The following is a 58241-nucleotide window of genomic DNA, read 5'->3' on the forward strand; positions in this document are numbered from 1 at the left end:
TTTCAAAAGACAGAAAAAAGGCTTGTGCCTGCAAAATTAACAGTGGCTGGGCTGACCTGTAAGCCATGCAGTCTGATCACTGTAATGACAGCATAATGGCATATTTACATTAAAATCTGGGCAGCTAATATGGGATTCAGAATGGGAGGCTCAGTCAAGGATTATTTAGTCTGGCCTACTGGCCTCTCGCTGAATGTTTCTTTCTTAACTTCAATACAAAGCAGAAAGTTCTCATTTCATGACTATTTATGTGGCTGGTCTCTGTGGCTTGCTTTCCCTCTCACCACCCGAATGTTCTCTTTAGTTCCAACCTTTTATCTTTCATCTCCTCTCTCTTTTCCCTCCTTGGTCTTTAAAGGCAATTATCATTTCACTTCAGAAATGTCAGAATCCTGCACTTCACTTGTATCTTGAGGATCCTCGTTGGGATCAATGGAATTCTTCACCGACAAAGATGAGTGGCTCTCTCCCACCAAACCCCCCCCGAACCTTCTGATATTACAATCTTTTAAACAAGTGAAGAATTTCTTTGCATTTTAAATATTCCTAATTCATTTCCACCCCAACTTTGATATTCTGCGAGAAACTGCTGTGCTGTTTCAAGATATAGGATGTGAGCACGGACACGATATGATTAAGTTTCAGGTTTAATTGGTGTGAACGCAGTGATGGAAGGAAATTCTTGTAACATAGAATATTTTTTTGCCTTTGAATTAGCCTAGCTGTGTGTGAGGGCATGGCTGAATATGATCTGTGGAAACTTCAATATCACAATGCAACTACTAACAGCGGACCAATCAACTATTCTGTCAAAAAAGTCAGAAAATTGTGAAAAAATGCAGAATCCAACCAACAACCTACGATGAAATATTCCATTTACCCTGAGAGAAAACAGAAAAGGCAGTAAATGCTCTTTGAGAGCAAATGTTTAGTATTTTTCCTTGATAACTGGGCAACATTTACTTGAATATCTAAATCATATCTTCAAATATCACTTTTGGGTTATTACACATTACATCATCAACACCAAAAAACAATATAACACACACACAAATAAAATAAATAAATACTTATAATTGGCAAGCATGTCAATAAATGTGACAGAGAGATAATTAAAGTGTTTTTAGATATTTATTCAAACTTAAAGCCAAACTTATTCACCTATGATCACACACAGTTTGTTAGATTGGTAGCATTTATAGGCACTAACTGTATTTAGTTAGTTAAGGCTAAGACCCCACATCACCCACATTTGCTATGGAAACTGCAGAGACAGTCAAAATGTTTGATTTTACTTAAATGACACCAAAGTCACAAACATAAATTTAACATTTAAATATCAGATTTACACTGGATCAAAGCAAATATAATTGGTACTGAAGTTGTTTTGAATCCAATAGTACCAATCGTGTGATATAAGTCTTCATAGTTAGTTTGAGATACACCTATTTATTTATTGTACTATATTTAGTCATTAGTCACTAGATGTTACTCAGTTTATCCTGCAGGAACTAACTAAAATGTGTCTTTGGTTTACACAATGGCCTACCTTTCCATCTGTTTAACAATTGGCCATTCACCCTGGAAACTTTAAGCTGACGGGTGAACACACTGATAAACAGCTTTAACCATCTGTGAATGATTTGTTCATGTGTATTAAGGTCTATAAATGTTTTAAAACGCACTGTTTGTTCCTTTATCGCAGCTCTGTTTTGTCATCTTCTTATGTTTGCTTGCAACTATTATAAATCGTTAATCATAGTCATTATTATCTGTGTTTATATCCTGCTTATTAATACTGAATAGGGAGTGTTTCCATGAAGTCTCTAAAGTTGCTTTCAATCTGCTGTCCTCACTTTACCTTATGACGAATTTTTCCGAGTGTCTTTTAGAAACAAAGCTATTACTGCCACATGCACTCCACATGACTGCTGGCTGTGAATATTGGACTCTGACATCCTCCAGGTGGGAGGAGGTGATATGTATTTAAAAATGCAAAATGACATCTAATGTTTAGCGTTGCTGCTTGTTTCCCAGACCCGGGGTGGACCTGACCATCTGCTCCCCTGGTCAGATGGAGCTATGCTTTTGGCAGTGCTCAGAGCTGTTCCATTGGCCTCCATCTCAAAGGACACCCAGTATTATCAGATTTCTCTTCCCTCGAAAAAACTGAGACAGTGGCGCTATAAGAATAACAATATGCTTAGAGAAGGAAGGGGGGCGGAGTGGGGGTGGAGAATAAAACGGGTGGAATGGAGGGAGTGGGACAACAATAACAACAAGTTGTCTTCCTAGCAGCCAGATACTGTCACATTACAGATGGAATCACTTCAGAAACGTGGAGAATTAATATCCTAATGAAGCTTCGAGTGGCCATTAGGTGTGTGTAATGTGGCTCCAGGGGGCTGGGATAGATGTCCAGCAGCTTTAGGCCCTTATTTGCGCGCAGTCACCTCAGCGGTTGCTTTTATTAGGGTAACATTAGAGGAAAAGGGAAGATGCCACAGAAAGATAGCGTTTTATTACTCTGGTTCCCAGGGAGCCATGCTCTACCTGTCAGAGGCATACGAGGCATGCTGTTTTAGTTCGTTTTACAGCTAAATATCTCTGTTACAAATATCTCTGTCTATGGAACAGCATTTGGGCAATTATCACCAAAGTGTTGCAGCGTTATCCAGAGATGAGATATTTTGTACGATGTTTCAAACTGTGTGAAAGTATTTCTGTGCAGACAGCCGTGAATATAAATTTCATTCACATTTTTCATTCACATTAATAAACTCCATTTCTCTCTTACTCTCAGCCCCCTCTCTCTTTTTCTTTTGACAGGACTATTGCATGCCTCTGCTTTTTATCTCCTTACATTTTCGGGGGAATGAATTGCTCTCCACTGTCACCGGGCTCCGACCAAAAATTCATTTTTAGCAGGTCAAATGTTTCAGAATGTCATCTTTGACAGGAACCAACCAGCACGATGAATACAAGGAAAGACACGGCCTGCTGATCTATTTATTTATTTATTTATTTATTTTTTATCACTGCATACACTTAAAGCATGGTAACCATGCAGTACACAAAAAGCACAAGCAGGCACAAGCACAGGAGTTTCTATGTAGAAATCAATATTGAATTAAAACACTCCCCACTCATGAATAAAAAAAAATAAAAAAAATGAAAAATGGTAAGGGGGCTATTGGAGCTGCAGGACTCTACAGTCAGCTAATGAAGGTTATGTTGCATGGCAGAATTCAGTAATTGCAACGCACAAGTGAGGTATTAGACAGGATGTAGCTAATGGAAAACAATCACATTTAACATGGCTCCTTGGTTCTAGCTGCTCAATAAGTGAGCAGCAGGCTGGCTCACAGCAAACAGGAGGCAGGAGGGGGGTTCGCACGGCACAGGGTTTTAATGTGATCGGACTATAACAGACAATCTATTTACAGTGTGCTCTGGGGAGCTAATAAACAAATGTTGAGTAATTTCAGCCAGCAGTAATTACCCTTGCAGCTGACAAGGAGAGTGTGATACTCTCTCCTTCACCTCCGGCTCGGTCCAGGAGGTGTGGGCTCTTCGGAGTGGTCCTCCTCTGCTCATATAGACGTGGCTGCTGGCCAACAGTCAACCACACAGGATCATTTACAGTACACTGCTTCTCTCTGAGCACCGTGGTGTCAGATTCGACACCATTGTTCTGTTTTGCTTTGGCAATAGCCGGCCACAAATGAGATAAAACTGCAGCATGTAACGATTTGAAGATGTAGAGATTCGCGGCTTGTTGAAATTTCATATGTATGTGTTAAAATACTTCCTATATAATCCAATTAAACAGAAACTCAAGCAGCAGGTTACCAGCTTGAGTGGTAATTAACATTTGTACATGATTTTAGTGAGACTCCTCACTTCCTTTAGCCACATGCTATTGCACTCTAACCCCATTTATAAACCAGGGGTGGGAGAGAACAAATATTAAGTTTAGGAAGCAAACAAATTACTTTGCAGGTTAGATTGGCAAAAAAGGCCAAAGGCATCTTTATCCCGGGTGCTCAGTCTTGATCCTTCAGTTACGGTGAAATAGATTTTTATGCAAATATGTCTCTATCGATCGTTGTGGCTTTCTTTGATGGGATGGGATGGAGAAAACCGCATGTAATTAGATAGAGATAATCATTAGAGAATAATCATTAATGGAGCATGTTTACATCAGCGTAGAAAAGACAATCTGCTGCATACAGCCACTCAACAGTTTCTAATATTAATTATTTAAATTTGTGGATAGACTATTACTGGTTTTAGTATACTGTAACACAAATTACATTTATGATCATTTTCCTGATACAAAGTGCTTACAGGGTTTTGTGTTGTAAGCAGCTAGTGCCAAACAGCAATATTTTCTGCTGCAGATCGTGCCTACAGCGCATTAGCCTTAGTCCCCTCTGTCATTCTGACCAGTACGGCACAAACAATGCCACATATCAGATCCCTGCGTTCTCTCCAGAATAACAAGGAGGGAGTGGAGCAATGACGCGAGGGGTCCAGTCTGAGGGGCTGACAGACGGATAGTGAGGCAGCCTGTCCCTTATCCTCAGACAGGCAGATGTCCCCTCTCCCTGCGTGGCCGGCTGCTGACCAGGGGAGAGCCAGGCGGCTGCTGAAATGAAGAAACTTGAGAGCTCCTCAGGGGGTGAGCTGGTCATTTGATGTCCAGCACAAGAGCAGGGTGTGATGCTGAATGAGCTGAGGGAGAGAGGCAGCCTCTGCAGTCTGTTACAAAGGCCTGGCCTGATGGGAAGGGAAGGAGGGGAAAATACAGAGCACAGACAGACCATTACTATATTTCATCTATTTTGTCAGAGAGAAAATGGTCGTGAAGCACATGTAGGAATTTGATGTGGGGCAAACATGGGGATTTTATTTTGCACATGAATCTGTTCACAAAACCTATGAAGTCACATCCAACACGGTATCCATCTAAATTATCATTATCATCTATGAGCGCTTATAATTTTTGTTTTTTTAATTTTACTTTATCTATTACCAGCTGCTTTATGTGCAAGAACTGTCAATAATAACACACCAGACAATGCAGGAGTGATACTGACACAATCTGACAAACTGAAGTCCCATTGAAATATGTGAAGTACAGTCACAATGGAGCCATGGCGTCTTTCTTACCTGGCCTAGGTTCAGTCTTGCAGGCAGTGGAGAGCCCTTTGAAGGCTACAGAGAGACTGAGATGAGAGGAAGCCCTGCCTGCAGAGGGATCAACCATGTCGAAGTGCCAGCACCACAGTGCTGTAATTAATCGCCAGCGATGGCAGCCTTAGTCCTGCAGCCCTGCTCAACTTCTCCCTCACGACAAAACCTTGCGGTCAGGAGACGTTAGGCAACATTAACTGCTCGTACTATTTCCATTTTCTGAAAGGGGGCGGTGGAGTGTGCATGTTGTGGGGGTGGAGGTGTCCCGGGGTAGGTCTGTAGATATAGGACTACCGTGGGGGCTCAGGCGGGGAGAGCGACGGTGCACAAGCCATGGCTGTGTACCTTTCATCTTGGAGGAGATTTGGAGAGGTTTCAGACCACAGAGACTTCTTAATTCTCACTAATTCATTTGGGTTCCAGATTCACTGGGCCTGGGATAACCTGAGAATGATAATGAACTCGCAAGGGGAGTGCATGGTCCCTTGCCTTTGAATGTGCTCAGAATAGATTCAGATAATCTTTCCTTGTGAATCTTTCTGGAGGAGAAGAATCCCATTAAGAGTGATTGCTTGTCATGAGATGTTCTCCAAGTTGGGGAGATTTAACTTGGGGACACACGTACCCTGCTGTCTGAGGACGTAACCCTAAAATACAAAAAAATGCAATATGGATGTATCCGTGAAAAAATAGACCTGTGCAATGTTTCGATTTCGAAATCATACTTTGTAATGAATATTTATTTGCAAGCTGCATGAATCCTCAATCAATAAACTCTACCCACCAGCTTATATAAAAAAAAAATGTTTTTTTTTCTCCATCATCCAAACAATATATTATCATTACAAATGAGGGAGCAGGGTATTTACATTTATGGATTGAAATGCCACATTTTCAATATTATACACAAGCAACTAGACCTACATGTTTACATCCTTGAGGCAAGCAATGCTTGCTGTCCAAAACTTAACACTGGCATTATTTCTTTACTTTCTTGGCTGCATTTAGTGTTGAGTTGTTTACACCGCGGTTCTTTTAATGTTTGAACAAGACATCCTTTAAAAATAAGACACATTTTTCAGGGTGCAACTTTTGACATTTCACAAGCAAACCGTGTTTGTCCTTTGCTGTCTGAAATTTGGACTGAAGGAATTTTTCATATACTTCTTTACAGCAGGCTGACAATGAATAGAGAGATTTCGAAGAGATTTATAGGTCTGTGGAGTTCTAAGGGATAGATTGCAAACTCTTGTGAGAAAAGGCAGGGAAAGCTGCCTTACTTCAGGGCTGGTCTCATCTTTGGTCAAACAGAAGTGAGCTTAATTTGTGGGTCTGCCTGGGGAATTTCAAAGGAAAAAAGCTTTGAGTGACGCCAAGCTTGAGCTCCCTGATGTTAGTGAGATGAATGAAAGCAGGGTCTATAGGCTACAGGCCTTCTCACACTCCCACATTAACAGAAGTCTTTCAAGTTCTCATCAGGATAATTGTATAGGATGCAGTTAAAAAATGCAAGACAGAGGAGCCAGGCAGTACTTGTTATCTGCCTGATTAGAATACATTCACTTGTACACATTTTAAGATCATTATAATGTAATAAAACACAATATTCCAAGTGGTTATAGACAGATAAAAGATATACAACAATATTACCGACTTTAATTTAAGTTCACATATTTAGCATTTAAAATCAATATGAAACATAAATGGTTTACAACACACTGTAATGTAGCTGTCAGCAGATATACTGCTAGTGTTTATTAATGTGCAGTAGTATAACTTCTTATATCAGCTCCCACTGATGCCCACAGGAGGAGAAAGTACAAATTAACATTTATATCTTGTATATTATGCGACATAATAGTGCATTATAAACAAATCATATCATTATACAGAGGTCATCATTATCAGTCTATACTTGCACACCCTGTGTTGAGAAACTGGATTCAAAATGGTAATTTCTCTTTACTTACAGCCCTATGCTATAATATCTAGTGGACAAAATAAAGGACTTCATTTCTTTGCAGGTTCCTATTGCAGAAAATACAAGAATTCATTCTCTGCCTCTTGGTGTTTTTCAACAGAAGACTTACTGTGCTATTGTATGGAACTGGCTGGCCTTGATAGAATGACCTAACATTTTGACAGGACAAAATATAAAGCTGCTCTTTATTCTGTGGACAATTCACCAGATGCAGGCATGGGAATGGCTTTAATCAATAGAAATGTGGGTGTACTGCATGATTTATTCCAGGCTTTGCTTTATGTACAAAGAAATCTCGGACATTGCTAAGAGTGCGAGCAATAATGGGACCCACTCAATTTTGCCTGAAAGCTTGTGTTGTGATGGTTGTTGCTGCGAGTATTTACAAGTGCTATCTGATCAGCCTCAGAGGCTTCCCAACGAGACAGATGATTAGGTACGGCAAACGAGCCTCATCACCAGCTAAAATTGATGACTCAATGCTGGATGACAGACAACTCTATTTGTATCAAGATAAGGCACTGACAGTTGAGTATCAATCAAAATTGAGTTATTATTGAGCATAAAGGAAGGCATTTGTAATATCATTAAATCCAGATATGCCTCTCTTCACATCTGGCAGGCAGCCATGCGTGTGAAGGGGGGGGTTGAGGGACAGAAAGAGAGAGGCAAAGCAAGAAAAAAACAAAAACAACACTTGGGGCAATCATTCCTGGCAGTGCGCTGGCAGCTGCAGTGCTTTTTTTTTGTTTTTTTTGTAATTTCAATATGTTTCTCTGTACCTCAAGCTTGGGTGCAATAACAGCTTACAGATTGCTTATGTCATCAAATTTTGACAAACTTCTCAATATGTTTTGACCTTCATCTTTAGCCATCTGCTTTCTACTCTCCTTATCTCCCCCCTCAGTTTTCACCCTTACAGTAATTGTGGACCCTAAATAGGTTATGTTTGAAAGATGGTATCAAATTACTTAGACAAGAGCAATTTAGTTTGGGCTAGACTCATTAACCAGTATAGTTATCTTAATTGCAAAAATAACTAAAATACAATAAATAAATAAATAAATAAAAGTTTGCCAGGTCAAGTCAGGGCAATTGAAAACAACCTGTAAACACAGCACTACATATTTATACTTTTTTTGGTCTTTGGTCAGAAATACTAAAATGTGTTCACCAACTAGTCTGTAGTTTGGTGATGAGCAGGGAGCACAGTACACTTTTGTTTTTAGCTGTTGCTGAAATCCTGCATATGGTTAAAGGTAAATATACAGAATTAGTACTATGCATAACCATGTTTTCATTGGTGTATAATCACCTGAAAATAAGAATTGTTGTGTTTTTATAGCCTGAGAATGAGCATTTTACATTTCAAGACCCTGCAGGTCCTCTTCCACGGAGTATGCCATGTTCCTACAGTAGCCCAGAATGGACAAACTAAATGCTTTTCACACATGTCACAGCCATCGTAGTGTCTTCTTTAAGCTAGGAAGAAGAAGGCGTCACAAGGGAGTTACAATCAAACAATGCCACTAAATCTGTAAGTCAGAAAACCAAAACAATGAGCTGAAAGACCTTTAAAATCATACATTATGTTAATCATATTTTTTTGTCAGTCTAGTCAGTTGCATTATTCCGATGTGAGAAAACTATCCTACAGGTCAAAAGATTAAAAGAGATCTCTTAATTAGTCTGCTGATAACGTGGCATTACGAAGTATCTTGTTCCATGAGCCGGTGATCAAAGTAAACAACACGCTGCGTATAATATAGTCCCTCCACAGTTTGACATTTCCCTCTGATTTTCATATCTTTGCCTGAAATGACAGTCTATGTAACATGTGGAGGCCTTAAAAATGCCATGGCTGATATGAAATCAATTTGCATTTCCCCAGTGCCTGGATAACATGGCCCTGTCAGAGGACCCTGCAGATATGCTGGAGATAATGACGTTATAGAGGGCGGCTTGCACAGTGGAAAGGATGAAATTGAAAGAGTGACGTTCTGTGTTTCCCATGATTGCCCTGACTGGAGGACGTGCGGCTGTTGGACATGCACTCCTCTGTCTTTGCTCCCCATTAGCTCCACTTGTTCCCAGACAGGGGTTAAGACAGACTAAAGAGATCCACCAATGCAACCAGTCAAAGCCTCCTTGTGTCAGCGATGGTATTTCAACAGTATCAACTTTTAGGTAAAGAAACTGTAAAGCTGTAATAAAGCTCATTAATTCCACCCAATTGGTCAACGTGTTGAAGGTTTGTGACCTGCAAGACATTAAAAGCTTTACAATTAATTATGGGTTTTCATTTCGTTATTAAAATATTATGAAAAAAACTGAATTCATAGACATTAATTTATACATTAATTGACTATTCAACAGATGAATATAATTGACACTGATTAGAACGTGATGTTATTACTTAACAGACAAAAGAGGAGGATGAAAAATAAAAAATCTCCCCGTACTGACTGTTACTGCATTGACTTACTGCAGCACTGGCCTGGTGTTACAGGAATGGTGTGTAATCCCATATTTTTTATAAAGAAGACCACACGGTAATGGTAACTACATGCCACTTTGGCCACTTTGCGAAAATGTGAAAAGGAATTATCTGAATCGTGGAAATCACACACGGGAGTGTACTGCATTTGTAAAGCCATATTATGGTGCACAACCCAGAATTTGTTATAAACATAGGAAGTGGATAGTTGACAGCACTGACCTGAGGACATTTAGACGTGATCACACTGGTGCAGGAGGCCAGCTTGTTATCGAGCTCAGTGTATGCTGAGCGAGAGGGACATCTCTCCCGCTGCTGCAAACACTAATATACACTGCTATAAACTACAGGTGATTCCAGCAGAGTTTTTCCTCACTTTGCCTATTTCAGGCTGTTGAATGTGAAAATGTTGACCTCTACGCCCCGAGTCAGACAGCTTGCTCCCTCTGTGGCGGCTGAAGACGAAAAAAAGTTGTGAATGTTTCAGCCGCTGTGTATTAAATTGTGGTGGGCAGTAATGAATAAAATGGAGGCCAGGATCATCAGATGGTTCAGATTTCATCTCAGAGCCTTTTTTATACTGTATGTATGTAGCCAAATGTGAAAATCAACACTACCGTTATCATAACAATGGAAAACTAAATGGAAATTTAGAAAAAAACAAAAAAACATGAAGGGAATAATTTGCAAAAGAAAGACTAGAGTACATTTTACAACTTAAAAATCAATCAGCAAGTATACTTTATACTTCATCTCCACAGCAGTTAAACTATCCAACATTATGTCAAGTTTTTACAATTTTCTACACTTTGACAAAATCAAAGTGCTGCTTACATGATAATTCATCAGTCCAGTAATATATGATACACATGGTATGATAAATATATGGCTTATAGTGCTTCTTCACCTGTACAGAAGTAAAATTTAAACTGCAGATGTTTAACGTGTAACGTGAATATTCTTATACTGTAGCGTTACTACTTTTACAAGAGAAATATCTCAAGACTTCCACTGCTGAAATTAACATTGTATATTCATACAAACACGTATTACCTGGAGTATAAAGATGCATTTATAAAAAATATTTCATCTGAGGCATTGGAATGATGTCGTTAGGATGTGATTGCTAACATGTAGGCGGTGGAACGTCAAATATGGACGAACAGCCTTACTGTGTTTTCAAACTGCAGTTAAAAAAATGTACATGAAAATGTTAGAAATATTTAAATCCTCAGCTTCTGACTTATGGGTATTTCTGTCAAAGTTAAATATTTGTGACAAGATTGTTCTCTGTAATTACAGCTGACGGTAAATTCTGGATGGCTGCAAGTAAATATTTAGGTTGGTTGGAATTTTTTGCAAACAAAACAGAGAAAATAACGCTGAAGACATTCAACCACTCTAATTATATTCAGGGGTCATAGTTTGACTCGCGAATATATTTTGTCTTTGTTTCCATACAACTCATTATTTTTCAAATCAAGATAAAATTGCCTCGAATGCCTGGGGATTAACAAGGTCATATCATAAGTATCTAAGAGTATATGGTGGGATTGATGTTGCAGAAGGATTAGTAAAGTACAAAATGTGCTGTTTTCAACGTTGTTACAATAAACAAACCACTCTGTTCATGCAAGTGGTCCATTGGGTCTAATGTCCACCTTTTGCAAGCTGTTGTCTGCAATCGAAATACACTGCAGTACACCGGGATGGCCTGTGTATATTAACTCTATATGAAGGAGACGGGCTGATAATGAGACATCCTGGCTTTAATCAACCTTATAAAAGTTTGAAGAGGAGCAGAAATGTGTCTGCCGCACCACTAACAATTTTCAATTAATAAAAACATAATTTTGTCCAGTCCCCGAGGATGAGGGATTTGGTATAACTTGAGGGCCTTCCGTCACATAGTGCGAACAAACCTTTATGCTCTGTAGCTGTGTGAATATGTGTGTGAGACACACACACACACACTCAGACAGTCTCTCTCCATTGTGCTCACACACACAGACACACGCGCGCGAGCACTGCAAGGAATTATACTTGTCTGTATGGTTTGTTAGCACTCAAGAGATAAAACTTTACATGTTGCTCCCAATTAGCACAGCAGTGACCGTGCACTGTCTCCTGTGCTCAGCTTCCCTTCTGAAGAGGGGCTATTTATGTGAAGACTCATGAGAATGTGAGAATTGAGGCGAGAGAGAGGAGATATGGACTGTGTGAGATAGTGTGTGTGTGTGTGAGGAAAGAGGGTGAGAGAGAGAGAGAGAGAGAGAGAGAGAGAGAGGGAGGGAGTGAAAGGAAGAGATAGAGGGAAAAGGGAGAATTGAAATGGCTTAAGCATCCATTTTGAGTGGAGAGACAGGTCCTATTAACATTTAACAGCATTTGTGCAACTTGGTGCCGAGGTTATGATGCAAATGAGGAGGAATTAAAACTGGCCAGAGGTTTGTCATTGATGGATTGCAGTCTGGCAGTGCTCACACTTCCTAGTGTCCATCAGAAGCGATTACTGTGTAATTAAACCTTATTTCTGGACTCTCTAGTGCATAATTACTTTGTGAATGTAACCATCATCTAAAAGCTACAAAAATGCTTTACCATTTAGTCTAGCAGTCACTTCCACGGGCTTGTGTCAGATATAGCCATCAGACAGTGCAAAAGAACTGTCACTTTTAATAAGAGGAAAAAAAATTAAATGAAACAGTATGCTTATTACAGAAAAATTTGGCTTTCAAGAGTCTTTTCTGTTATTTGCATAATTTATCCCCCACCCCCACTCCCACCACCCTCCCCACATATACACACACACACACACACACACCGCAAGCTTTAGGCAATTTCCCTCACATTTAAATAGATTGCACATTTAAGGCTACTTAAGGAAAATTATCACTTTGCATATTTTAATTGTTATGAAGGAAGTGATTTGAGAGAGGTCTGTGGCTCATCCTCTTGAGCCATGCGGTTTGCGAAGCTGTCTGATTCGTCTGCTCAGCGCTGCAGCTCCACAGATAACCTCCGAGTTCACACACATCCACTCCAGTTTCATCAGAATGCAAATGAAGCGCAGAACAGTGGGACAAGTGGATCTTTGATATTTACAAAATAGCCACTAATAACTTGAGTGTAATTTGTTTGACTCAACTTTATTTTTTCTCTTATCAGTCCTGATTTTTTTTTTGTTTTTTTGTCCTGTTTAAAAATTCAGTGCAAAGAAACAAAGGGCATGCTTGCTGCTGGTGTTTCAGAGACGGCAGGCTGCGTACTGTCTGTATCTCTATATGTACATATATCTGTCTATCTAGCTCTCTCTTCTATAACAGACATGCTGCTGGGGCACAAGCCCAAGATAGACACTGTGAGGCGGTAAACAAATGAAAACAAGGCATGTGCATGCATGCAGTGAGGTGTTTTGATGTGTATATCCAACAACAACCATCAGTCACACTTAGCAGTGTGAAAGGGACAACCTGCTAAAGGCACAATATCGTGGAGAAGCTCGACTGTAGACTGTTTAAAGTGTTACTGGCAGTCGATTGCACTATGTGGTGGCTACATTGTGCTATGGATAGAATAGATTCAGTTGTGTGTTTGAATTAAGTTACTTACCTGCTTGTACAGTATGAATTTACAGTATGAACATGTAGCTTCCTGCGCGGGTTTAATCACTCAATGAACACGCAAAGCGAGTGATAATTTGGCATCATTAGTGTTTCTTGACCTAAATTAAACAGAATGCAACACGTTTAAACAGATGCAGGTTACATTTCTTACACCGTGTAGTTTAACATATACATCGGAGGAGTAAAATGTTATGATTGTTTTTTATTAAAAATATTAAGGATTGTCTCTTTATAACTTTGAATATGCCTTTTTTTCATTCAGAGGTGAAATTTCTACAATTACTTTGACTGAATCAGTTCTGTTTTCTAGTATAGATCATTTATCAGGCAATGTTCCTCAGCATAATAGGGATGCTGAACAAGACTAGTGAACAAGTCCGTTCTCCTAGGACAGTTCTCCATGGGAGACTGCAATGTTTGAAGTGTTGATGTCCTCGCCTTGACAAGCTTATCAATGCTTGTGGGGGGAGAGTACTCAGACGCTGACAGACACTGATAATAGGAAATTACCTTTTTTCACACCCTTTAGTTTTTGTGAATTTGTTAATTTTACTCATCGTCGTCGTGTACAAGTCAAATCTTTATTAAGAAAGGCTCTATGGGAATGAAAACATGTTTTATTTACAATCTTCAGTGCAAAGTATGAATGTTTCCCAAAATGATTTGGCATAAATGACATAATACATGTACAAAATGTATTTTATAATTTTTTTCTTCCTGTAAAACCAGTGTTTTTCCCACTCAGTGTTTAATCATGAAATTATATATATATATATGATGACTGATGTACTCACAGGATAAAAAAAGAGAATTACCAACTACTGTGTCTTTTCTCATTTATGTTAATTGGACAGAAACTTCCCACGCATATAACACCTACTACTTAATGATACCATGAGAGGAAGAGGAATTTTAAACATGGCTGTTCATTTTCTAATAGAAAACAGCCAGTATGGATTTATAAATGATTATGGGGTGTATAGGAGGTGTGTGTTTGTGGGAAGAGTAAAAGTAAGCCTCTGTAAACTAATGCAAACTGTGAATTACTTTCACTATATAACACCAGTGCAGTGAAACAAAGAAATGATGATTTAAGTTGTCATGGACTGAACATCGTCCTCCACAAGAAAAACTGCTTGAAACGGAAATAGCACAGGCTTAAATCAATCACACCATTGCAAATTTAATCAAGTAAAGGTACAAAATGCATCCAGTTTTCAGGAAAAAAAAGAAAACATCTTTATTCAGTATTTCAGTAACCTTTATGTACCTTGAAATGAAAATACATTTAAACTGACTGTACTGTAAGTATGGCGATACATACACACATATAAACATGTATGTGGTGCATTTTTCGTATGTATGCTGTATATCATTAGCAAATGTACAATAAGTACAGCTATGTGCAAGTTTATTCTCTGTACATGTATATGAAAAGTAAAAATGCAGATTTTTCATATCTTAATGTTACCCCTCGTACTTGCATGTAGAATCGCAAGTGCACATACATACACATTAACATGCGCACTACAACAATTAACAAAGGATTAAAGCAATTTGTTACTGTACTTTTTAGGAATTTGCATTGGTGACTTTGTAGAAGACCCGCAACAATTCAAAGGAAACATGGTACTGTTAATAAACCGTACGTCAGTATGTGCAGGTTAACTTCATCTTCGCCCTCAAGGTGCCTTCATTTTTTTTTTTCTGTGACTTGTACTTGACAGTGTAAAGACAGTCTTTAAGAGGTAGACTGCTCAGATTCAAGGGCAAGCTTTTTATTTTTTTATTTTTTTGTTCTTTTTTTTATTATTATTTTTTTTTACTTTTTATCCACAAATGCATGACATTCAAAATGACAGGACATAAGTACTACATGTACAATATGTAGCAATGAGGTAGAAATGGTTATAAAAGAAGAAGCCAGATTATAAAACTACAGAAGGATGGAATCAAAAATCTTAAGCAGTACAGAAATACTGAAAGATTAAAAAAAAAAAAAAAAGCGATTCAAGTGACTGAGTTGGCATCACTGTGAGACTCGATGTGCTTATCATAGTTTCTGCTCAAGTGTTGTTTGTGACTCTTGGCGCTTCCATCACTTCTTCATCAACAATGAATGATTATTTATAATACCATCTACAGTATGTGAAATATACAACCTATCTGAACAAACTGTTTTCCTCAGATAAATCTTTTGACTGTCTATTTTGCGAAATTAAACATACGAATGTAACTTCTAATCCGTGTGCCTTTTGTTACAATGTGCCCTATTGCACCGTTGGGGAGACAAATAAAATAATAATGAAAGAAAGCAAATATGTGACAAGATCTGTTGTTATCGGAGTGATTACAAGTACTACTTCACTTGAGTGGAACATTTCCCCTTTTTAGCGTACACCTCTCTGTCAGGTCATGAACAGTCAACCTCTTATACTCATGATATCAGCGCTTGTTAATGGCACTTAGGGCTTCTTATCACCTTCTTGTCAAAAATCTTGCGACGAGCAAAATTAGCAATCGTGGACACAGAAACAATTATATTCCAATGTGACAAGACAGAGTGTGGTGTGTGTCAAAGATAAACAAATTATTCATGTTTCTATTTGAACTCAAGGCAGAGGTGCATGACTGTTCATAAACTCAGACAACATAAAACTACAAACGTTTCTCACATGTTCCTTGAACGTTTTTTGACACACTGTGATACAAGTACTTAACAATGCCCAGTGAGAGGGCTGTAAAATTTGCCAATTTCAAATATCCACAGCGTGCACTGTTGCATTAAAGACACTGAAATTCAAACTCCTTAAAAAAACAAAAGCTGTTTTACTTTGGCTTCAAGGGAAATTTCAACCAATAAACAGGTGTAATAATAAATCACACAATATTCAAGGGGAGTTCTGCGATCGCTTAAGCTCTCTGCTCAAACACCTTTCTAGTTTGTGCAGTAAAAACAACCCTTTTAAATATATTTCCCATTATTATTATTGGCCCAATTTTCTGTGCATGTTCCTTGTCTTTGAAGCTTTTAAACGGACACTTTTGTGTGAAAACAAATTTGGCTATTGACCGTCTGGACGTGGTACAGTAAATCTCAAAGAGAAACTAACACTAAGTTAAATCAAACTACTTTTGTACAATTCACCAACAATGAATCCATCTTTAATGTTTTCTTGTAACTGTATAACTTTGTAGTAATCCGCCATGTGAAAAAAGTGACCCAGTTCATTGAGAAAAGGATTTTTTTAAATCAAAGGACCCACATCAATACAATATGAGAAAACAATACCTACCAAGAAACATAAATCCACTTATATTCTACACTGTGGTCTATTCAGTAAGAAAATGGTGACTGGAATGTCACAAATGAAATGCTTGTGAGTTGATCTGCTTGCTTGAGGTTGTCTTAACATTTCACCAATTACTCTAACTTGTGTGCATTTAATGAAAATGGATGTCAGCCGTCTTATGACGGGATCACGTATCTATAAATATATAACACAGATATGAAACTACAACAAGATATTAACGTTGGCAAGCTTGCTAGCATTCTCTGCTGCTACGTAGTTTCTGTGCTATTGTCTGAATGTTCTGTGTACATCCTCATACAGGTCTGGAAGAGTTAATGATACCAAACCAGGTGGCAGTGATCAATATGCACACTGTCCAATAAAAAAAAAAAAGACCAAATAAAACATGTGCAATAGGCAACAAACATGAAGGGACCTTCTTTGAAAAACAAACACAAGGTCCCTTAGTGCCTCTGCAGTATTATACGCCTACACCAGTGCTATCTACTTCAGTGGCATTCTTCAATGTGCAAGTGCTTTGCTTTCCTTACTGCTCAGAGGACGTAATACATTCAATAACATTGTTACTAGCCAATTCAGCTGTCAGTCCCGCTCTTTCATTGCCAAAAATGTTGCATGGGAAATGCACTGATTAATGGCAAGCAAGTAGTGATTAATAGCACTGTAAACACAACAGTTTAAGTGTGAAAATGACAACACAGGAGTAAAAAAAAAAAAAAACAGTTTTGTGTACAGACTAGCCTTCATGACATGTTCTTAAAAAGGAATGCCACTCAATTCATGAATGTTACAGCTATGGCCTGAGACAGGCCAAACCAATCCTTCTCCAAACTTTGGGTTAAAATAATGGAATTGGTTTCATGCCAGCAAATGTTTATCAAACCTGAATGTGAATATCGTCACATTTAGTTTTTCTATTTGACATCCCACATTCGGGGGCCAAATAAGTAATGGCAACAAGATAATACATATCAAATTGTAAAGGTGTGGTGTACCCCAAACATGATATTCAGTGGTATTCCCCTTTAAGTGCATTGTGTGGTGATAAACAGGATTCATGGGAGTTATCAAAATGTAAAGCTAATAGATTTTGCACACAACAAAATACTGTTTGGTGTTGCTCTCAAAACGTTTTCCTCATCAAACAGGCAGAATAGGTTCTGACATTTTGCTGTCTTCATGAATTTGTCTTTCAGAGATAACTAACAAACTGAGGTAGAAAGGAACTTAGGCTATACATAATCCTTAGGTTTCATTAGTGATAAAACGGCAGCAGGATGGAATGAAATAGCTCGGGGCAGTTGTCTTCCTCAACCCCAAGATGTTTGTCTGCAACCTTTCGGATTTCACTCAGCTCTGCATCACCACAAGCTAAAGAAAAGAAGGTAAAGAACCCCAAACGAATGTTTTGTCTCGTAAATGAACCAGAATTTCTCTCATACATTCATTGTAAGAACCCTCTCATGTCTTTTTGAGCTTGTTTGAGGTATTATATAGCCTTACATGGTTTGATGATGGAAATTTCAAATGCAAGCCAAATGCTCTTGTAGTGCTTCGACACAAGCTTATGAGGTACTATACATATCATTATCACTTTCCTGAGTTTTCATCAAAAGAAATAATGGTAGAATTTTACATTTATGTGAAACGCTGTAAATTACTACTGTAACAATATTTTAACAGCGATTACATAATTAGTGTATTGTTTGGATTGAAGTCACCTTTTAAAATAATATTTGTTTCTGTAACTTCATCTATAGTGGAGAGGCTAGTACAGCAACCAAATTCACCTTAAGTTTGCTAAAAAAAAAAAAAATGTTCTGGCAAAAAGAGAGAGAGAGAGAGAGAGAAAAGTATGTCCTTGTTATTGTAATTAAATGATTTACACATACATCAAACCTGTGCAAGGTAATGAAGCCCAACTGTAATTATGTCAATAAATTTCATTTAGCTCAAATTAACCACAACTGTTCACACAGAGCACGAAACAGACACAGCTGTAGAACACCGTTCTAATGGAAAAGAGAAAGCAAGTTTTTTGTCTCATTTTAAAGCTTTTTTCTTTTTTTAATATTTATATATTAGCACATGTCACCAAAGAAGATTGTGAGAAAGAAATAAAAATAAACAGCACCACCTCAGGCACTTGATAGCAACTAAATCTCAAGATCAGCAGAATAGTGTGTATATATATTTATATATATATATGTATATACAAAAATGGGGGGGGCATTGTCTCCAGGTCATTTGAGTTTTAGTGAGCACATAGCGTCAGACACATAAAGCATTTAGTTACTTTATACCAATGGGTGATGTCAACTTCTGTCTAAAGCCTTCAGTGACCATCCCTTTGTTGTGTACGTTTATGTCACCACTATTTGTTAGATTTCTTGTTCAGTGAAGGCCAAACACATATCTGTTTTTATCTGGTTTTATAGAAATTGTGTTTGATGGGTCTCTCTCATTGACTACAACCAAACATTTTATTCCACTCAGTGTACATGTCAAGTTCTTTTTGTGATATGCTGGGCTGAAATTTACAAAACACATTGTCAAAGTCTTGGTAGGACACCGGTCTCATCTGAGTGGGATGGATGGCCGACAAGTCAGTACCAGGAATGCCATGGAGAGGACCTACCACAGCTTCTTGACACAGCTGGGCCACGTCCAGTCCTGAAAAGCCCTCTGTCCTCTGAACCAGTAGTGACATCTCTTTGTCACTAAGACAGTAGTTGTGCTGTGAGAGCAGTTGGCTGATTATCTGGTGTCGTGCCGTCCCATCAGGCAAGGGGATGAGCAGTCGCTTGGTAAAGTACCTCCGTAGGGACTCAGGGATCTCTTCAGGCTTATTGGTGGAGCAGACCACAAGGACATGGTCCTCAGCAGAGGTGAGAATACTGTCAAGCTGCATGAGGAGCTCAGCCTTGAGGCGATTCACTGGGCTCTCGTCACTGAGCTGGGCTGAAAGCAGCAGGTCCACCTCTCTGATGAACAACACAGCTGGCTGGCGACACCGGGCCACCAGGAAAGAAGCCTGGATGATCTTGTCCCCTTCCCCTAGCCACTTGGTCACCAGAGCCGAGCTGCTGAGTCGCAAGAAGGCAGCCCCCAATTGGCTGGCCATGCAATGGGCCAGCAGCGTTCTACCAGTTCCCTGAGGTCCAAATAAAAGGAGGCTCCGAGGTAATGTGGCAAGTCCACTAAACATATCTGGCCTTAAAATGGGCCATAGTATCTCCTCTTTGATGGCTGCTTTGGCCATATCCAGACCCGCGATGTCGCTCCAGTCCACTGGAGGGCCCTGCTGAAGGATTTCTGTGGTCACCATCTCCACCAGGTTGGAGTCAGTGTTCTTCAGTTGTTCCTCTGCAGCATGGATGGACGAGGTAGCCGTACCAATGTCAGGCCCTGTTAGGGAGTGAGAGAGGTGCTGTCTGTGCTCTTCAGTTTGCTCGCTCATGATGGGGGAACCAAACTTGTTGTAGGGCTCACCAGTTCTGAGATCACCCACAGAGCTTTTGGTTGATCCATAAGATGGAGGAGTTAGTGCTCTGCCAGAGTGTATCATAAATTTTCTTTGTTGATCAGACGACATTGGCTGTTTGGTTGGCTTAAACGCTAAAGACGATGCCTCTGCATTCCTATCAAAGGCATTGCCCCTGTTTGAGTCTGAGATACCACTGTCTCCTATTCTGTACATTGGGCTCTGTGAAGAGCGCTGTTGGTTGTAGTTGAAATTACCAAAGCTAGAGTCCATATCTCCATGTCCACTCATGTAGAAAGCTTTTCGTTTTAATGAGTTGGATGTGCTGCCATTCAAAGGTGTTGGTGCAATTGGTGTATGATTATGGGACTGGTAGGTGTAGCCAGGCAGTGTGGAAGGAGGGATTGGAGTAGGAGCTGCAATACCGGACGGCAGATAAGCAGAAGGAGGGGGCGCTCCCCCAGGGCTATAACTAGGGCCAACAGCAGTCTGAGAAGGATACCCTGTTGGAGGATAATTGTAGTTGGGAAGGTTTGGAGACCCAGCATTGTAGCTCGGCACTAAGGTAGGGGGAGGAGGTGGGGGTGGTGGTTGTAAGAGCCCAGCACTGTGCAAAGGAGAGGGATGTGGGGAGGGGAGGGCCGGGGTACTCTGGCCGCTGTAGCTAGAATGCAGGTAGGAGCCGTTGTAGCTGGCAGTATATTCCTGAGAGGGGAGGCCGGAGTGGAGAGTAGTGGCTGTGTGGCTCCCACAGTTACTGCTGGAATAGCTAGGCTCAGACAAGCTGCTGGCCACCCCTGGGGAGCTGCCTATGCTAGCCGACACATCTGTAGGGGGTAGGGCAGCTGTCATTCCAGCTTTGCTCACAGATATAACATCTGGAGCACAGTTCATTGGGTAAATCCCCTCCTGCCAGGACTCATTCTCCGACTTTCGTCCATTCATGAGTCCACCGGTGCTATCGGAGTAGGAACACAGCAGGGCTCTTTCATTTGGGCCCTCTAGGATCCCAGAGTATTTCTCTGCATATTTCTTCAGCAGATTGGATGCAGTCAGTGCAGAGATGTCATCATTTGCCCACGCATACTGGTACGTTCGCTGTAAGTGCCCCCGGTAGGCCTCTACTTTGTGTGCTGGCGAGCGGGTAGTGGATGAGATGTCAAAGTGTTGCTCTGCCCATTGTGTATGCTCTGGGGTCCACTGCATCTTTAGACCTAGATTTTTCGTATAAGGAAGAAATATGTCAAAGTAAGCATTAAATCATGTTTAATAATCATTTTAAAAAAACATTCATTACATTTCTATAATAATCAAATAGTGAATTCATAATTCAATCAGTGTGAAAGAGTCCATAATGCATGAATTGCTTTTTGTTTTTTCTAATTTCTTGGGTGGACAAAAGGTGGCAAATTAAGAAAAAAAGCACAACCTGCACCCTAATAACTAAAACAGAAAACACTACCTGAACACACATCATGTCCAGTGTGAGGATGTTTAGTATGCCGGGATGACCCAACACCTGGTTAGCGTGGTATAATCCACCCAACACAGAGCAGAATGACACAGACATTGCGGGTCAGTCTATAATCCAACTCTCATCTGAGGCATTCTGAGACAGTTTCAAATCTGCTTGGAGGAGAGTAGCAAAGCAATCTTCCTTGGCAGCGCTCTGTTGCTTTCATCACACAAACCCCTCAGCCCAGCATGAATTACATCCACATCCAGTCTGCCTACTGCTTCCTAGTCCACAGAGTGAGGGAGGGGGGAGAAAAAAAAACATGCTTCACTTGTCTTTTTCTCTGCAGCCTCTCTCAGCCTCTCTGTATGGCCCTAAGGGTTTGAATGACATAAATAATCAAGTTAAATCCTAAAGTCAATCTGCAAATAAAAGTTTTCACACATGCTGTCATCTTTTCCTCTGCTTGGGATTATCAGAGGATGTACTATACCCCCAAAGAATATAGACTATTAGAGAGGTTACAGCTCAAAACAATCTGAGATAGTGTGCAGATCAACACTAATCTGAGCAAAAGCTACAAGAAGATATGAGAGGAGATGCATTTACCCAAACGTCCCCTGCCTTACATTACAATGACGCTACATTATATATATATATTTCAGTAGATTAAGTCCATATCAGAGGATTTAGGCAACAAACAGCCACTGTCCAGAGGCAGATTACAAACACAGTGTTTGTCTGCAGATTCCCTCCTGACTCCCTCCCAGCTATTTGCCCACCCGCCACACTAGACACCATGAGCTAATTAGCAGGATGATGCTGCACTAATTGTGTTAATTTACAAGGTTTTAGTCAAAGAGATCCACGCTATGGCTCACATGGTTGTCAACCATCCAAGCTAATGATTAAGAAAAAGTGCCTGAGGCCAAAAAAAAGCCCGGGCAGACAAATATGGTCACCATACTGTGCTGGAACAGAAAGGTTCATGAACCTACAGAAAATAGAATATGAAAAACAAAAAAAGATCACAGGGGACAGCGAGCAAGATGAGAAAAATATATAAAAAATAACAAAAAGTCTTTAATGTAAATCAAATTGAAGAATATATATGAATGGCACCCATGAGAACCGACTACTGCTTTAGACCAACTACATTCTGTTTGATAGGTGTGCGCGCAATGGAGAACGACTTCTTAAGTGGAAGATTAATTTTTCCAGTGCAGCCTGATGTTTTCTCCACTTGTTACGTTAGAATACCTTTTTAACTAACTGTCAAATATAATTAAAAATAAAAAAATCCCCACATTATCGCTGAGAAAAATGTTCCCATCAAAACAAACAAAACTGTATTTGGGCAATAGCGACTAGCACAGTGTTGTCTGCCAAAAAAAAAATCTCAGCCATTCACAGCATTTACTGACACCACAGAACAAGTATCAGGATAATGGTTTTTGTAAAATCATTCAGCAGAGTTCATTAACACTCAAGGCACATTTTGTCAATAACAGCTTATTGAGTGAGATTCTTCTATTACTGTTAATCCTCTCTGAACAATGTGCCACTTTGGACAATCAAAGAAGTGCTATTCGCAAAGTGTACTTGAGATATTTGAGCATCAGGTATTTTATAAAATGGAAACCATCCAAGATGATTATATAAATACGACACACCATTAAAAAACAGACTGAGAAACACTTTTAATTTCTGTATCGAAAAATAAATCAAACCTAAGATTTAGGTTTGGAGTGGCGCATGATATTTTCTCTTTAGTGGCCTCCATTAATACAGAACCTACACAACAAGTAAACACTAAAAAAATAGTTTTAGTCTTGCATTCGAAAGCTGTACAAGAAATAATAAATTGTATTGTGCGCAAGTGTAAAATGGTTCAATGTGTTAACCTGTATTTTATATTATTTAAATGAGAATCAGACGTTTTGGTTTAGACACAGGTTACAGGAATGGACAGCATCCACGCACAAATAGACATACCAATACTAACACATGAATAGACACAAATGCACCCACACACACACACACACACACGGTACATTAGCATAATGATCTTGTACTTTGGTTTTACGGAAAAACGTTGTCCTTTATTCCACCTGCCTGGAAATTCAAATACAACATCCACAGGTTCCTTTGTCTTTCTTTGAAATGGTATAATTACAGAGCCGTCCATTAGTAGAATGTTTTCAGATAGCCTCGGGCTCGAGCTCAAATTCCACTGATCAGCCACCAACAAATACAGCCTTTGTTAGACTAATGTGTTTGTCAATTCATAGATCTGAATGAGCCTCTACGGTAAATTTGAGACGGTGGTAATAAAGGAGTAAATCATCTTTTTGATCCGACATTCATCCAATATTTTTGACTTCTTTTATAGGTTAATATCTAAAATGATCATGATCATTTGAAATCTTAACAGCACAATTTATTTTAGAGTCATCACTGTGACTATTTTTTTTTATATATGTCGTATACTTTATAGATTATCTCGCTCTCATTGAAGACCAGCTGGAGCCGAAATGCGTTTGACATGTGATACCATGGTGTTATGCTATGCTATGGTGTTTAATTTATGGTTCAGTGATCATCATCGATGAAACAGAGATGCTGACCTTTCTGGGAACTATTAATCTGGTAGCCTAGGCCGTTTTTAAGCAAACAAGAGCAGGCCTTCCACTCTGTCCATCCAATTTCCCAGTGCGTAAATTGGACCGCCGCTTGCACAATTCTCTATTCATTACTGTGCCGCTGAAAGGAAACACAGAGGTGGCAGAGCGGTTTTCTTTTCCTCTTTCTGTGTGCTGTGTGTGTGTGTGTGAGAGAGAGAGAGGGAGAGGGGGAGAGAGAGAGAGGAAGAGAAAGAGAGGGAGAGAGAGAGAAAGAGAGAGAGCAAAATGCCTTCCAGGAGGATTCCCAAGCATAAAGAGCTGGACTTTCCTTCCTCTTTTTTGGTTTGGGGGAGGGGAAGGTGGGAGGGTTGAGGGAGAGGGAAGTGAAAGCTGTCGTAATTGAAACGTGGCCTAATCAGACTCATTACCATTTTTACCAATTTGCACCACCAAAGATGCTTATTAGGTAACTGTGTTTAATAAGCCGCTCTTTAGAAAACTAACTGTAATGAGCTCTTTAAAGTCAGACTTGAGCATGATTACGCACTGGAAGTGTTTTGCAGAGCCGAAGCAGACTGGTACATTTAGTCATGTACAATGTCATAATTAAGCTGCACAAACTCTGCACTTCACACCACACAATAGTCCCAGCTGAGGCAGTAGACATGCTGAAAAGTATTTATAATTACTGATCATTACAACCCTGGGATTTTCATCGCTGGACGTAAACATAATTATGGGAGCTTTTGCTTTTATTCTGCACACACAGACCACTCTACTTGACAAGCGTGCAAATATTGCAGACAGACAGTAATTACGTTTATAAATAAAAAACAAGCTCATATTCATATTCAAATTCACTGGAGATATTCTAAGTAGGGGTGGGGCAAAACATTCTAATACAATGTGAAATGGTAATCGGTATGGCTACAGAGTCCCATTCATCTCACATATCAAGTTAAGACTATTTAAACTCAATTTAGAGCTCCATGTGGCAGTAATTCCAATCTTTAGATGGCAGGGTGCCATTTAACCCCTCATTTAGAAAAGATATGCCTTCCTCAGTCACTGTCTTTTCCAGGGCTACTGCCCATACATTTCACAGTCTGACCACCCATGGTAGAAAATTACTATGTCTGCACACTATCAAAGTCCACAGATCCTGGTGGATACTAATCCGAACATGAAAGGTGGAAAACGACTGCACAAGCATGCACTTACAGTATGTTTATTGTAGTTGACCTGGCTGCCAACAGACACCTTCATGTGTTAGGGCCTCTCTTTGTAATCATAATAATACTTGTGATTGTACAGGAAGCAAAGCCAAAGTCCATTGTGACTCACTTCACTTCAGTTTAGTTAAGACAAATTAGTTATTTAAAGCATGCCTGTGTGGTAAATGTCTGAAACACTGCTAAATGTAGCAGAATACCGTGATGAAACTGAGAGTCTGTCACTGCCATTTGGCCGATTACACGCTGTGAAATGTCAACAAGCGAGATATCTATTAACGATTATATTGATTAACAATAAACAAATTATATCAATTTGATAACATTTAACACAAAAGATTAGATATGGAAAAGGAGTAATCCTTTTAATTAGCCCATTCAATAAAGTAATTAATCATGTAATAAATGTTCATCACAACCCGCAAGAGCACAAGAAGTGCATGTTTAGTCTGACAATGACATAAAACTAATCATTGAATGTTGTTAAGGATTTGATATAAAAAAAAAACTGGTGAAGCTGCAACTATATCTGAGGCTTATATTACTTAATTGAATGACTAAGAATAATTACATAACTTGAATCATTTTATGTTGGCAGATAAATTAACAACCTGATCAGTTAACTTTCTTTCAGCCGCAGATATTTCACAATGTATGTTATTATTAAATATAAGGGGAGTTTTTATTGTTTGTTTTAGAAGTTATATTGTAAGTGAGGAAGTGTGCACACTGAAAATGTACAACTTTTGTTTGTTGATTTGAATTTTTGTGTCACTTCCATCACAGTTCAATCAGAGCTGCACTTTTTGCCAGGTGTATGCAAAGAATCTGATGCGTTGATTGGACAAAAACAGTGGCAGGTGGGAAAATACAACATTCAACATTCAAGCAATGAATGAAAATTCTGGAGCAAACTCAGAGACTGATTCAACTGGCACAGACAAAGCATGAGAGTGGGGGCATGCATAAACAGTACACATGAATGTCATTACAATTTATATTATAGCAAACAGTGGTTCCTTGGACGTGTCTGCAGACATCTGATTTGTAACACGTTAATCCTTAATATGACACAATGAATGTTGTATTTAATATTTTTTGTGTTTTAATAATATGTGTTTTATTGGGAACATTTCCATGTCCATAATCTCATTCACATTGTAAAATGTGTCTTCTTTATCAGTAAACTAATCCAGCTTTGTTGATTGGTGTTTTTTAGTATTAAGTGTGACTAATTTTCAGAAATTAAATTTTTTAAATCAGCTTCTACACCTGGATCATGAAGTAAATGAAACATTCAGTGTGGTTCCTGTATTATCAGTTTGTGTATGAAGCAGTGGTATGAATCACTTGTTGCATTCCTGAACAGTTAACATGTTATTTCAGATGCAACTATTCACTCTTGTCACATTACTAAGCCAGCCATTTATACTGCATGCTAATTTAAATTAGTCATTAAACATACACTGTTTTCATACATTCAATTAGAAATGTCATCAACCATAGTGATTTTCATGTTTGCAACACAGGATCACAAAATGAGAGCAACAAAACAAGACTGAAGGCCCTTTTTTTTAAATTAGAAGTTGTTTGTTTTCTACGGGGACAGCCCAACAGTGTGTTGGGTTTTCGGTCACAGGTTTGGACTAGTGCTACCGTCCTAATATCATCACACGAGATTGATTAGGATGGTTCCTGAAGCTGTTTGGCAGTTCTGCATCTGACTAAATGAAATTAGTTTGTTGGATTAAAAAAAAAATCAGATTGACTTAAATGGTCGAAATCATTACTTCAATAGCTCACCATCCCTCTCCATAGAGCAACAACCAAACTGTATGCCATTCTGCCAGGAAGATGATTCACTGCCAAATAATATAGAATATAACAGCTACAGCTACAGTAAGATCCTGCAGCTTAAGTTATACGTGTCTTGTGTTTGTGTAATACACGTTCATGGTGGTTATGGAAAAAGAAAAAGAAAGCTTGCTCCTCTTACAGTCAGCCTAAAAAAAAAAAACCCTAATAGTGCATTAATCTACAGAGCTGCACAATATTTCATCAGCAGCTGTGAGAGCTTGTACCAGAGTAAAACTGTTTGCTGGCACAGAGTCTTGATCATTTGAATAATTCATCTGAAATGTAATGAGAAGATGTAAATGTTCCCACTCAGAAATCATTTCATAATTTAACTGTACAAATGCCCACTTTGGATTTTGAATTACAGTCAAACAAGCCTTAAAAGAGGTAGTACAAAACACACAAGTGTGTACTGTGTATATATATCCAAAGCGATGACAAGCGCAGGCCAACGTTTGATATGAGAGCAGGCAGTACACATAAAAAGTCCTGAGGTTGATGCTGCCATGCCTCTTCATTACAATGAACATGAACACTGTGGTTTATTTGTAGTTAATCCTACAAACACCATCCTGCTGCTGTAAATACTCACAGCAGACCCCATCTCTGCTAACAGGCATCTGAAAATAGTCCCCACCGAAACAACTTTTTAATCCTGTTTGAGAAAGGTTTGTTACATGCTACAGTGCCCACGTGTTTAAGGAAATGACTTTACATCTTTAGCAGGAATGAATGGGCTTGGGTGGGGTTGAGTGACATAAACAGGGTGTTGAACAATGGATTAAAGCTGTTGGTTTTGTTCTTTTCACAGGATTTGGTGACAATAAGAAATCGTGTGCGCATGTGCAGCTGTTTCTTTCTATATATATATATTCAGAGTGATGAAGAACACACACAAGATAGTTACAGTTTTGTTGCTACGTGTGATATACTTCCAGATTATACACTGTTTTGCTACACGGTGCACTAATAACTTCTGGATTCGTTACTTCTAAACAAATTCAGAGAAAGCTTGGTGGTTGTTGGGTTGTTGGTTGGGCTGAGCTCATGATAAACTCTATAGGCTTAGGGGGAAACATGTATATGAAATTTTTCCCTGTAATACAGTAAATTGTGAGGTTCAGAGATTCTCTGAGCTGTCATTTCTCTTTCTCACTGATGCTAATTAAACCATGACTCTTCAGGGCAAGAGGCCCCCGAGGCTACATCTTCCATTACTACCCTAAGTATAGCTAAATCCACACACATGCTAAACTAACGGCTCTCCACACATAAGTAGAACTTGTACACTGAATAAAATAAGACAATTATAGCAGACAGGCTTTATAGTGTTCTGTAGTGCATAATACTGATGAATACTCAAATGGCTTGTTAGTTGAAAGAACACAGTTGTTGGATTCGAGCACTCGGTGAAACTTGTTTCACATGCACAGTAGAGGCAGCGGTTCTGCAAGCCTCTATGAACTTGGCTACTCTGCCTCTCAAGGGATCACTTACACACTTCAAGAGAGAAGAGAGGCAAATTGTGACCTCGCTACATGAAGGCTCATTGACCAAAAGCTGCTCACTAACATCTTCTTCTCCAAAGTCCTGTTACCCTGAGAAGACTCCAATCAAAGGAATGGGAGGAAAAAATCCAAACAGGAAAGTTTTGGTAGCATTTTCTGTTTAAAAAAAAAAAATTTTTTTATCACATTTGGCACATTTTGACTTTTACTGCAAGGCGACGGTTTAATGGCACCAGGAGTCAGTCATCTGATTTTCAAACCAGCAGGCCCTTTCCATCAGGCACTGTTGGAAATTAACAGATTATCTTGTTCACTGGTCCGATTCACAACTGTGATTACTTCACACTTCCAACCATAAGACTTTACAGCCATGTTAACCTGGTTAAGACAGGAAGCAAATCACATTGTAAAAAAAAAAAGAAATCTCATTCTTCACAGTGTGATTTCGAGACACAAATCAGAATGAAAACAGCTAGCTACACAGCCAGTGGCATTACGTCAAGCTTTTACAGAGAAGCTGTTCTTGTTGTTTGCTGACAAAGAACTGTTGGCTGCTTTACACCAATGTGGAAGCTTTTATACATGACAAAATGAATATCGCAACATCTATGCTTTGATCAGATGGTAAACGCAGACAAAGACAACACAAAAGAGCATTTACGATCCGATTGTCATGATGTTCGACTGAACAAGAATAAAAAATAAAGGCCTAATTTGTTTGAATTACCTTCAGATAATTCCACGCAGTCACAAAGAAATAAATTCAAACGCACATGAGGAGTTCAAAAGCAAAGTTTGTTTTGCGCACACAAGGAAAGCCGTGGCCATCTGCCATCCGTATTTATGGTTTCCTTACATGTTAAACTGATTAAAAGTTTAAATTGAACTCTAATTGAAAATACCCAAGTGAACAGAAAAAGGATGTTTGCCTGTAACCACTGGCAGCTTTTCGTCTAAGCATTCTGAAGCATTCTGCGGTATCGACTGCAAGTCTCAAAGAAGGTCACTTCTCCAACACAGGCCAGGCAAAAGGTGAAATGAGACAACTGAAGCAATCTTAGGTCAATATGAAATAGAAATCTCACAGCTATACTGTAATAAAGTTACTGAAGTGAAGTAGTGGAGCCATAAAGGGGAACTTTTACAAGGAAAGAGCTGTCTAGGAGATTGGTTCGCCCACTGGCAAACAATGGCTTCTAAGAGCTAAGGCGGCGTGGTCAGTGGAGCACCATGGTGCTGAATTACAGCATTCACTTTTAAAAGTAAGTTTTGTTTTACAGGGAATTAAGTATTACTTATCTGTATGTATGTTATGTTGCAAACAAGACTTTAAATCCTGATGTGCACTTAAATTTTTCTCACAGTTTTAAAGGGATAAAATCATGAAACGAATCAGATGCTAATGATCTGGATGTTTTTGTGCAGCATTTCAGGTGTGTTTTATTGTATAATTTAACAAGATATGTGGCGTATCTTTTGGTTTTGAACAAAGTCTGACTTTCCTGGTTTGTGGTGAGGGTTGAAGAGAATATCGTGGACACCAAAGTCATTCGCTAAACTGAAAAAAAAAAGCCATTCACATGAATAGGAAATCGTATGCAGAGTGAGGCATTTCTTATGAGGGATTTAAAAAAGTATGCTCCTGCCAGCATTCAACAATCATTTAAGTATTTAATAAATATAAACAGACACAACTAGAATCAGTTCAAAGCTTAATCTATTAGATAACGTGCAGAGAACGAATCATCTGTTGACTGATGTGCAGAGATACCGAGTGAAGCTGCTGTGTTTTCTTTTGAGGGCTACAGCTTACAGTATGTTGTCATCGTTGTGGTAATTGTGACAGTATGTGTTGTCAGAAATTGTTTTGAGGAGAAGATTTTTTGCTCTTTAGTGTAATATGTTTCAACATGAAACAGCAAAGGCAGGGACATTTCATTACAATAATATCCACTTAACGTGACATTAAGGGTGGGGCATTTTTCCATGCATTTTTGCATATGGTAATAACAGCACGGGGCGACTATGGCTCAGGGGGTAGAACGGATCTGTCTGCTGATCGCAGGGTCGGTTCGATCCCCACCTCCCCCTGCCCACATGTCGAAGTGTCCTTGGGCAAGACACTGAACCCTGGTTTGCTCTCCAGCCACTGGGGATGCATTCCTAATTGCCGGTCCCAAGCCTGGATAAATGGGGAGGGTTGCATCAGGACATCCAGTGCAAAAAAAAAAAAAAAGCCTATGTCAAACCAAATACATGGATCATAAAATCTCAAACAAACCCCCATACAAGGACTAGCTGAAAGAAGAAAATCAGAATAATACACTATGAAATTTGTGTAATTGTATCATTGTTCTTGAAATCTGGCTCAATATAGTTCTTGAAAATGGCCATTTAAGCATAAAAGCACAGTCTGTTCTTCCTTTCAAACATTTACCGAAACACTTGCAAACACAAAGACATGAAATGAAACACGGTAAGACCCATTGTGTTATCTAAACTGACTTTGATGATCCAAAAATTAACCAACAATCGTCAGGAGCTCTTTTGTGATCGCTACTAACCCAAACAAAATATCATACAACTAGAAATATAGACCCATCATGAGGACATGAATTTTTTCTCTCCTGTATGATTGGCTTAAACTGTTCCACAATATTTTAGTATGCATGTTGTGGTGGGGCAACACTGTAATTGTTTCAGTAGTGTAATTTATATAAATGTCCATTGGAAACAGCTGTATGAAGCATGTGGATGAGACAGTGGCAGCCTCCAAAGAGTTTAGTGCTTTGATAGAAATGAGGATAGAAGGGCCATGCAATGAAAATTATTCCAGAGAATTCCTTAATAGATTACGAAATGAAGGAAAGAAAAAAAAAAGGGTTAATCTGTGGCACAAAGCAATTGTGAAAAATAAATGAGATAATTAATAGAAATTGAGAGGTAGGCATTTCAAATATTTCTACGTTGTCTTTGTTTACCTAACACCTCTCTGGTGTTATAAATCCACTCCCTGACGTTGGTTTGGAAGGATTTGATGCTACAAAACCAAAAAAATTTTTTTACAATAAATACACACAGCAAACATGTTTCATTAAAGTGACCTCAATATGCAGTTCTTTATGCAGTTTAACGTAATGATTGTTCTACATTGTGCTGCATTTGCATGTTCAGAGTTCAACCAATTAAAAGCTAATTAATTAGACACAATTCTATTAAGAAACAAATCCCACTCATCAATATACACAACCTAGGGTCACCCATTGCTCAAATGTGAATTGGCTCTTTGCACCACGCGGACTGGAGAATAGCACAATAGCACTATTCGAGCTCACAATAAACAGTTTGGCACAGATATATTTGATGGAGCACAAACTCATCAGTGCTGATAGATTTTACTTCCCTGGATAGAAAGCAGGACCAGGAGGTGTCACTTGGACATAAAGCTTTCTCTCAAATGGTCACTATTAGGAAAAGGGCCAGGTGTTCAGTGCCGGCAGCAGGGGTCTGGTGGGGGGGGTTGGTGATGTGGGTGGACGGGGATCAATGCCTGTCCAAATGAGCTTTTGTGCCCCTCACTCCACAAAAAAACATCAGAATATTCATTATTATTATAGTAAACATTTATTGATAAATGATTTAAACTATTAATTTGCAAAGAAATTCAAAATACACAATACACGTTATACAATGATGCCTGATGCTGCTGCTGCTTTTGGACTAGGCACATAAGGAAACCCGACCTGCACCACCAACACAAGAATCTAACAGATCTACCCCTTCAAACTTACAATGGTCATTATTATTTCCAAATGCCAGACCATTTCCCCAAGCACAACAATGTTTACTTCTGTCACTGCCATGCAGCAAGCTAGGCCAGCTAACGTGAAACTTTACCGTCTGTACCATCCATAACACTTAAATTCTAATATTAAATATTTGTAATTCTATATTCTTCTTCTTCCATCACTTAGACCCACCGTGCAGTGCAGACAGAGACAGGCAGAGATTCATAGTTCATTTGATTGTTGTTGGTAGCGTGATTTAGTTTTTTTTCTTTATGTGATACATTAGAGTATGTGTGTGTGTGTGTGTGTGTGTGTGTGTGTGTGTGTTATAATGGGATACAATGGCTTGGCCTTGGATGAGCTTCAATTCTCAGAAAAGGGACACCTCCCCTGTCTCACCAAGCTTAAATTCAATAATGTTACACTAAAAAAAACAAAAAACGTCCGATCTAGGACCATGTAAAAGGGGGTGTCCACCTGTGACAGCGTCCCCTTTATGATAATTGTCTGTAGCCAGCGCTGCAGGTGTTCACTACTTCACAAAGACTCATATGTTACTATATATACACCCAATACTGTAATCACACTGCACAGGATGAACACGTGTTTAATATATGTAACACATTTTAAATACTGTTAATTTCTATGTATGAAACAAATGTCTAAATGTAATTATGTAAGTTATTGCAACTGTGAATCCTACAATGCACTGCCGCAAAAACAAACTATAAATTGAAAAAGAGACTGAGTAAATAAAAAGAATAAAGAAAGTGCTGGAATAAAAAAAACAAATCATATACTTTCTGTATATTTAAACAAGAAGATTTTAAATGTGAAGTTTTATTGTGTCTTTAATTTAAAGTTTGCATTTAGCTCTGATCATTGTACCCAACCAAGCTATTGACTTCTTGCCTGTCTTTCCAGGAAACATTAGTGTGAACGAGCATGTACAAGGAAAAAATAATTAGTATTGGTGTGTGTTCATGTTGCTGTTTTTATGAGGCATATTTCACAGCCTGTTCTTTCTGCAAACCCTTTTTGCAAATTTGATTCGTGGCCTTTACAGAGTGAATTTATAACACTACAAAAAAAAAACAGAACAAGGGTAGTATAATATTCAAAACTGTATAAAAATACTGTTTAATGCAGTCATATTGTCCTGGAAACACAATTAGGTAAACTGTTGAGTTAAACAAGATTTTTAACTGCTTTCTCTGACAAAAACAGTGATAAGCCAACTGTAACAGTAGAAGTGTTTCAGGGCTTGGATGAAATCTTTAAAAAAAAAAAAAAGCTTGCTTGATTCTTCACTGTACACTGGTTGCATGTCTATTTTCAATGTGCCAGCTTTCCGTCTATTTAAATGAAAGCTTAGAAGAGGAAAATAGGCAAACGGCCTGCTGGCTGAAATATGAAATAATAAACAACTACTCCACAGTTTATTTGTTATGTTTTGCCTCCCGTACAGGTTATGTGTATACTGTTAAATAAATCTGCCTCTGGCTAGTGCGAGATCCCTTGATGAATTGTGAACAGCCGACAGTGAAGAGTCTAAGTATCCTGGTCCACTTTTGTACAAGGCAATTCGTACAGCCTTGCTCATTTGGGTATGCATGAAATAACAATATCCTACTGGGAGCATTCTGAGTTTCAAACGTTTGGGGTCAACTACATGAGCAGATTCCACATGTGCAGCCCGTGGCCACTGAGGTCTGGAATCTACCTCCCTCCTGGCTGGGTGACGTTGCATGTTCTATTTCCAGACCGAGGGTTGAAGTGAGGCTGCAGGGAGTGTAACACTGACCCACATGACCTGTGGCCTAGAAAAGCTGCCTGAAGCTCTGCACTAAAAACTCCTCACTCCTTTGCTACAGCCCTTTCAAAGGAAAACAAAACCTTTGCACATAGCATGTGTCTTTTCATGCCAAATGATTTGCATCCTTTTTATTCACATCTTTGACTTGTTGTCAATGTATTCCGTACTGTTGTGGAGCCTGATGCTCACTCTCCGTCTCAAGTCTCAAGTGGGAAGAGGGAAAAGAAGTCGAAGAGGCAAAACTGCTTTACTTTCAGGCCCAGTGTCTACAGGCCACATGTCTCCAGTCATCTGTCACTAGTTTACATACATACTATGACACTTCCTCTCTCTGTGGGAACCCGTTGTCACCACTTGGCCGCCAGGAGAGGCTGACTGGGTGCTAGATGGGTCTCCCCCAGGTACCTCTAGGGAGCCACATTAGGCCTTGCTGACAGACTGACAGGCACACACACACACACACACATACACACACATACACACACATATACAGTCCATCCCTTACTCAAGCACTCCCTCCTCCTACAGTACGCCAGCTCACATGCTCCCAAGGCATGGCACACTTTGCATAAAGCAGTGACTTTGCTCTACATCAATTTTTTTCAGACACAAAATTATTTTTCACCCCTCTAGCCTCTACATGCTCCATGGAAGTTTTGAAATGAATAATGGAAACAACAGAGCTGAAGACTCGTGGGATCCATTTAAAGATGTGGGAGAGGTGATGCAGTCAGGGTTTGGATTGCAGAAACATCACGCTCCAAGTAAATGAATCTATTGTTCTGCACAGTATAGAAATGTTGCTATAAACCACGTGCAGGCCTATTAATGTCTACAATGACATAATGTTAATACATTTTCCTTTAAACCAGGAGAGCATTAGAGGAACAAAATATGACAATAAAAATACACTTTTAGTTTTTATTTCAGCCTAGGAAAGAAATGATCTGGGGGCAAATGAGCTTTGAGCAACAACAAGCTAAAAACTTGAAACCATTCTGCAGACGTCTTATTCCTGCAGATGTAATAGTAGATTGCACGCTGCAATCGAAAACCTCTTTAACCAGAACACAAGCTTTTGTTTAGTGCACACAACATCCTAGACAGCGCAACTGGACAAATGGCTTGATTTCCGTTGCTATGTTTAGCTTTTCTCAGCAAAACCTACGTTTGGTATTTCCACCTTGCCTCCCCTGATACTTAAAGTGGAAGTGAGCGAGCGAGCGCGGGGCAGTTCACTGTAACAGCTATTTTAGACCATGCAAAGTCAACACGACTCCCTGAGGTGATTTCCTGATAATGAACACAAAAGAAGTGTCAGCCCTCATGAAGCTTCTCTGATGATGCTGAACTCTTGAGCACTCTTTTTTTTGGGGGGGGGGGGGATTTTTTTTTGCACTCTTATTTTTCTGATTTAAATTAATCTAATTCCTTGTGGACTCACAACAGCGATTGTCAAGTAGGCCACACGCCAGACAACAAGACTTCTAATGACTATTCACTTATACTGTGCAAGTGAGACTTAAGAAGAAAAAAAAAAAACGCTTTAGGAATTTAAATTGTCTACATGTATTAATTTACCGGTGATCATTTTCTTATTGTATTATATTTAAATGTTTCTGCATGCAGAAATTGTTCAGAGTCTTAGGTTGAAGAAAACAAAAGGTTATTTGTGGTGTACGCAGTTAACTAACACGATACCTTACACCTTAATAAGCTGGACACTGTAACAACAATACATAACACCACTGACCATCCCCAAATCTCCAGTCGCCCTGCCTCACTTCTGCGCATGCTGCTGTGGTGGTGTCACAGTGCCACTGCAGACACCCGCTGCCTTGCCGCAGCCTGACACCTTAAACCTCCATGGCAGCATATACTCACCCCTCTATCCCCTCTTCCCTTCCCTCCGCTCATCCTCCTCTCCCTCCTCTCCACACCATCAGGCAGACCTCAACCCATCCTCTCCCCATCCCTGGCACTCAAGGCTCCCTCTGCCAGCACCTGGCACAATGCCAACCTGTCAGCCACCCCGAGTCCACGGAGGATGAATGAATCACTGAGAACTTTGCAAAAACCACTGATGGCTCACATCTCGTCTGATCATCGTTTTAGCTAATTGTCTCAGATATCAATTTGAGACAATTAGCATGGGATGTGATGAATGGGACAATGAAAAGCAGTCAAAAGATTCATTTTTATATTCAAAGCAAACCCTTGCATGCTCTTGGATATAAATATCAAAGTTAATTAAAGCATGTATTCCAATATATGAATTGTAAGACTATTGTATTGTCATACAATGACAAAATGAAATGGTTGACCTACAGTTTTATTCTGTGAGAAAATGTGTTTAAATTCTTACATATTTTATCTCCTTTTAAATTTAGAAGAAGCTACATTTCTTGTAGAATGAAAGCAGCGGGATCACAGTCTCCCTTTGTTATCTTAATCAAGGGGTTATTTTGATTAAGACAGGTCAGCATCAAGAGAAATCTGAGAGTTTGAATTTGAAGAAAATACACTTAAAACACGTAGCACTTAGATTAAACCTAAAAATGAAGCTGACAAATGTGGTGTGGTGGAAAAAAAAAAAGTGGTTCTCTAGTTGCATGGGTGTTCAGTCTAGCTAGAATGGCGGCCTCGATTGCCAGATTAGTCAGACACTGTTATGTGTGAACACAAGAGGAATTTCAATACAGCAAAATATTGAGTTTTCTCTTATCCTCTTGTGAAACGCTTGCTGCTCTCTCACAATACTCTAGAAACTCCCCAACAGCACACAATAAAAAAAAATAAAAAAAAACACCTTGGAAGAAGGACAGGAAAAAACACCTCTCTTCACCAAGGTTATTCAATGATAAGCAACAGTGCTCAGGCACACAATGACGGCTCAAAGTGCCAGCTATTTTCAAAAGCCTTGTAATTATAGATTTTGTTAATCATAGTCCTTGAGGATTTGATATTCACTACCTGAGAGTAACAGTAAATAATCTCACTAAAGACATCATTTAACGATACGAACGCAGATTCAGTCATATGCGCTGTGTGTTATGATTTCTTATGGATAATGCCACTCCATTCAGACCTACATATTACGCTTTTGGCCACAATGCTACGTTATAAAATGATTTTGAAGGGATGTAGAGAAGGCTACATTAACAAGACAAGATCTGTGGAAAATTACCTTTTTTTTTTCTTTCTTTCTTTTTTTTTTTTTTTTGCGAGATGCACACACATGCTGCAAGACTTCAACTTACAGCCAGGCAACACTCTAGGCGTAGTCTATCTTTGCTGAACTAAAGATAAGAAAATCTCCAATCTTTCTGGCCACTAAAAAAAAAAAAAAAAATCAGGAATTTAGCATGTCTAATTAAAATGTAAACAGTGTAATGAGGACATCAGTGATTTAGGCAAATGTCTCTCTGGCTGCCACTGGGGGTATGATAATTACAGAGGCAAATCTATGAATGCACATGAATCTCCTACAAGTCCAGATTAAAAGCCTTAGTGCTAAACCTAGTTTAGTACACCTGGGGATTGTCTATTCTAGCCAATCCCCAACAGGCTCGGAGCTGCCTCGTCTCCTTATGAGTGCAGAGACACCTCATGTGAAACAAAGCCTCTGTTTCAATGTGTTGAAATGAGGAGACCAAGGAGTTTGAAGGCAACAAATGCTATTCTCTGCGTAAATAATATGCCCGGCACACATGGCCTGAATAAACCAGCCTTCCAACATGAGTCATGAACATGTTTCTGTCATAATCAGTTATTTAGTAAAACCCTAAGCTCTATAAGTACATTGCGCATTATGGTATGGATCATAATAACAGCATGGGATGCATGTGTGATAGATTAGTTTCGTACACAAAGATATAAAGAGAGAAGAAGTCAAAGGAAAAAGAAAAACATGCACAAAGACAAACAGGCATGCAAGCGCACATACAGTACGTGCACACATACATGCACATAATCCTTAAATATAAAATGATATATGCTATCATACAACCAGAGGAGCACAGTGAAAGATGAAATGATTCCCAATAGGCAACCTGTGTTGTTTTATCCACTATAATGTGTTTAACTAAATTAAACTGGGAGAATTTTGTTTGAGATTTGAGAAAAAACAAAACAAAAAAAAACTGCATGACAGTCCTGTAGCTAGGAGACACATGAAGTACAAGCAGCCAATGGTAGGCACATGCATTTTAGAAAATGTCTATGCCATATGCTGTCACTCAGAGGAAAAAAAAAAAAAAAACAAGTCTGAGCAGACAGTCGCTGTGTCTAAATGAGATGGTAGGAGGAGGAGGTGGGGGAGGAGGAGGGGGAGGAGGAGGGAGAGAAAGGGAGGATGTCAAGGATTCATGGTCCTTCATCTTTGCAGTAGAGCAAACACGTCCCTCAGTATAGCAACAGACAGCTGCCTCCACTTTCTAATGCAGTCCAACTTAGATCACTGCAAGAATTGTCAGCGTAGAGAGAAAACACACAAAGATAACATAGCAAGCTGCCATGAGGGAAACGACAGAGATGTGGATACAAGAGAGGGAGACGAACAGCGAAAGGGAGAGAGAGAGAGAGAGAGAGAGGGAGAGAGGGGAGGGAGGGAGGAACACGTAGAATACTTAGAAGAAAGGCTGGAGTTTTTTGTCCCTTCTGCTATGTTACTCCATTGGGAACTCCTTCTCTTTTTATATGAAAAACACTGAAGTAACCACTTAACATATTTGCTTAAAGATGACAATCCTGCACTGATCTAGTCAAAGTGCTGGACGGGATTTCTTGTACTTGCTGACAAATAGATCCATCTGTAAAGATGAATATTTCATCGATTCACAAAAGCATTGCAGACATCCCAGGGGGTGTTTACAGCTATAGGTATTCAAGGAGCTTTAATCGTCATCATTAGTGCACATATATAAAGTGTCGGCCCTGTCATATGCCGCTTCTCTCCACTAATGGTTTATGTAATATCTGTCAATTTTAATGATCGTTAATAGAGAATTCAGATTATAGACAGAGCGTTTAGAGGTGCTAACTTCTTTACACAGACACACGGCACCATCAAGTGCTTTTGTTTTTGTTCTTGGGCACAGCTGTATTAAGTAACCTGACAATGAATCAAGCGTATGCTTTACGTTATAATAGTCATAACAGTAGAAAACAGTGAATGTCTAAAAACCCTAATTTGATTTATGTGGTGCCGCTAGTACACAACAATAAATATGAGCATTTAATGCAACATATTTAATAGAAAAAAAAAACATTTAAAAATTTCAGAATTACTTTGGAAATGTGATTTCTTTTTTTTTCTTTCAATATGTCGTCGTCACATTAAACAAGGTGCACTGCCTGCAAGCAGTTCCTTTGTCAACACCACACGACTAAATATAACAAGTACGAGTATTTCTATATCCTGGTGTTACTGGGAAAAAATAGGTGGATGCTGTTATTTAGTACTCCAGACAGCGTCTTGTTAGTATTTACAGTCATTCTTAAAAGTGTAGAGTATGTGTGACTTCCAGTGAAGAGGGTGATGAAAACAGGAGGGTCAGCATCTGTTGTCAAATTCGTCTCAGAGATTCATGTCAAGCAACAGCTTAGATTGCTATCATAAGTGCTATCCTATCAGAAATAAACAGAGCTGTCAGCTTCTTTCCATGCACACTGGAGGTGTCTGGGGTTAAGTAAGGACCTGCAAGAATCCCCTAACACGCTGTAGGAGATCAGACGTGGAACCCTTCCAGGGTTTGAACTGTGATAAATATCCTCAGGTAGTACTTGATAATTAAGATATTTATCATGGAAGATCTGAGAGAAATGGTTGAGAAATGAACGAGATTTGTTTCTACTGCTTGTCGTTTTTTCAAGATTGACATACTCTCATATATAACTTCTACTAAAATTAAGCGTCATCATTGTGATTTTTAAAGTTATGCATATATATAATAGTTAATTTAGTTCAGATTGGGAGTATATGCAAGCTGTGGATACAGATTTAAATATAATTAATTGCTCCAAGCTATTTGCCATCCAGTTCAGTATCCATATCTGAACAGCTCCAATCAAAGTTCTTTTGTAATAAAAATACCCATCGTGCATGCATGTGTGTGTGTGTGTGTGTGTGTGTGTGTGTGTGTGTGTGTGTGTGTGTGTGTGTGTGTGTGTGTGTGTGATGGGAGGGAGGGTGGGGGTATATGAAACACATAAAAATCTGACCAATAAATTTAATACCCACTTTACAAAAACACATTACAACCAAACACTCAAACATAATGAACGTGGTAGTAATGTACATTTTTTTTCCCCCCTCACTGAGTGACGAATGCTGCAATGCTGTTATTTTTTTGAAGAGGAATGAAAACATACTTCAGCTCACTGCTGATGATGTTAATTTCCTCTCAAAGCAAAACATGCAAATGAAATGTGTGAACACAATTAAGTAAATTGTTCTATGGAGGTGGGAAAGGGTTCACGCAGGACAAAGTGTTTGCAAAAGAGAGAGACAGCACACAACTTGTTACTTCTGCTGACTTTGTATCCATGTTCAGATCCATTTACTGGCTTGTCACAAACCATTTACACTGGGACGTGGATAACAGCTATTTCTGACGCTGCCTTTGTGCTAATTTGTTAGCAAATCTCATTTTCTGTCACTGGTGAATTGTTATTGAATGCGAAACCAAATAAAAAAACACGTGAACTTCATAAATGACACTTAAAACAAGTGTTAGATTTCCTACATCACGTCATTACATATGCAATAATAATATATTAATTGAACACAAGGTGTAGTTTGCAACCGGTACCAGATAATTGTGAAACTGTGACACTGAAATGATTTCTGTATGCAGTTTTTTTATATAAACAACAGGCATTTCAACAGAGGCAATAATTTTCTAAGGATTTACAAGAGATCCTGAGCTACAGCCATGTCATAAATTTGAAAATGAATGACATTTAAAAGCTGCCCTGAGAATATCTTCTATAAATTCTTTTAAAGGCAACTATTTAATTTATGACATAAAAAACTGTCTACAATCCAAATTTGCTATAATAAATACACATCCATTGTCGGGGGCTGTTGGTGTCATGCATGCAGAAAATATGAAAGCAGTGCAACGAGAAAGAAAAAGCATGCAGAAAATATGAAAGCAGTGCAACGAGAAAGAAAAAAAAAAGTTAAACTGCACATAAATAATGTCAGTAAGAGAAACCAAAGCAAATTAAAATGAGAGAGGGGGAGGAGGAGGAGGAGGAGGAGGGGGGGGGATACTTCAACCTTCACAATTAATGACATAATGTACTCTTATCTCTGGACTGTTATTCATTATTATAACCCAGATTTAAGTAAAGTTTTGAAGATGAACCAAACATGCACAAAGAAAAATAATAATTAAAAAATAAATTTAAACAAAAAACACTGCAACCTGTTATAATATGACAAATATGGAACATTCATGAGAATTACAAAATGAACATACCATAAATACTGGTGCTAGTGATCATGTCTTCAAGCCTAAAAACAAGAGGAGAGGGGAAAACAGCAGAATCGGAATTTTCACGAGGAGGAATTCCAAAGGTTGCTTCTCATTACAGGCACTTTTTTCCTGCAGCTATCGGATTTCACAACTTAAAAAAGAAAAAGACGCACGCTCTCCTTGTCCTTTCCTCAGGTATTCATTTAGGTCATGTAATTAAGGACAAGCGAGTAAAAACACACGCGAGGATTTTTTTCTTTATATAAAAAAATTAAAAAAAAAAAAAAAAATACAGCCCTGGACGGAGACGCGAAAGCCACACAGGCACGGCTGGAGCCTGTCACTTCTTCTTGCGCGAGTTGAAACAAGAGAATAGGAGGCATGCGAGAGACTGTAGATGACATAAAACACACATTCTTCATGCCGCCTATTAGAGGAAGAGGCTAAACCAGCGTGATGCACCCCCCTCCCTCCCTCCTTTTACTTTTTTAAAATAGATTACTTGCCAGCAGTTGTCCCACTAAAAGCGCAATGACAACCCATCTATTAACCCCCCGCCTGCGGTTATCGCGGCAAGTTTTATTCAGCCTGACATGCAAAAACTTCTCGATGCAGAAAGTTATTTAAAGAGGCTGCTCCCCCCGGCTGCATATATATGTAAAAACCATCTCCTTTAAACTGCAGAGAGCGAGATTGTAAATTGTAATCAAATCCCGGAACTTGCTTTTTGGAGAATGCAGAATTGACTGTCCGCAGACTGCGCCGCAGATCCGTGATGCGCGACACACACACACACACACACACACACGGTCTCTCTCTCTCTCTCGGCGAGCGTTTGCGCGCACAGGGCTGCTCCGTTTCTCCTTTTTTTTTTTTTTTTTTTAATTGTCAACACATCACTGATAAGACAGGATAAAGACTTACCTGTGTAGGTGACAGGGGCAGCGTCAGGGTTTATAGTACCATCGATCCGGTGAGTGCGCAGATGAATGGCTCGCGGAGGTTAAGCGTGGCTGCTCGCGATTTGAAACCATTCCAAGTTAGTGAGGGGAAGACTGACCACAGCCTCTGCCATGTTGGAATTCCAAACCCTGGACAGCTGCTCCACTGACTGAAGGCAGCACGCTGCACACTGCGCATGTTCTCTGCAGCCGGAGCCAAATTCAAAGGGAATCAACCTTAATCAGCAGCAGTTCACAAGCAGCCTATTGTGAGTCCGGCTGTAGGTTATTCTAACGCGTTAATAGTGAATGTGTGCACGCTCTACATGGAAATCTTCTGTGTGTATCTATCTGCACCACATGACACAAACTGCATGTGTTGCATTATATCTTACAGCTTTTAAATGCATTGTTGTCTCTTTGGAAAATTCTTCCACCAACTGCTCGATAAGCCTTGTGTAAAAATAAAATAAAAATAAACTAGAGCACAAAGGAAATCAAGTGGCAATCTCCGTCTAATATTGTAAAGTGCTAAAAACTGTAATATCTAGAACGGCCACTTGAGGCTGGCTGCACAAGTGAGTCAGTCTCCATAAGCGTTCATGTTAAAATGTCACTTTACAGCAGAAATAAACATGTTTACAGCCTGGTACAAAAAACAGTTTTGGTCTCTGTGGCAAATTTCACCGTCCATGACAACTGTACTCACCTGTTCAAATGATATTAAGGCTTAAGGTTCTGCATAATTAACAGCATGGCTACTTTGATAGATAGGTAAGTTGCAGATGGCTTGAGCATCCAGGCATCATTCAGCCTGCCAATGATCCACATCAATATTTAGATTAACCAGAAGGCAAAAAAAGCAGTACATTCAACATGGCAGCGGCAACAATGACATATTTGATGGAAATAAGTTTATTTGTTTTGTTGCCGAGAGTTTAACGAGAAAATTGATACCACACACGATATGTGCCTGCAAAATATGAAGCCAGTGTAATTATCTGGATAGCTTAGCTTAGCATAAACTCCAGGAAGTCACTGGCCTGGCCAAAATATAGTTCTTCTACACACTAGTGTAAAATTTTTAAGTTGTTGTTCACACTATTTTGGGTTTAATACGATTTTAGTGAGCTTCAGAGGTGCTGGCAGGCGGTAGAGCGGAGCTAGCAGTTTCCCTTTGTTTCCAGTCTTTATGCTAAGCTAACTAGCTACATATCTGCATGACATGTGAAAGTGGCATCAATCTTCTCATCTACATCTCTAGAAGGAAAATAATCGTAACTCTTTAAAAAGGTTTTGTCCAGATTTATTAAAAAAAAAAAAAAAATATAAAAATCTTTATTCCATTCAATGATTGATATTCTCCAGCTCCTCTCTGTTGTCTGTACATGGCCTTGAAAGAAGGGGGTGATCTCTTCTCCTCTGGGGAAGTGTTGCACGAAGACCCTGGTTAGACACATGATATGAGGATCGGCACCAAAAGTCCCATTATGCCCTCTCATATCCATACCCAAGGCCCTAGGAGTGATGCATTGATTCAGCCTTCAGTACTCCCTTGACTGTACCATGCTAATTCCAACTACGTGAGCTCTTTAGAGAAATCCTACCCAAAAGGCAGGACGCAGAGTAGCCGCTGAGCTGCTCTGGACAATGACAGTTTAAGCTTGTACACTCCAGTATCATTCCCTGTCATCATCGTGGTGTACGCTGAGACAAAAGCGACTGCAGATTTAGTCAAAAACTGTCCAAGATTTAAACCCAAAAAAACAATGAGAAAATGATCATAATAACAACAGCACGTGTTTGATTCTTATTTGCTCTGCTGCTCATTAAGCGAGGATGCTAGTGCTCATCAGAATTTTCTAACCATGGTGGAATAATGTCCTGCTAATGCTCAGCTGACTCGACCAGAAGTGAGTGTCCACGCTTGTAGGAACAGCCTGTGAAAATCTCTGTGTGCTCTGGAGGTCACGGTGAAAACAACAGCAGTGCATTTCCAGGTGTAGCCACGTCCATTGTCTCCTTCCTCATATGGGCATGTTCAGTCTGTGCCTTTGTCCTTGTGTCAGCAGGCAGGACATTCTAAATTATTTTGCTCAGCTGCCTCCCTGAACTCTTGCTACAGCACGTCAATACACACATCATGCAGACACCCGCACATGCAGCCACGGGGATCACAGTTCATGACCGTCACACACTTGAATCCTCCTTGACACATATCAAATCTCGAGGAATAATAATAAAAATAAAAAATAAAAAAGTTAGCCAGCTGCTATGATTCTGTGTGTTAGAATTTCAGATCTGTCATAATTTTGTTAAGGATTACTTAAAAAGATTTTTTTAAAAAAAAAGCTGAATTTCAGAAAAACGACAACATTGTAATCACTGTTTGAAAGAATAAAAGCTGAATGAATGTCATACACACACACACACACACATATATATATATATATATATACACACACACACGTAGTGAAATTGTTCGTTTCCCCAGGAATGAGGTTAGGGATCTACGCAGCACGTGACTGGCTGTTTTTTAACCTTCTGCCTACAGACTCTTATGTCATGTGTGATCACTTCAGCAACGTTGCTAGGCGTTTATTGTTTTTGCCACGAAACACTGACTTTGGTGAAACCAGCTGCATCGTGCCTTTTCCTCACAGGAGCATGCATCTTGATGTAACAAAGGCTGTTTTTTTTTCTCCCGATCAGGTGTTTGTAGAATTATTGACTCATCTTTACAGCAGTTGTTGTTAAAAAATTGCGTAATACTAACAGCGTGAAGCATCAATCTTTAACCAAAGTAAAATTATTTATTGAGTGATTCCACTGCCACTGAAAAGTGACACTCTGACTGTGTTTATGTTTTCTATCATTACACAACTTAACCAAATCCAATTTGAGGCTTTTCATGGAGTAAACAACATTTGCTGAGATGCTGTACTGTATCTCTGGGCTATCAGAGAGCAGCGATCCTCATCAGGAATAGAGATCTTTGAGTAGAAATAATACACACACTGAGGCTGTCTAGTCAGAGCAATGAAACATTTTTACGACAAAAGAGCACCAGCTATTATAAGAAAGATGTGCAAAAAGCACAAAATTACAGGCTTGATTTCCCACATTATTTCAAGATCTGTATCCAAGTCCCTGTATAGACCAGGGCTAAAATCCTAATAGGGACAAGCTTGAAGTGAATAGAGCCCACAGAGGATAAGCTACTAAATCTTGCAATAAAAGCAATGTGATTTACAGTAAATTCCACAAGGCTGACAGTGCCACAGCTGAGGGCATAAACACTCCTTTCAATGCTGCGCCTCAGTTCTGTCTGCTGTGAACTACAATCACACAGGCATGCTGCTCGGCAGTGGTGACTTTGATAAATCACCAGGAAGTCCCACTGTTGGCTTAAAACTAGAACTTGTTCAGTTGCAATTCTGCATTTGTCCCTCTTTAATGTGTATGGAAGTGGCTTTAGCAGTAATCTGTCAGTGATTGATTAGGTGTGGCCAAATCCCCTCTCCGTTCTCCTCTACTGGCTCACTGTTCAGCCACAGCTGTGTATTTACAGAAAGATGGCTGTATTAGGGGAGAGGCTGCCTTATTTACCTGCAACATAAACATAGTTACTTCCACTTGGACGACTATAACACGCAGGATGACCACCAGTAAAACAAGAAACGAGAAGTGACATGTTTTTGTTGGTGCTGGATTCATGCACCGATGGAGAAACAAACACACTTAGACCTAGGGCGGGTTTGTTATGGGAAGAAGAAATCACATCTTAAACTGTCATCCATGTTTGTAATAGTCAACAAACTCACCAGTGTGAAGTCTAGACGGTCAACTATTATCTTAATGCGATTGCAATCACCCTTTATCCTGTGAAAAAATATAACAGAAATGTATGTAACTATTAAAACATATCTTTTGTATGTGACACAAGAGGTTGAAAAAGCAATTTAGACAGGGTGCTGGATATTGATCACACTTACCAGCAGATCCATTTTAATTAAATATTAAGAGAGTGTGCAGCATTGATAGCAAGTGAGCAGCAACTGTTTCTTGCTTTTCTTTTGCCGTCATTAAAAAAAATAAAATACAAATAAATTATACAGACTAAAAAAGAAGACATGCTTTAATAACACTCACATGTAATTAGACCTGAAGTATTAAAGCCGGGTTATCTGAGATGCATTTTGTATTCAAAGAATATTTTAGTTATTTTTAAAAAAGAAGGTCTGAGTACGAACATCCGTGCATGAATTTTAATGGAGATACTTAAATGGTAATTATTCCACTCAGGCTCAAACGTAGGTAACAAATGGAATTCAATCAGTGTCCGTGCATAATGATGGTCATTAGGAGAAAGAAAATAATAATGACATCCTATCTGCATTAAACCTGCAGACACTTTACACAATGATCCTGCAGCCATTATTGATCTCCATGGAGATAAGCAATTGTCACTTTTCAGCATTGTGCCTGAATGTTAAATACAGCTCATTTTGTTTTTCTGCAAACTATTTCAGCCGACACTAAATTTTCATTTAATTTACTTCACTACTTGAAATCCTTGGTCCCATTCCACATGATTATAATTTTGGTTCATTGTCACAGCTGCCTCCTACCTTACCGCTGTTTTCCCCTCCGCTTCAAGGTTTCATAAGGCTCGCATAAAATGAACATCAAACCTGAAGGCGCTACTCTTTCCTGATACTGTATGGAAGTGTGCTATTTGTAATGCCATGCAGCCATCAGGAAATCAATGCACCCTTCCTCCCCTCTTTATACTGCATTATGTTTTACAAAGTAAAACTGAAGGCAAAATGCCTGATAGTTGAAGCAACATTCATTAGCTCATAAATTGGATAGCGATATAAAAGCAACAGAGAGAGAGAGTAAGATATCCAGCCTTCAAGCAGATATGTCGTGTCTACTCCAAAGACCCTTTAAATAACACAGTTTTCATCTTTTCTGTAACTCATTATTAGTTGAATATCGTAACAGTTGCTTACACATATTGTACAGTAGGCAGCATGCATTGAGTCTTCTCCAAGATGGCCACTTGGTTGAATAATTAAATAAGATCTCCAATCAAATGATCCATGATTTGCATGCCTTCTGTTGCCAACTAGCTCCATCTGTTTGGTTTTGAGAGCTCTGACACTGTGGCTCGTGTGAGTGAAACAGCAATAATGTAATTGTGGATGTGACAGATACACCAGATGATGCAGGGACTGTTCGAAAGTCTGGTCCAAGGCATACTGTACAGCACGGTGTCATATGGTCTGCAAGAAAGCATGACAAAAACAGTTTCATAAAGGTTCCCCACCGTCTCTTCATCACTCTTAACTTTAAAGAGCCTCCTCAGTGACTTGCTCATTCATGCAAATTCAAGCTCCCCGATACAAGAACGGTGTTTAAAGCATCTCTTCTTGCATGCATCACAAAGTTACTGTGTCTTAATTGAATAGCAGGCTTCAGAGCTTGGAGGGTGAAGGACAATAGTAGCAGGGCCAGTTTGGCTGGGTGCCAGTGGACAATGCAGAGCAGGCCTCAGCTCTCAGCAGCAGGCAGAGCCCATGCCGGAGTCCACATCAGGAGAGACAGCCTCTGCTGCTTTGATGGATCTGTCATAGCAGCCAGTGTCTGCCCTCAGCTGGGGTTCAGGTATTCACCACCAATAACATGTTACTATCGCAGGTTAGGCTCTGAGTGTATTTTTTCTCGTTTGTCTCCCTTTCCCGATGTGTCTGAAGGACAATACAATATCTCCAGTTACTACCATAACTCATCCCCAGTTGTATTTTGCACTTTTTTTTATACTGATTTATCTATTTTAACCACTAATGCCAAGGTTATTCAATAAAGTCTCACATTACCTATCACAATCTCATGCTTTTTTGCCCAAGACTGAAGCCCACTATCATCACACAATGTGATTTTTAACATCCTGGTTGATGAAAATTATTTATTATTCTATTAATTAATTTTAATAGAATTTGGCCATCATTTGTATCAGTTATTACGGGGTTAACTATAGAGATAATACTTTGCATAAAAGCAAGTTTTACTATATAAAAAAGCAAAAAAAAGCAAAAGCACATTGGTGGTTATTGGACATGTTGTTTCTTGCCGGTTCAGCTGTGAACCAGTGTATTTGTCATGCATGTGTGTGCATACAGATTTACCATGAATGGACATGTTCTGTATGTTATGTTGAAATATTATTGTTAAACTGGAAACCTTTAACCCTTTCTGTGGGTCTTTAGAGCTCTGGGACCATTTTACACCCCATCAAATGTATTTATCATACTCCTAGTCCTGTCTATCCCTCAAACTGTTTGATTTTAACATTTTCTGGTGTCAAAATATCATAATTGGTGAACATCAGTGTTCTCTCTATAGAGCTATAAATCTATAGAGCCCTCATGGATGAGTATCTCTTCATTTTCAAGGTATGCCGACAATATCGACAATGTTGTGGTTCCTTGTTTAGCCCTGCTTACTGTCCCTGATCCTATAAAATAAGACATATAGGGTGCAACGCTTCTTGTTTCTATGTTAGGTTACTGTCGCAGTAATGGTGAAACCACATCACAGTGACACTGCAGACGGTTCTGACAAGAAAAACTCAAATAAAAAACTGAAAATGAAGATAAACCTGATGGAAACGATAATGAGGGTTATATATGTTGTGCAAAGTGATCATTCAGCTGTTTCTCAAAAGTAAGAAACAGAAAAAACAGCAGCGCCAGCTTAGATGTCATGAGCCTTGTCAAGTAGAAGACTGCTGCATGATTATGATGTATTATCCAATATACAGCTGTTTATATTTAAACACAGAAAATTATGTATTTTTGTGATGAAAGACATCAGTAATCGTCTGTATCTATAACCAAACTTTTTTAAAATCAAATTTAGGGGTTAATAATTATACCTATGTTCTAAAAGTTAACAATATATTTGTATTTAGCTTCATCTCTAAAGATCTAAAGTATGTATGCATGTGTTAAAACCTGTCTGATTAATGTATTCTAGTGTAAAGCCACATCTCAGTAAAGTAAAATATCATGACAACCAAATAAATCAAAAATAAAACTCCTGTTCCTTTTATTCTTCCGTTTCAGGGAACCAAAAATAGACTGAAAAATCATTAACAGCTACAAAACATTTATGTACACACATGTGGGAAACGTCCGAGCTTTATTCACAGCAGCCTTGTAAAGCACAAACAAATGCGAGAGAAGCAGAGAGGCTTGTGAAACGTAGTGCCTGGAGTCGGATTCATTTTGCAAGGCAATGCTTTTCCAAACAGCTCCAAGACTTCCTGATCGGCTGTAATCCCCAGCTTTCACACATAAGTCATTGAGAGCGATGGAGTCCCCTCTGTTTACTCACTCCAAACCAAATGATCTTTCACAAGTAGACCACTTCAGATGTGAAATGGAATTTGCCAGGGTGTTCTATCCCGAGTCTATTTCTCTGTACGCTTTACCAATTCCCAAATAGGGTTCAGTCGCTCACAGGTAATGTCTGTGAGGATTGAGCCGGGCTCCTCTGCTGTTTTAATGGCCCACGGGAAAAGGTATTTGATGGAGGTAAAGAAGTCCTCTTAAGCACATACATAGCACTGAATTTCATTTTTGTTTTAGTTGCCGGACAGTAAAGGATGTTTATAATAGCGTGTGAATGATTTAACATTATAGCGGTTGCACTAAAACGACCTATATTGTTTCACATGCATTCAATGCCAAAATTTGTACAATCCATCCAGTTGAATACCTGAAAATAAGAGGATGGATGTTCATATTGCTGCGGGTGATTTTAATGTAAAACAAAATGTAGTATAAAATAATATAATATTCTTAATTTCTTCTCAAATACAATAGATGTTCACTCTGTCATACGCTTACGCTATGTTAGAGTTAAAAGAGCGCAGCTGAAGGCTTTATCTTCTCAGTGGTTGACAGTGTTACTGCTTTGGTACGTAGTTATGATAAATGGTTGTTTTAAGAGGGCTGCATTTACTTTGTAGAGTCATTATGAGAATATTATGTATGAGAAAACAGTCATTAATATTCATTATAATTGCAAACTACTGAGCTGAATGCTGATGGAGTGTGTTTGGATGCCAGCACGGGCCTGCTTTCTTTCCTAATGCATCTCTCATTGCATCCGTACAGCAATAAATGTAGGTGTTTAGGAAGGTGACTGTAACAAAAACTGACTTCCACTAATTTTTCTGTAAGCTGGCGACACCCCTGTGGGGAGTAGAAATTAACATACAACATCATAACACGCTCTAACTGTATAAATATCACTTTTGTCATATGCTGTACATTCATAAATATGAACTAGAAAACAGCTCATTCACTCCGACTCACTTTTGTAGACTTCAGTGTATAAGATGCCTCACAGTCTCCAAAGGATACAGTGTTCCTATTCCAGTAGATAAGGGCTCCAATTTTGTTTGTGTCTGGTAATTGGAGCAATGTTGAAGTGAGGAGCACTGATACATTTCCCAGTCTATGTGTGAATGAGGCTGGCTATGGAAGGGAAAGGTCAGGCTCTGACTTGCCTTTCTCCCCCAGGGCCCTCAGCAGTAGGGGCCGGAGAACACCACAAACAATTAAACATGTTGCTTCTCAGGGTAGAGCAGCCGGACTCCTGTTGGTTAGAGAAGTTTTTACCTTAGTGGGTTGCTGTTGGTCACTCTTCAGAGCAATAATCTGCAGGTCTGAGCAATCAATACAGACACGACAGCTTCAGCCTCCATTAGTGCGGACGCCTCTGGAGTGCCTGTGCATGAGCAGAAGAGCACAGAACAGGCATCAAGTAACACGTACGCACACACGCACAAACACATACACGTACAAGCAGATATATTCAAGCTCATGCACAGAATCACCCATTCACACATGTACATACACTCACACACGGGCATAGACACATGTATATACAGGGATATGCAGTCCTTCATGGCACATATATACAGGTAAACATACATCTTCATATAGGTGACAGGTTTAATATTATTTTACTATATTAATCTATTTATTTGACGTTTTCTGTGGAAAGAAATTTACCTTCTATACTTGTAATATGCAAATATTTTTGAAAGAAACACTGAATTACATTTTTATTATTATAAGGAAACATTTTAATGAACTTATCTAACAAGTCATAATGTGTTCATACTGAACAAACCATATTAAACTGCAACATCTTTAATTAGTTTTTCTACAATGTCTGCTCATAGCAACTCAAGCATGATTAATGTTTAATGGATGTGTTTAGGCTCTAGTGCACTTGGTTAAGGTTAGACAAAGATCATAAATAAAGTTAAAAGACGCCTGAGGCAGTATTTACAAGACACATTTTCTTTATTAACATTTGACCATCTTTCTCCAAACTTTAACCAAAATTGCCTAAATCTACCAAGCGCTGTTTGTATGACCTCAAACACTCCCCAAGGACTTCACACACTTCACACAGGAAAAAAAAATTCCACTCAAGATGATCCAGGCAGCAATTATGGTTGCCACAAAACATATTTGTTAAAAGAGTATATACATGTTAATTGTAGGAGACAATTTTTCTTTCTAGAGGAATCATTTTTCATTTATACTATAATCATACACATAAAATAGGACTTTTCTGTTACATAATTAAAACTGCAGTATTATATAAATACAGTCATCCGCTGAACATCCTAAAACTTGCAGAATTGCGTTTGTATGTATGCAAGAAGGCAAAAGAATGATGACAAAACCGTGATTTTAACAACGTAAGGATATTGAGCAGTAAACCTTACTGAGAGCTATATCATCTGTGGTTCCTGAATAGCTGATAATAACAATGGAGCCCTCTGGGCCTCTGAGACAGTGCTGTGTGTGCTGGGGCTAGTCCATCTGTGTGCTCTTGCTTGCTTTTGAGCTAGCACTGTAATGGACTCAACAAGTGAAACACCATTGGCATATCTCCAACATGACATGGCCCCAAGGAAGGCAATGCTACAGTAGCTTTACAATTATGCAAACAAAGAGGTACCTCGCTAAATGCTTCCTAGTGGAAAATCACAACATAGAGTAGGATTTTTTCAATTATTCCTTGATGTGAAAAACACTAATTGGTTCCCTTGCCTATTGTTTGTCATCACCAACACTGTGGAATTGCATGTGTCTTACTTCTCAATGTTCTCTGTCAGAACAAGGAAAAAGCCTACCTGGCTGCATGAACATTAACTTTCTGCAAATAAGACATGTGATATGTTTCAACATAATTTCTATTATTTTAAATTAGTATAAGGACAATTATAAAACGTGCAAAGAAAGTTTTTTTTTTATTTGAATTAAAGCTCTTTTTTCCCTTGCAATGAACAGATTACCGCACATCCATACTGACAAACAGCAAACTTAATTTGTTCCCGTTTGCCATGAAAGTAGGAGAGCGATCCTGGATGTGAAAAAATACTCAAGGTTAGTTTAAAAGAGGGCTGACTTTCTTTTGCATTCTTATCATCAATAGCTTTATCACTGCACTGACAATACGGTGCTGAATAGCCCCCGTGGGAAGGTGATTCACAATCTGGATACACACCACAAAATTACATGCTTTTTTTTATTTATTTTTTTACTGCAGAGCAGATAATGATGAATAAAAAGGCTCTGAGTAGTGTAAACCAAACCAGAAACACTGTACACATCTACTGTTCAGAGAGTCTGTGTCTGCAGCTTCCAGAGAGGCCAGCTCTCTATTTTATGATAATGTTATGCACTTGGCTGTCCTTTCTTTAGACAGGAATCTGCTTAAAGAACCTGTAACTCCAGAATAAAATCCCACAGGAAACTACGCTGATATTGTATGTATCAAAAGAGAGAGAGAGGAATCAGATTTAGGCTCTAGTGATCTGTGATTATCTTTTCATCCAATTTTGCAAGATATTCTGTATTTTCCATTTTTGCTTGCATAAAGCGATTTAATGTTTGTCTTGTGATTTTCTTTTCTTTTTCTGCGAGCTGTGTGCAGTCACAGTCCACTGCAGGTTCAATTTTTCTTAATTGTTCAGTGACCTTTCTATATACCCTTAGCAATTAGCTGATGAGTTTGTCTGTACTGTGGGTCAGTATCATTGGGTTGTAATCAACACAAACACAAGGAGGCTTTTCAGAAGAGGGACTAGCTTGACATTCAAGGACCTGTACCTTACAACATTATATTAATTACAAAACAATAATCAAATGGTGTTTGATGAAGGGGAGGCACATAACAAATGTTAACCTCGATGCAGTATACAAGAAGTACGGCAGAATCATCACAATGAACCCTGGATGGAAGATTTTCAGCACTGTAATTATTTGCCACAGAAGCTGTAAATGTGTGTAATATCAAGAATGCTTTAATACATAATCACACACACATTCATTACCCTCTTGTTGGGTACAAAAACAACACATTTTCCAGCTGTTGCCATGTGTCCAAATGTCCACATCAGGAGCCAAGAGGCTCTTTGGTTTTCCTCCTGAAGAATTAGCTCATGCATTAAACTTCCAGATGTTTGGTTACTACGGTGGCTCCATGGTACAACACTGGACATTTTGGAAAATGTGTAAACACATAACAAGGAGCAATTCTTATTTCATTAAAAATAATTGAGTTTATACACTGCTAAATTGTAAATACACTGAAGGGATCTAAAGTGATTATTTCAGGATTTGCTACATTCATAGGGATGAGGAACATCATGAGGGTTTCCATTGGAGTTTTAGGCTACTCAAACACTTTTGTCAAGTTTAGGGAAAGATAGTGATTTTGATTAAATATTGATTAAGACTGGCCCCTGTAGTGACAGTGAGGCACAGTGGCACTTTGAGCTGATTGCAGCTAAAATGGTCACAAATGACAACGCTGGTGTCATTGAGTCTTCTTAGCATTTGTCAATTAGTATTAAACAAATAATACAGCTGCTGATGTTTTGCAGGTGTTTGGTCATAAATTGCTGTGAATATGTATACAAAACATCACGGCAATCTGTCACAATTTTAAATATTGAGTCAAGATGACCATCGTTTCTTAGACTGTTTTGCTTTAAGTTGCATTAAGATAACCACGATGTAGAAACATGGGTCATGTTGAACTTGCTAGGAGTTGATATTGTCCAGAAAACAGATGAAATACATTGACAGTGGACGTTTTGCAGAGCTGGTCAATGGGAACATTTTCTGACTTCATTAAAAAATTCAAATCTTTTTTATTTGTATTTTCAGAAATGTGGTTGTATTCTCTGATTTATTCTTATATTGTCTGATTTCTTCTTGTTTTCTGTGAAATGCATTCACTGTTGGGATTTCATTTCGTTAGTGTGCTTTGTCTTAGTGTTCTTGTGCTTTGTACCCTAAGGCCACCGTACTGCCCCCTGGGCAGAAACTGGGAAGGAGAGAGAGAGTGTCCAGAAACAAACAGACTAACAGACAACAGGCTGTACTCATTATTGTCTAAACCAGCAATTAGGTGTTTGCACAGGGATGGAGTTGACCAGGTTTATTCAAATCAAAGGTTTGGCAGCAGAATGTTAGTGATAATGGATTCCAGATTTCCTTTTGTGGTTCTGGACACTGACATACTGTCACCAGGCACTAATTTACTCCTATTTTGAGGGCAGCCCCACTGGGGGCAGCAGCACCAAAGAACACTGTTGTGGTCTTGGTCGGCAAGTGAGGCTGTCATTATTGTGTTACCATGGAAAAGATGTGTCACAAACCCAGTTTTAACGAGGGTGTACAGCTCAGTAAACTATTGACTGAGCTACTGTAACTGGGCCAGATTGCAGCTCTGCTCCATAGCTTGTTTAATGAATTCCTTGAAAACAAAATATCACCGTCCGTCCACAAAATTTTAAAAAAGCAGTTACCATCATTATGTGTTCATATAGAGACTACTGTACCGGTAATTAGATGCAGAAAGGTGTTTATCAACATGACATACTGTGATCAAGTACGCCGCTCTCCCACCACCTGAGTTGTGATATTCCTTTAAAGCTGCAATTATCAGAAGATTAACAAGTTCATGCTGCTACGACAGGATGCTGTGAGAATGAATTTTGGTTCCAAGAGCACTTGGCTGTTTGCCATCGCTGAAGGTGACAGAAATCTTGCCGATCTTGCATGACGGTGAAGGGGGGATGGACGGAGCCGGCTGGGTGGAGCTTATGAATCTGAAAGTCATTGCTGTTTGGGCTTCCACCCTGCCCTCACTGCCCCAGTCCACCAGATCAGCTTTACTCAGCAGATTCCTCCCCAGTGGGAAACAGAGGATAGGGGGCTAAAAGCAGCCTAACCAAACACGTGGCCAAAGCCCCCACTGTCCTGATGCTAATTATTGATCAGATGATTAAGGCAGATGAAGAGATTTTTTTTTTTTTTTTCCGAAAGTGAGAGCTGTGATTATGCATCTCTGACTTGTCTAGAGAGAGCTGCCAAAAGATCAATACTTTCAATCACGCCAGAGAGCTCTTCTGTCAGTCACGCTGAGTAAGGTGATTACAATTGAGTCTTAAGACAATGAAGAACTTCGCGGGGCTTCCTCAGACACACTCAGCCTCCTCGCAGGGAGTCTAATGAACTCAGACCTGCTAAATAGGCCTCCAAACCACTTCAGCACAGATCCTGAGAGACTGGCCCCTGCTGCACCGCAACCAAACTCACCAGCTCTCACCTGTGAGCACATACAGTGTGCACACATGGAGACACAAACACACACACAAACACGGGCCAGGTGCAGCAAAACTGTCACCTTTCATAATAAAAGACAGAGAAACAGCACTGATGACCACTGAAACCTCGCACGGAGCCCTTATACAAATCATTCTTTCTCGCGTGTTGAGTTTGGAGTGGGAGGCCGTGTGCTGGCAGGAGGTTACATGGTCAGAAACAGCAGGAAAACCTGACAGAGTGATAGCTTTTCCTTCAGTACATTCATCGGCATAGTTTCAACAGTCAAAGCAACCACCACTTTTCTCTTCTTTTCGACGAACAGATAAGTGGACAAGGATAGTGTGTTTTTGTACATACTATTTCAAACTTACGGCAAGTGTGATTTAATGTCGTTTGACAGTGGATGGATTGTTTCCAGGCAGTGTTAAACCTTTTTTTTTAAATGAGATCTGTGAAGAAAATTAAGACAATTATCGCCTTCTACAAAAGAAATTAAATGATAATGCAGGATTGGCATGTTAAAGATTAAAGCTGTTAAACTGCTTTCTCTTTGAAATTCTTTTTCTTCTATACTGATGTCCACCTCCTGTCAGAGAACAGGAAAATAAAAATCTCTGCACTATTTAATGTAATCATTCCTTCAGTTCTTTAATGCAGAAAAGTCAATGGTTTAACAATGGTGGCATTAACCCCAGAATTTAACTAAAGACATTGAGAAATAAAGGTACCTACACCTTGATCATCATGCTGAGTAAAGACCCCTGCAAGAATAAAACAAAGATTCAGTAGTTTTGTGTTGAGGAATATTTCTCTTCCCTTGTTTTTAACAGGCAGCATGTAGCTGCATCCATCCCTCTGTGGCTGACACCAGCCTTTCAGGGAGCAGGTGACTTGTTAGTACTCTAAGCAACAACGGGAACAGATGTGTCCCTGACAGTGGATGGATGGTCAGGGTCCATCTGGTCAGTGCAGCCCTGGACAGGAATGATGAATACAGCTTCATCAGTGAATAGCTGTCATCAATCGCATGGCGTGGCGATGGCCGGTGACAGCCACACGCCAGCCACTGGGCCCCAGGTGTGGTAAGCCGAGAGCAGGTTGGCTCTGGAATGCAGGTCAATCAGGCAAGACCAAACCAATGTTATACATCGCAATGTAAAGTGCATGCATTACAAAGAAGATGAAGTGAATTGTTTAGTCAGGGGGTGCAAAAGAATCTGCTGGTTCTTTGATACAGCTGCAGACTGACTCACAGATTTATTTCAACACAAGGCTGTTACTGAGCCGTCGCGCTAAGGACGAGCACCAAGCGTCTAGACAAGTCATGGCTCTACATTGTCTTCCCCCGGCGGTCCCAAATGAAATGCACTGCATCCTTGTCTGCTTCAGTGCATAGACATGGAGTGGTACTAAAACACTGACCTTGCTCTGGACCATTCTGAATATGTTATGGCTCCCGGTTCCCTTGAACTGTCACAACTTTAAATCGACCACTTCTAATGGTTTCATACACTGTGTGTTCCCTGATCATTATGCAGGATGCTGCACCTGCCCTTAGACTTGCTTTGAAACAATATAAAATAACGAAATATTATTTGATTAGAAATCATACTGTACACGCCTTTAAAAGTGTTTATTCAATTACTGCTGTAAGAAAAGGCAAAGGAATAATAGCCTATCTGTCCTAATGGTCAGGCATGCCACGGTGGGTGTGTT

The 58241-nt window shown here is 39.3% G+C and overlaps 1 protein-coding gene across 2 annotated transcripts; it reads right to left on the bottom strand.

The window, feature by feature from the left end:
- Window positions 1-14517: 14517 nt before the first annotated feature.
- Window positions 14518-43065, bottom strand: fign (fidgetin). 2 transcript variants are annotated; one of them, XM_010737459.3, is made up of 3 exons: window positions 42791-43065; window positions 41870-41904; window positions 14518-21315 (listed from the first exon to the last, which is right to left on the bottom strand). In XM_010737459.3, exons 2-3 carry the CDS (start codon window positions 41892-41894, stop codon window positions 19079-19081), a joined length of 2262 nt encoding a protein of 753 aa, XP_010735761.2. In that variant the 5' UTR covers window positions 41895-41904; window positions 42791-43065; the 3' UTR covers window positions 14518-19078. The 2 variants fall into 2 exon arrangements, with proteins under 2 accessions (XP_010735761.2, XP_027146510.1); XM_027290709.1 differs by lacking the exon at window positions 41870-41904.
- Between the last annotated feature and the right edge of the window lie 15176 nt (window positions 43066-58241).

Source organism: Larimichthys crocea, chromosome XVIII (assembly GCF_000972845.2).
Source record: "Larimichthys crocea isolate SSNF chromosome XVIII, L_crocea_2.0, whole genome shotgun sequence".
Lineage (NCBI taxonomy): Eukaryota > Metazoa > Chordata > Actinopteri > Sciaenidae > Larimichthys > Larimichthys crocea.

Bases quoted from the DNA above. Each gene is read 5' to 3' on its own strand.
- fign (XM_010737459.3), bottom strand. From the start codon at position 41,894: ATGATCACTAGCACCAGTATTTATG. The intron at 21,316-41,869 runs GTATGTTCATTT...CGAAAAATCTAG, and splicing joins CACTAGCACCAGTATTTATG to GTCTAAAGATGCAGTGGACC.